Source organism: Saimiri boliviensis, chromosome 1 (genome assembly GCF_048565385.1).
Source record: "Saimiri boliviensis isolate mSaiBol1 chromosome 1, mSaiBol1.pri, whole genome shotgun sequence".
Classification (NCBI taxonomy): domain Eukaryota; kingdom Metazoa; phylum Chordata; class Mammalia; order Primates; family Cebidae; genus Saimiri; species Saimiri boliviensis.
Window position 1 is genome coordinate 49,141,074 of NC_133449.1, and position 60,948 is coordinate 49,202,021.

General features: G+C 39.3%; 1 protein-coding gene across 1 annotated transcript; it reads right to left on the reverse strand.

The window, feature by feature from the left end:
- Nucleotides 1–6,693: 6,693 nt before the first annotated feature.
- ZC3H8 (zinc finger CCCH-type containing 8) lies at nucleotides 6,694–57,432 on the reverse strand. Its single transcript, XM_003942491.3, has 9 exons — nucleotides 57,258–57,432; nucleotides 52,542–52,626; nucleotides 40,584–40,806; nucleotides 32,086–32,198; nucleotides 29,778–29,894; nucleotides 28,987–29,098; nucleotides 27,241–27,350; nucleotides 26,313–26,360; nucleotides 6,694–17,975 (listed from the first exon to the last, which is right to left on the reverse strand). Exons 1-8 carry the CDS (start codon nucleotides 57,329–57,331, stop codon nucleotides 26,328–26,330), a joined length of 867 nt encoding a protein of 288 aa, XP_003942540.2. The 5' UTR covers nucleotides 57,332–57,432; the 3' UTR covers nucleotides 6,694–17,975; nucleotides 26,313–26,327.
- Nucleotides 57,433–60,948: the final 3,516 nt, after the last annotated feature.

Consider the following 60,948-nt stretch of genomic DNA (forward strand, 5'->3'; position numbering starts at 1 on the left):
AATGCCTCCCAGGTCAAGGCAGTCCCCCTATCTGAGAAATTGCCCAGAGTGTCTTGTCTCCTTTAGCATCCCTGCAGGCAACTCTTTCCATGGTGGGAGACAGTTGTAGGGTGGGCAGAGTCACTTCCTGGTGCCCATTTCTCTCATTTGCCACACTTTCCCAGTGACAGAGTGAAAAATTGCTCTGTTGGCAGCAAGGCTGTTGGAGATAACTGAGAAATGATGCAGAAACCACAGCTTTTCAACACAGTGCTCTAAAGCTAACCCATAAATGGCACCCACTCAGAAGATGAATGACACAAACCATCTAAGCATTAACTTTCCTAACACCACTCACACAGCCAGACAAGATCACTGACTCTTCCAGCAACAATGTAGTTTACGAAGTCTGACCCATCCCTCCCAGGATCATCCTATGACTTACTGTGGTCTCAAATGCCCGGTCTGTCCCCAACTCCCTCCTGTTAAGATGTTCCCCAGTTCCCCTCTGCTATTGTTTGAATATGCCCCCCCCAAATGTTCATGTGTTGGAAAATTAATCCCTCTACCCTCATGAATGAATTAATGTTAGCGCTGCCCTCATGAATGGATTAATGGGTTAATGAGGCTTCTGCTGCCATAAATGGATTAATGTCACTCTCACAGGAGGGGGTTCATTATTGAGGGAAGGGCTTTATTATAGAAGTGAGCTCTCTCTGGCTGCCCTACTGTTGCCCTTTCACCATGTGATCCCTTTCACCATGGTATGATGCAGCAAGAAGGACTCACAAGATGCCAGTTCCATGCTCTTGAACTTCCCAGCCTCCAGAACCATGAGCTAAATAAACATTTTCTTCATAAATTACCCAGTCTGTGGTATCTGTTGTAGCAACAGAAAACAAAGACACCCCCCTTATGCAATCTCTTTTGCTGCAAAAATAGTAAACCTGACTTTATTGAAAATATGTGGGTTCCTGGTGGTCTTTGACTGAGAGCCATCAACTCCCAACTCAAGCAACCAGTGCTCTCAACTGCAATCCCTGATCCACTGGAGTGTGGTGATCAGCTGTGAAGTGGGTATTAGGTGAGTTGGTGGCTAGAACTAATTAAGATTCCCAAGTATGGAAATTACAAAGGAGTATGGCTTGCTCAGGAACTGCGCAGAGTCATGGAGGACATCTCAGACGCTCATGGGAATGTCACATAAGGGGTGGCATGTATGCACCTGGCTTATGCATAGGGAACCACTAGCTGTATGCTTGGCTATTCTCCTCCTTCACTTCTCCTTTGTCTGGGGAATTCTTGAATTACCTGAGCAGAAGGACACACATCACCTCCATCTATGCTGTTTCATGGATTTGCCTCTACCACTTCAAGGCTTACATTTTTGTTTTTGTTTTTATTTTGTTTTGTTTTTGAGACAGAGTCTAGCTCTGTCACCTAGTCGGAGTGCAGTGGCTTGATCTCGGCTCACTGCAAACTCCACCTGTAAGATTCAAACTATTCTCCTGCCTCAGCTTCATAAGTGGTTGCGATTACAGGTGCCCACCACCACACCTGGCTAATTTTCGTATTTTTAGTAGAGACAGGGTTTCACCATGTTGGCTAGGCTGGTCTCAAACTCCTGACCTCAGGTGATCCACCCACTTAGGCCTCCCAAAGTACTGGTATTACAGGTGTGAGCCACCGCGCCTAGCCTTAAATGTTTTTTAAAATCCTATTTATTCTTTTTCATTTAAAGGTCAATATTTTTCATATTGTTGGAGAAAAGCAGCACCCATTCAAATGTTTTAAATTTTAATGATTTAATGAGTATTGAGCAAGTGCCTTTTATGTGCTTGATCCCTGCAGATAATACAGCTTTGAATGAGGCAGTATGCCCTTCTACGGCTTCCAGAATGTCCGGGAGGACAACTTGAGGCAAAGAGTGTGAATGTTGCTGAGATCAAAAGGGGGTAGAAGGTAAGATGCACCCTTGCCTGGTTCACTAAAGCTGCCTCTGACGACAGAGGAAATGTGAGTGAGACCTCACAGGCAGGAGGCAGGGCCCACTGATGGCTGTCCTGAACCCCTTTACAAATCCTGTGATTTGACCTGGAGAGTTCTGAACAATGGATCTTTGCTCATTCATGGGGGAGAGGGGGGGCGGAAGGCCTGTTTCATGGACCATCATGCAGCTCCCACACCACAGCTTTATCACAGCTACAGAGTCCTTGCCAAGATTCAACAGAACGAAGGCCATGGGCCCCAGTGGTGTCTTCCCAGGTGAAGATCTTCCTGGTCTCCCATTTGTTCCAGGGTACCCTGTTCCCTGCCTTGCTGTTCCAGCTACTTGGCAGAAGGCCTGCACCTCCTATTTTAAAAGTCAAGGGCATTTTTTCCCTTCTTCTTCTTCTTTTTTTTTTTTCCTGGTTCAGATCTAGCTGTAGGACACATCCCAAAGAACACAGCCAGCCAGAACTTCAGGCAATCCAGAGTGACAGGAACCAGGGGAGGTTGGGCAGGTTTCTGTTTCCTGTGGGGCCACTCACATCATCTCCCAACTTGGGAAGAACATAGAATCCTTCACAGCTACACAAGGACAAGTATTCAGTCTCTGAGATAATAAGGAATTCACAGCAACCAGGCATTCCTCCTTCATGGACTGAAATGACTGTTTTATGTGCATTTGGCTGAAATAAAAAGCATTTCTGTTGATTCCGGGTTTACCTAACTAAATTCAGCTACATGAGGAAGTTTAAATTGGCTTACAGTCTGTGGGCATATGGAAGGCTGAAAAGAGCTGGTGTGTCAGCAGATATGGGGCTGAATCACAAATTTGTTCAGGAAGTCCAAGATTAAAGTCAAGTTTATATTATTATGTAACAAATATACCTGCCAAGCAACACATCCAGGCAAATAAATTTGAAGTATTTTTATGTAGGATACAGCTGGGATACAAAGCTTGTATTTATTTAAGATTTACAGGAATAGTAAATACGACCATTTCTGTGGAATCTCTTAAAAAGGTAGTTTTAAAATTTGGAGCATGGAGTAAAGGTCCAAATTCTTATAACTAGGAGTTTCCTGCTAAGAGTCATGTGCACTTTATCTGTTCACTGTTTACTGTCTCATTCCTCTGAGTGCAATCGCATTCCCCAGGAAGATGAGTCCCTGGACATGCCAGGCAAGGAAAGGTGATTTTGAAATAAAAGTACTAGAAGATGACATGTTCAATTTTCATGCCAGTCATAAATACATATATAGTTCTATTTATATATATTTCTATTTAAATATACATACATAGACATGACATATATTTAGAAATGTATTTATTTTAAAGTGCAGGGTTTTTTTTTTAAAGGTATTGTGATGTCAAACCATACTTAAAAGTGAGCTAAGGTTTCTACTTCTGGAATAGCAGAGTAAGAATCTTCAAAAATACACTCCTCTATAAAAGACTTAAGAACACTGGCAAAACAGTCACAAATCAACTTTTTCGGACTCTGGAAATTAACTGAAGGCTAGCAACAATTTGAAGATAATTTATTCAAGCAAAACAGCTGAATCTTGGTGAAATGCTTGTGGCATTTTAACTTCTCCAATGTCATTCTCCTCTCCCCAGCTCCACAGTACGAGCCTTAAAAGCCCCGCAACCTTAACAGTTATGAAAACTAGCACCTACTAGTCACTGAAGTGAGAACAAGTTTGGAGCTCCTCAAAAACTCCATCTGCCCCTAAAACTCACTATTTGATCTCACAGCTCACTGAAAAGCTGCCTTCTTAGGGCTTGTCTTAATTTGACCAAACTCAAGAGCTCACTCTGTGTGAACAGCCTTACCATTTGTCAAAAACAATCAGTAGCAACTGTTTAATATTGCAACTGGAGGTGTTGTTACCAGTTAAGAGTGAACAAGAGGCTGATCAAAAAAAAGAAAAACTGGGAAATGAAATATCTATGGGGGACTTTGAAAAGCTCTGGCACACCCCTGGGAATCTAGAAGACTATGCATATGCAGGGAAGAGAACATGCCCAAGAAAGACCTGAAAGGGCCCTAAGTTCTCACTTCAGGTCAGCCTGAGGTACTTCTCGTGCAGGAAGTAAAGCCTAAGATGGAGTTGTAAATTATCAGCCAGAATATCGAAGGTATGTTCCAACTCACACACAGAGCTCCTCTATGATGACTGGAAGAATCACATGTCCAAGGTATTTGAGAAAATCTCTGTCCAATCATGGGCTGTCTTTGAAGCTAACTGAGCGCTGACTTCAATGGTCATATACAATTAAAAAAAAAATACAAACTTTACAGAATTAGTCTAGGAAAAACACTAAACAAACAGCAATGACAATAAGCAGAAACAAGCAAACCCTGGATGGAGTAGTATGAATTTACAAAGTTGACAAATTATATTGTTTAAAATGTTCAACTTTCAGTAAAATATTGTGACTTAAAAAAAAAAGGGAGAGCAAAGACATAAACAGTCAATACAAACTATCCCTAAGAAAGCTCAAAGCTTATGTATTAATCTGTTTTCTTGTTGCTGATAAGACATACCTGAGACTGGGAAGAAAAAGAGGATTAATTGGACTTACAGTTCCACATGGCTGGGGAGGCCTCAGAATCATGGCTGGAGGCAAAAGGCACTTCTTACATGGCAGCAGCAAAAGAATATGAGGAAGACGCAAAAGGAGAAACCCCTGATAAAACCATCAGATCTTGTTCACTACCACGAGAACAGTATGGGGGAAACCACCCCCATAATTCAAATTATCTCCTATCAGGTCCCTCCCATAATATGTAGGAATTATGGAAGTACAATTTAAGATGAGATTTGAATGGGTACACAGCCAAACCATATCAGCTTATTAGAGAAAAACTTTAAATCAGCTATTATAAATACTTTTTTAAAACTAAACAAAATCACGTTTAAAGGAAAGCATGAGATGAAGTGGTCTCATCAAATAGAGAATATCAATAAAGAGATAGAAATTATTTTAAAAGAACCAAATAGAAATATTGATGTTGTTGGCTGGGCGCGGTGGCTCAAGCCTGTAATCCCAGCACTTCGGGAGGCCGAGGCGGGTGGATCACGAGGTCGAGAGATCGAGACCATCCTGGTCAACATGGTGAAACCCCGTCTCTACTAAAAACACAAAAAAGTAGCTGGGCATGGTGGTGCGTGCCTGTAATCCCAGCTACTCAGGAGGCTGAGGCAGGAGAATTGCTTGAACCCAGGAGGCGGAGGTTGCGGTGAGCCGAGATCACGCCATTGCACTCCAGCCTGGGTAACAAGAGCGAAACTCCGTCTCAAAAAAAAAAAAGAAATATTGATGTTGAAAAGTTCAACTGAAATAAATTCACAAAAAGGCTTAAGAGAAGATTTGAGCAGGCAGAAGAAAGAATCAGGGAATTGATATTATCCAGCTTGAGGAACAAAAAAGAAAAAAAAGAAAAACTATCTGAGCCTTAGATATTTGTGAGGTCGCCATCAAGCACATCAATATATGCATAATGGGCATCTCAGAAAAAGAGAGTTCTTAAGAAAAGACAGAAAGGATATTTGAATAAATAAAGCAGGAAACTTCCCAAATCTGATGAAAAACACTAATATGCACATCCAAGAAGCTAAAAGAATTCCAAGCAGGATAAAGACAAAAAGATCCACACTTAGACCCATCTTGGTCAAACTGTTGAAAGTCAAAAAGAATTTTTAAACCAGTAAGAAAAAAGCTCTCAAGTATAAGGAAGCCTCAATAACAGTAACAGTTTGCTTCTCATCAGAAACTGTAGAAGCCAGAAGACAGTGGGATGACATATTCAGAGATCAGAGAAAAAAAGCTGTTGACCAAGAATTCTATATCAGCCATACTATTCTTCAAGAAAAGAGAAACTCAGACATCCTCAAATACAGAAAAATTGAGAAAATGTATTGTTAGCACACATACCCCACAAGAAATATTAAAGAGAGTCCTTCAGGCTGATATGAAAGGACACTAGAGAGTAACTTGAATTCAGACAAGAAATAAAAGAACACCAATAAAGGAAATTGTGTAAGTAAACATAAAAGACAATACAAATATATTTTTGTTTATAATACTTTTAAATTTTACCTGATTACCTGACAACTGCATAAAGCAATAATTATACAACTGTGTTGATGGGTTTATAATGTAAACAAATATAATTGATATAAATAAAATAGCACAAAAGAGGGAAAAGGGAACAAAGCTATACTGTAACAAGTTTTGTCTACTATAGAAATTAGGTTGGTATCAACCTGAACTAGGTTGTTTTAAATTGTTAATTATAATCCCTGGGGCAATCATTAACAAAATAACTCAAATTACTATAGTAAAGAAATATCAAAGAAATTAATAGACTAGAAAATATGTATTTAACGCAAAAGAAGCCATTCATAGAGGAATAGAGAAACAAAAAGGACATAAGACAGTCAGAAAATCAATAACAAAATGACAGATATAAAATTCTAGCTTACCAGCAATTACATTAAGTGTATTTGGACTGTTATATATGCATAAGTTTTAGATATAGAGAGAGTAACCAATTAAAAAACTATTCAAAGAGATACACTCAAAAATACTATAGATAAATAAAAATGGAATTCTAAAAAATGTTCAAGTAACCTCCCAGAAAGCAGGAAAAGAAAAAAAGATAACAAACAAAACAAAAAGTAAAATGGCAAATTTAAAGCTTGACATATCAATAATTGCATTAAATGTAAATAATAAATACACCAATTAAAAAACAGTTGCTCATATTTGTGTGAACCTATTTCTGGAATTTCTAATCCATTAAGTTGATATGTTTGTCTATCACTTCACTAGTATCACAGTATCTTCATTACTGTAGCTTAGAGTAATTCTTAAAATCAGGTAGTATGAGTCTTCAAATTTTATTTTCTTAAAAAATGTTTTGACTATTCTAGTTCCTTTGCCTTTCCATATAAATTTTAGATTAACTTGTCTATATATATATAAAATATTCTTTTGGGATTTTTATGGGAGTTGTGTCTAAATTAATTTGGAGAGAACTGACATCTTCCCAGTGTTGAGAGTGTAAAATTGGTCGTGTTTCTTTTACAGATTTTGGTAGAATTTGCCAGTCAAACTATTCGAACCTGGAGATTTCTTTTGTATAAAACTTTAAACTATGACTTCAATATCTTCAATAGTTACAGGGTTATCTATTTCCTCTTATATGGTTTTAGTCATCTGTGAGTTTAGAGGAGTTGGTATATTTCATCTATATAATCTCAATCTTGTGTGCATATAGCTGTTTGTAGTTTTCTCTGATCCCTCTCATTTCTTGCAGGATTTCTGGTACTACTCCCATTTTCATTCCTGACACTGGTATTTTTTGTCATCTCTCTTTTGTTCTTATCAGTGTGCTTAGAGGTTTATCAATTTTACTGACCTTTACAAATAACTTGGTGTCACTGATTTTTTTTCATTGATTTTGACTTATAAAGCTTTTGGTTTTGTTGATTTTCTCTATTATTTTTCTGTTTACAATTTCATTGATCTTTACTGTTGTCTTCATTTTTTCCTTCATTCATTTTGCTTTGGATTTATTTTGCTATACTTTTTCTAGCTCTAATCTATTTTAGATTATTGATTTGAGATTTCTTCTTTTACAATATAAGCATTGTGTGCAATAAATTGTTTTAAAAACTGTGTTAGCTTCATCCAACAAGTTTTGATAAGTTGTACTTTCATTTTCATTTGTTTCCATATATTTTCTAATTCCCTTGAGACTTATTTGATCTCTCTGAATGGAAACTTTTTTTTTTTAATTTCCAATGTTTGAGATGTTTCTTTCTTTTCTTTTCTTTCTTCTTTCCTTCCCTCCTTTCCTTCCTTTTTTTTTCTCCTTCCTTCTTTTTTTCTTTCTTTCTTTTCTTTTTTTTTCTTTCCTTTTTTTTCAAAGTCGCATTCTGTTGCCCAGGCTGGAATGCAGTTGAGTGATCTCAGCTCGTTGCAGCTTCCACCTCCTGGGTTCAAGTGATTCTTGTGCCTGGAACTACACCTGTAGTTCCAGCTACACCTAATTCCACCACAGCTAATTTTTGTAATTTTTGTAGAGACAGGGTTTTGCCATGTTGGCCACGCCGGTCTTAAACTCGCAGGCTCGTGATTCCAAGGTTACAGGTATAAACCCCTATGCCTTGCCTTCTATACTATTTCTTATTGACTTTCTTTTTTGAGACAAGATCTCACTCTGTTCCCTAAGCTGGAGTGCAGTGGCACAGTCATGACTCACTTCAGCTTCAAACTTCCAGGCTCAAGTGATCCTCCCACCTCAGCCTCCCAAGTAGTTGGAACCACAGGTGTACACAACCATGCCTGGCAGATTAGAAAATAAAAATTGTAAAGATGGGGTCCCACTCTGTTTCCCAAGCTGCTTGCAAACTCCTGGGCTTAAGTGATCCTTTTGCCCTGGCCTCCCAAGGTCCTGGGATTACAGGCATGGGCCACTGTGCTCAGCCTTCTTACTGATTTTTAATCTAATTCCATTATGGACGGAGAATACACTGAATTATTTCAATACTTTTAAATTTGTTAAGGTTTATGACCCAAGATACGGTTTATCTTGGTCAATGTTCCATGAGGACCTGAAAAGAATGTGTATTCATTCAGGCATGGTGGCTTATGCCTGTAATCCCAGCACTTTGGGAGGCAGAGGCAGGTGGATCACCTGAGGTCAGGAGTTCAAGACCAGCCTGTCCAACACAGCAAAACCCTATCTCTACTAAAAATACAAAAATCAGCTGGGAGTGGTGGCAGGTGCCTGTAATCCCAGTGACTTGGACAGCTGAAGCAGGAGAATTGCTTGAACCCAGGAGGTGGAGGTTGTAGTGAGTGGAGATCATTCCAGCCTGGGTGACAGAGAGAGACTCCAGCTCAAAAAAACAAAACAAAACAAAACAAAACAAAACAAAACAAAAACTTTATTCTACTTTTGTTTGAGGAATATTCAGTAAATGTCAATTAGACCAAGTTAACTGATAGTGTTGCTCAGTTCTTCTATATACTTGTTTTACTGGTTGTATGGATTACTGAGAAAGGAGTGTTGAAGTTACCAAATATAATTGTAAATTTGTCTATTTCTACTCTCAGTTCTGTCAGTTTTTGCTTCATAGTCTCATTCACTGTTATTTGTGTATACATTTTGGATTGTAATGTCGTAACAAGTCATTATGTCATTATGCAGTGACTCTAGCTTTTGAAATTATCTTTGCTCTGAAGTCTTATTTTATTATTAATATAGCGTCTTCATCTTTTTTTTTGTTTGATGTTTACATGTTGTATTTTTTCCCCACCCTTTTACTTCTCACCAAAGTGACTCTATTGTAGACAGCATATAGTTGAGTCTTTTTTTTTTTTTGAGACGGAGTTTTGCTTGTTACCCAGGCTGGAGTGCAATGGCGCGATCTCGGCTCACTGCAACCTCCGCCTCCTGGGTTCAGGCAATTCTCCTGCCTCAGCCTCCTAAGTAGCTAGGATTACAGGCACGCGCCACCATGCCCAGCTAATTTTTTGCACCTTTAGTAGAGACGGGGTTTCACCATGTTGACCAGGATGGTCTCGATCTCTTGACCTAGTGATCTACTCGCCTCAGCCTCCCAAAGTGCTGGGATTACAGGCTTGAGCCACTGCCCCTGGCTCAGTTGAGTTATTATTTTTTTTTTTTAAATTCTGACAATCTTTTTCTGTAAAGGCAGAAAATAAACATTTTGGGCTTTGCAAGCCATACATCCTGTGTAACAATTACTAAAGTCTGTTGTAGTGGGAAAACAGCCATAGACAACATGTAAACAAATGGGCATAGCTGTGCTCCAATAAAACTTTATTTATAAAAACACATAGTGAAATGAACCGGGTGTGGAGGCTCACACCTGTAATCTTAGCACTTTGGGAGGCTGAGGTGGGAGGATCACCTGAGGTCAGAAGTGCAAGACCAGCCTGGCCAACATGGCAAAACCCCCGTCTCTACTAAAAATTAAAAAAATTAGCCAGGTGTGGTGGCAGGCACCTGTAAACCCAGCTACTCGGGAAGTGGAGGCAGGAGAATCGCTTGAACCCTGGAAGCAGAGGTTGCAGTGAGCAGAGATCGTGCCATTGCACACCATCTTAAAAAATAAAATAAAATATAGTGAACTGAATTTGGTTCTTGAAGTTTAGCCCATTTACATGTAATTGAGTTATTATGTCTGGATTTAGGTCTATGTTTTTATTATTTGATTCCGTTTGATCCCTCTACTTCTTCAGTCTTGTTTCACTGGCCATTTCTGTTAGTATTCTTTGCTGAGTCCTCCTTATCTCCTCAGACTTAATTATGGAGTACCCTATGGTTCAGCACTGTATTACTACTCTCTCTCTTTTCATCTCCACTAACTTTCCAGATAATCTTATATAGTCTGATAGTTTTTAATATCATTTACATGCTGATGACCCCAAAAGTTCTATTTCCAGGCATAATTTCTTGACATTTGGGGATCACAACACATAAATATATTTCTAGTCTAAAGGGCCCAAATTAACCCTCTGGACCTATCTTGAATAAATGGCTCATTTCAGAAAAAGGTGATGATGTGGCATTTGATTTGGACAATCCACCCCCTCCCCAAGATCCTTTTTGGTTCCCTTAACAAATGCTGGCATTGTATTGTTCCTTAAAATTTTGGGTGTATTTATAACCACTATCTCATTGGAATCCCAAATCAAAATCATAATGTGGGCATGACAGATTTTATTTTTAGCTCCATCTTCCTGATAAAGAAACTAAGTTTCAGGGAGATTAACTGCCAAATACCACACCGCTTAAAAATGAAGAAAATGGTATTCAAACACAAGACAGTAACAAAAACATGGCGCTTTTTCTGTAGAAACAGGCTACCGCCCCCCTTTATCTGCACCTCTAGCTGCTTCTCTGGAAGTATTTTGGTAAGAAGAGTGTTTCAGAACTTCTGAATTTGACAGACTTGGGTTCAAATCCCAGCTCAATAATTTGCCGAATTATCCTGGGAAAAACTCAACCATTTTAGCTTTCTGGTGTGAAATGTCAATGACATCATCTACCTCATAGGCTTACTTTGACAATTAGAAGTCATAAAGAAATATACCATAAACTTAGGGAATGAAGAAATAATTTAATGGGCCCACAGAGCATGGTATCTGCAGAGTGAGAAAGAGGAGACAGAGACACAGTGGTCCTGTGCAGGGTGTCAGAACATGACTACATTAAGAATGTCAACATGAGAGGGTAAGTGTGGGCTATCACTGGAGCCTGAGCAGGGAGAGGATAATGGAGTCAGACAAAAACTGATGTCACAAAAGGAAGATGGTAATCTGAACCAGGATGCAGGAACCCCACATAGGGAAAAGGGGTGTCCTCACAGATGGCTGCCCGACATAGTATTAGAGCCCAAGCAGAGTGAGGAGGCTATCTGCTTAGAAAAGTGGCCCATAACTGCCGGGCGCAGTGACTGAAGCCTGTAATCCCAGCACTTTAGGAGGCCGAGGAGGGTGGATCACACGGTCAAGAGATGGAGACCAACCTGGTCAACATGGTGAAACCCCATCTCTACTAAAAATACAAAACATTAGCTGGGCATGGTGGGGTGTGCCTGTAATCCCAGCTACTCAGGAGTTTGAGGCAGGAGAATTGCCTGAACCCAGGAGGCAGAAGTTGCGGTGAGCTGAGATCACGCCATTGCACTCCAGCCTGGGTAACAAGAGTGAAACTCCGTCTCAAAAAAAAAGAAGTGGCCCAAAAAAGGGTGTCAGAGCCAAATGAGGACATCTGCACAGGTCAGTCTGGCCTGGGGTGTTGGAGGATGAGGAAGAAGCAGGATTGAAAGTGGAATCTGTACCAAGTGCAGCTGAAGCACCAAGTGGAATGAGCGATGTTTGTGTGGTGATGCTGGCAGCCTGGTACAGGGTGTCTGCGCCTGGGGAGGACACAAGGTGTCTCAGGCTGGGGAGGGTGAGGAGGGAATTTGTGCAAGACACAGGGCACTAAATTCTGAAAGGGATGGCGAGAAATGCAGATTGGTGATGGCAATCTGACATGAAGTGTTGGAGTCCAAGCAGAGTAAGAGCAATGTCTTTACATAAGGTGGAGAATGTGGTGACAGGGGCATGGCTCAGTATGCCTGAAGCCCAGAAAAGTATCAGTCTGAGCATTCACTCAGAGATGGGGTAGCTATGGGTAGCTGCAATGGTGATGGAGATCATAATCAATTAAATGAATACATAAATTAAAGATACTGGGATTCACAATTCTCACTGTTGAAGAAGGTTGTTAAAAATAAAGAAAGGTAATAGGCCGGGCACAGTGGCTCACACCTGTAATGCCAGCACTTTGGGAGGCCAAGACAGGTGGATGACCTGAGCTCAGGAGTTCAAGACCAGCTTGGCCAATATGGCGAAACCCTGTCTCTACTAAAAATACAAATATTAGTCAGGCATGGTGGTACATGCCTGTAATCCACACTACTCAGGAGGCTGAGGCAGAATTGCTTGAACCCAGGAGGAAGAGGTTGCAGTGAACAGAGATCACGCTACTGCATTCCAGCCTAGGCAACAAAGTGAGACTCCAACTCAAAAAAAAAAAAAAAAGGAAAGGTAGAAAATTGGACTGGAATTAGAGATGTTGGTGTGAAATCATGGTTTCTAATTCGAAATATAAGTATGTGTAAATTTACATACACATACAATACACATATTCCCTAGCTGTGTCTTAAGATAGCACTAGAAGCAGCAATATTCAGTAGTAATGAGCGCATCTAGCATCCAGATACTGGTTTGCAAATACTATTCTCAACTAAAAGGAATCTGGGCTGCTTGGAGAAATGGCTGATCTGAGGCTAAAGCCTGAAGCACCTCTTCCAAACTCATTCAGGTTGCTGCTGGTAGAAATAAGTGGCTTGTGGTTGGATGACTTAAATCTCCACTTCTTGTCATCTGCCGGTTGCTCGCAGCTACTAGCAGCTGTCCACAAGTCTTAGATACATGGCAGTTTACTTCAAGGCTAATAACAGAAACTCTCTGATGCTTCCTATCTTTGACTTCAGAACGGGCCCAGCCTCTTTAAAGGGCTCACCTGATTCATTGAGGTCTACCCACGATAATCTCCTCACCTTTTCTAAGACTCAGAAGCAACCGATTTAAGACCTTAATTGCATCACATGTAAAATCTTCGTATTTGCCATATAATGTAAATTAATCATGAAATGAAATCCATCATATTCATAATAATGCCCGCATTCAAGAGGAGGGATTATGTAGGTCATGTACATCAAGGAAGAGGAAACCTGGGAGCCATCTTAGAATTCTGCCTATTACTATACAAAAGAGGAGGGGGAAGGGATCCACTTGTTTTCACTGAAAAATCTTCATTATGCTTTTATAATCCATTAATCCATAATAAACTCCGTAACTTTATTTCACAGTAAACATTTATTTAACTATGTACATGTATAACTTCAGTTAAAAATTATATTTAATAGAATCTAAATGTCACTGAGTCAATAAGATTCACCATTTTTTATGTACCTCTAAGAAAACAAGAACCTGCTAATTAAATGTGAGTATCAATTGTAAAATATATTCCAATTTCAGAGATGTTAAATAATGTGCAGCTCAGAATGACACATATAGTAACTAAAAACATGTCTTTTTTTAGTTTTCTTTTTCCCAGTTAGAATTTCTTTGTTTGTTTTTAAATAATGTAAATGAGTGTCACAAATTTCACAGGAATCAACAGCACTTTTAAGGTGAGTCGGGCACCTTCTCCCCTTTCCTCTTAATCCTTCTAAATGTATCTATTCTTCCTAGTTTTCTGCTCCTTGTTATGAAAATAGACCTCCCCATCTTAATTTCCTTTCACTTCTTGGTCCATTTGGGCTATTATAAAAAAAAATACCATAGATTAGGTGGCTTAAAGAACACTTATTCCTCACAGTTCTGGAGACTCGGGGAGGTCAAGGTCAGGGTGCTGGCAGATTTAGTGTCTGGTGAGGGCCTGCTTCCTGGTTTGTAGATAGCCATTTTCTTGCTGTGTCCTCACATGGTGGAAAAGAGCTCCCCAGGGCCACTTTTATAAGGGCACTAATCCTACTCATGAGGGCTCTACCCTCATACCCCAATCACCTCCCAAAAGCCCTACCCCCTAATACCATCACTTGGGGAGTTAGGATTTCAACACATGAATTTTGGGGGATGCATACATTGGGTATATAACACTTCCTTAAACCTATTTCTTAATGTGTGCTCTTTGCAGGAGCTGAATATAATGAACGCAGTTTTTGGTGAAGAGGTTGGTGAGGGGGAGAAACATGGATGTTGGGAAGAATGTAGATTTGCTTGTGGGTTCTCATTTATTAGTTTGCCTATAGCTGCAGGCAGCATAGCAGAGAACCCAAATCAAAATGGCTTCAACGATAATGAAAATATATCATTTCAGTTGGCATGACATGAAATCTGAAAGTGGGGTATCTCTCCTGAAAGACTGGTTAAGTCCATGGCTCAGCTGTTACCAAGAATTCAGCTTTTCCCCAACTTTCCTCTCTGTCATCTTCAGCTAGCACCCCTTGAAATCTTAAGATAGCTACCTCTGTTCTGGTGTCATATTTAGACATGGTAATGTTCAACTTCCTCCTTGTGTACCTCAAGAGAAAAGATCACTTTTCCAGAAGTGCACCAGAGGACACGTATCCATATTTCAAGCTTATACCAACTATTGGCAAGAAGAATGGCACTTCCTTTATTTGTTGAGACCAGTGGTTTTCAACCTTGGCTGTGCTTTAGAAGCACCTGGGAGCTACTAAAAATTTCATGTCCATATTCCAAGCCAAAAAAATTTTAAAAAGTAAAACATCAAAATTTCTGAAAGTGGGCTCTTGGAATCAGTATTTTTGTTTAAAGCGTCCCATGCAATTCCAATGTGAAGTCAAGGTTGAGAAATACAACATTAGATTCCTGTTGATACAACCCTTCAAGTTGGGTCCAGGGTTCACCCTCCATAAAGCAGAAGTCACTCACTTAGGTGAGGGGGATCTAACCAAAATTGGAATTCTGTTAGGAAGGGGAAAAAACATACGTGAGGGTACACAATCAACAACAGAAGCTACAGAGACCCAGGGTGGTAATGCCTTTTTACAGACATGATTTCGACATCTGTAAGTAGCAACTGCAGCTATTCTTATTGTAATAGTCTCTTTTATAAGATTGTAATAGAGATTAAAAAGAGATTGCTTACTGCAATTTCAAATTCATGGGCTCAAGTGATCCTCCTGCCTCAGACTTCCAAGTAGCTGGGATTCCAGGTGTGCACCTCCATGCCTGGCTAATTTTAAAGATTTTTAGAAGATGAGATCTTGCTATGTTGCCAAGGCTGATCTCAAAACTTCTGGACTCAAGTGATCCTCTTGCCTTGGCCTCCCACAGTGCTGCGATGAAAGGTGTGAGCCATTGCACCTGACCTGAAGAAATCCTTGCATGTAACCCCCTCAATGGTTATGCTTACAAGAAACTAGTCAGTGAACTGAGACAATAATGCTGGAAGTCAGGAAACCTATTAAAACAGGGGTCAGTCTTAACATCTCTGGGTCTGAATTCCAAAGTTCTACAATTAGACAAAGTGAAAACACCAAAAGGCTACATACTTGACCTATATTATCCTGCCAACTGATAAAAATTGAGTTCCACTATTTCGTGGCTTTTAGTAACCAACCATAAAAAGACCCATATGAAACCTGTCACACAAAATTTTAGAAAGGAGAATTCTTTCCATTCTATTCAGTGATTTCCATAATGAAGACCCACATAAGTACTGTTTTTATGAAATTATTAGAGAGGTTTTGCCTCCCACCTCCCTTCTGCTATTGAGAGGTAAGTAGTTGATCACTTTATCCTTTATGCTTTGGCTTTAAAGAAAGTCAGGGATAAACTTAATAGAGCCACGATAACCATGCTGGCCAAGTAAATCTATGCAGATTTTTCCCATACAGCCTTCCTGCTTTATTTCTCCTGGTCTGAATTTTTCAGACCAAGTATGATTTTATATATGTTATATATGCCTGAAGCTGCATCAAGGGTCAGTGAGATTTACTTCACAGGAGGAAACCAAGGAGAGCCGAGAGGAGCAGAGGGAAGTATGAAGCCTGGCCTGGTATGGCTGCAATGGCCAGATGATAGAGCACTTTGGAAACCAGGCAGACAAATGGCTTTTGGTTCAGCGGGGGCATGGCTGAAGCGTATACTTGGAAATCTGCTCTGAGAAACCAGAGCAAACTGTACAGAGGAAAGGGGAGAATGGAAGCCGGCGACTGGCTAGAAGGTGCTCTTGTAACCCTATCAGCTGCTTTGACAACACAGGACAATTTCACGAGAATCTCTCTCTCCTAACTTGATTCAACACAAGTTAAGATATTGCACTGACACAGGTATGCTTGTCTCTTAAAACAATTATTTGAAAAATAAGAGGTTTTAAACATTCTCTATTTGACTTCTGAGGCTCTCAAACCTCTGCTTGGTCTTTTAAATTTACAAGTGAGATGGGTACTGCCTCAGGAATATAAGAATTGTTTTTCCCTCTTGTATATAAACTTTATATACAAAATTTATACTTCCTAAGTATCAAACTATACATGCGGTAATATTAGGAAATAAACTGCTAGACTGTAGTATAAGATTAGTGACAAATACTGACAAGACTCATGAAAATTTAAAAATTAAGTATTCCTATTTATTCGCTTTTTATGCAATGAACTGCATTATCCACCTTATAAGGTTGTTATGAGACTTAAATAAGAAGTGCCTTGTCCTCTTCCCTAGCCACAGCTGGGAAGTAAACCAATCGGCCTGGGCAAACAGCAAAAGGGCACTGAGAGATGACTTGCTCTCCATCCCTCAGTTTCCTGCTTCTAAGGTCCTAGGATTTATTCTTGTTTCCTGCTTTCTTTTGCCTTGTCTGACAAACCTTTGCCTGGAGTATATGCAATTCCCTTCCTTGCTTTAGCGGGATTAGATGGCAATGAAAATAACTTTAATTCCTATTTTCAAACAGGACTTTGCTAAGAAGTATCACTAGCTTTGGTGTACTCTGCATGTCCAGCAAGTTGGTAATACTATTACTTTTCCCAGCAATAAAACAATATAACGACAATAGTTTCCATTTCATGGTATTTGTCTAATATAATAATCAATACTACCATATAAAACTGCATATTTAGAATCTCATTATTTGTACTTGGAACATTTTGCATTTGAATCTTGTGTTAATGATACCATCACATTCCTTAAGTTTATACTGCACACAAGTATTTAATCTGACTACAGTTATAAACCAATGAGAAAGATAAATATTCTTATATTTTAACAATAGAAACGTTAGGAACTCCAAATCTAGAAGTGGTATAGTAAGAGATATTGTTTCACTTTATTTATAATGGTAAGAAACTGGAAATAAATGTCTAACAATAGGAAACTAGTTTTTAAAAAATCACAGAACCGTAATTTAAGCCATAAAATGAAATTGTGAACGACCATTGAAACTTTGTTGTGAAAGTATTTAATGACATAAAGAGAACTAACTCTTGCTTTTACGATCCATCTACCAAGCTCTCCTCAAACTCCTCTACCTTGTCACCCACCCTCACTCAGCCTAACCTTGCTTCCTATTTCACTAAGGAAATCCAATCAATCAGAAGAGGTTTCTACAATTTACTATGACATTTACCCACCAGCCAGCCTCTCTGCCATATATGCTCCTCTCCTATTCCAATGGGTGGAATGTCTCAGTGAAGACCAAGCCCTTCACTTGTACATTAGATCCCAGCTCTCTGTCCCATCCATTATGGAAGCCGCACATCATCCCAATCACACAAGAGGGCACTCTGACTGAGGAATGTTGTAAACTATTCCAAATCACCAGTCTTGAACAGTCTTGAACAGGCATGGGTGTAAATACTCATCATCTGTACAATGCTACCTACAGAAGAAAACAGAAAACAAAAGCACATCAGCTCATGGAAATTAGCCGCCCTTACTCCCTACTCCCTGCTCCTCGCTCCCAAAACAAAAACACAAACATACAGCTGAAGAAAACAATTAAGCAAAAATCCACACTGAATTAAATACCCCTCTTTGGGAAAATTAAAGAACATTCGGAATTGAAATTAAAAAACTAAGATTAGAACTGAACCTCCCAAAAAATAAATAAATAATGAGACAAGAGTTGAGTACCTCAGAAATGATAAACAAGAAAAAAAAATTCTATTACAAATGAAGACTACATTACAAGAAAGAATAAATTTGAATGGAAACATGATAAATATTATCGGACAAAAGCAGAAAAAGAACAAAAAATGAGATAAAAAAGAAAAATTTAATAGAAAATAAAGAAAACACATTATAGAGAAAGAAACAGTAACAATAAAATGACAGAAACTAATCCAAATATTTGGTCATTTCAATAAACGTGAATGGTCTTAATCCACGTATCAAAAGAAAAAGATTTTTGGTTTAGCCTGTAGAGCAAAACCCAACTACTAGAAACAAACCTAAAAATTATTGAGAAAAGCTAAAAATAGGCCAGGCATGGTGGCTTACACCTGTAATCCCAGCACTTTGGGAGGTCAAGGCAGCCAGAGCACTTGAGGTCAGGAGTTGGAGACCAGCCTGACCAACATAGTGAAACCCCATCTCTACTAAAAACACAAAAAAATTAGCTGGGCGTGGTGGTGTGCGCCTGTAGTCCCAGCTACTCAGGAGGCTGAGGCACGAGAATTGTCTGAACCTAGGAGGCATAGATTGCAGTGAGCTAAGATTGTGCCACTGCGCTCCAGTCTGGTGCCTGGCAACAGAGTGAGACTCTGTCTCAAAAAAAAAAAAAAAAAAGCTGGACGTGGTGGCACATGCCTGTAATTCCAGCTATTCAGGAGGCTGAGACACGAGACTCACTTGAACCCAGGAGGCAGAGGTAGCAGTGAGCAGAGATCATGCCACTTCACTCAAGCCTAGACAACAAAGCGAGACTCCATCTCAAAAAAAAAAAAAAAAGAGAGAAAATAAAAGCTAAAAATAAAGTGATGAGCGAATTAAAAGCAAATGGAAACACATTTTCAAGTTGCAGTACAGAATCTGAAACCACATCAATGAACTTTTTATACTGTTACATTAAAATCCATTGGTCTTTGTATGCTGAATATATGTATAATTGTTTTATTTGGAAAGTATCAGTTTACTAATCTATGCAGATCTTCCACACGTTTCATTACATAGTACAGTGTTTTAAAAAATCATTCTTTAATGAATCCTGCAAAAAAGTCATTAGGTACAGGAAAGCTTTCAAGGTCACAGGGACAGATCAAATGTTCTAAAATTACAATTTTTGCTTAAAAGCTTGAATTTTATCATTAACAACAAATATTTTCAGTTGTCCTCAAAGTTCAGGGTCACTCTATTCATTTGTGAAAAAGTTGCTGTCAAACATCTATATCTGAAAAAAAATTGCCCCTCAGTTTTGATTGTTTGTTTGAGTTTGGGTTTGTATGTGTGTCTGGTTTCTTGTATTTTGTTTTGTTTTGGGTAGAGACAGGGTCTTATTGTGTTACCCAGGCTAGACCTGAATTCAAACTCCTGCCTCCAGCTCCCAAGCAGCTGGGATTATAGGCTCATACCAACACACCCAGCTCTCAGTTGTTCTTTCAAGTAAAAATAGCAGTCATGAAAAACAACTCATTCAGCTTGCAACTCAGGTAACGGCACACACACTTTTCCTTAGGAATACAGTTGCAGAAGTACTTTATATATCTTCCCATTCTGCTAGGCATAATGTTGAAAAGACTGTATGAATTGAGGTTTAACAGCATTAATAACTGTCACTGCTTAATCAAGGACATTCTTAAATGAACCTTTCCCCCAAGGCAGATGTTTTCCAAAGGGAACTCCACTCAGGTTTAGAAACCAGGCAGTCTCAATGGAACATAAACTCTTCTAGTGGAAATGTCTCTACTGTTTGCCCTATTGAGTATGGTGCTTTCTTATTAAGGTATATTTTATCATGTTTAAAAAAGTATCCCCCACAATGATCTTCTACGTAGAAAACCTCAACACACAAAAATCAGGTGCATTTCTATACACTACCAATGAACAATCTAAAAAGGAAATTAAAACAATTCAATTTACAATAGTCAAAAAGAATAAAATACAGCTGACTCTTGAACAACACAAGTTTGAACTGTATGAATCCACTTATATATACGTATTTTTCAATACATACAATGGAACATTTTTTGAAGATTTGTTACAATTTGGAAATATATAGATAGATAGATAAGAATCTATTTATGTGTTAATCATCTCTTTATGTTATTGGTAAGGCTTCCTGTCAGCAGCACGCTGTTAGTAGTTATGATTTTGAGGAGTGAAAAGTTATATGCAGATTTTTGACGCACAAAGGGTCAGTAACCCTAATTTCTCTGTTGTTCAAGGGCCTAATGTACTTAGGAACTAATTTAACCAAAGAGTTGAAACTCGTAAAATAAAAACTATAAAACACTACTGGAAAAAAAATCAAAGGCACATAAATAAATGAAAAGATACCCCATGTTAATGGACTGAAAGATATTATTGTTAAGATGTTATTAGTACTCAAAGCAAGCTACGTATTCAAGGCAATCTATCAACTTCAAATTGATGTTTCTTTCCAGAAATAGAATAATCCGTCTTAAAATTCGTATGGAATATCAAGGGACAAATAGCCTAGAAATTTTTTGAAAAAGAACCAATTTGAGGGACTCACATTTCCTGAGTTCAAGTTAATACAAAGTGACAGTAATCAAAACGGAGTGCTAAAAGCATAAAAGACAGACATATAGAGCAATGGAACAGAATAGAGAGGCTAGAAATAAACCCTCACATCTATGGTAAATAACTGCTGACAAAGGTACCAAGACCATTCAATGAAAGAAGGACAGTCTTTCAACAAATGATGCTAGGAAAACTGGATCTCCTCATGAAAAATAATGAAGTTGGACCACTGTCTTAGACAACATACACAAAATAAATCAAAAACCTAAATGTAAGAGCTAAACCTATAAAGCTCCTAGAGGAAAACATAAGGGCAAGTCTTCACAACACTGGATTTGAACATAATTTCTTGGATATGACATCAAAAGCACAGATAATAAAAGAAAAAATAGATTAAAATTGGACTTCATGAAAATTAAAAACTATTGGGACATCAAAGAACACTATCAACAGAATAAAAAGACGACCTACAGAATGGGAGAAAACACTTGCAAATCATATATCTCATTAGTAATTAACACCCAGAATCTATAGAGAACTCTTAAAACTCAACAACAAAAAAGGAAGTAACCCAATTCAAAAATGGGCAAAGACTTGAATAGACATTTCTCTAAAGATTATACGAATGGCCAATAAACACATAGACGCTCAACATCATTAACTGCGTATCAAAACCATGAGATGCTACCTCACATCCATTAAGATGACTATTCTTTAAAAACACACACACAACAGGCCAGGCGTGGTGGCTCATCCCTGTAATTCCAGCACTTTGGGAGGCCAAAATGGGTAGATCACTTGAGGTCAGGAGTTCAAGACCAGCCTGGCCAACATGGTGAAACCCCATCTCTACTAAAATACAAAAATTAGCTGGGTGTGGTGGTACGTCTGTAATCCCAGCTACTCAGGAGAGTGAGGCAGGCAAATCACTTGAACCCGGGAGGCAGAGGTTGCAGTGAGCTGAGATCAAGCCACTGTACTCAAGCATGGGTGAGAGAACAACCCTGTCTCAAAACAAAACACATATACAACAGAGTAAGTGTTGACAAGGATGTGGAGAAACTGAAGGAGGCTTTGTGTATTATTGGTGGGGATGTAAAATGATACAGCCACTGCAGAAAACAGGCACAAACAATCCTCTGACCTCAGTTTCCCAAGGAGCTGGGACTACAGGCATGCACCACCATACCCAGTTAATTTTTGTATTTTTTGTAGAGGTAGGGTTTCACCATGTTGCTCAGGCTGGTCTCGAACTGCTGGGCTCAAGTGATCTGCCTGCCTCAGACTCCAAAATTATTGGGTTTACAGGTGTGAGCCACCATACTTGGCCCAAGCTTTGTTCTTTTTGCTCAGGACTGCCTTAGCTATTCGTGCTTTTTTGTTCCATATGAATTTTAAAATATATTTTTCTAGTTCTATAAATAATGTTAATGGGAGTCTGATAGGAATAGCATTGAATCTGTAAATTGCTTTTGGTAGTGTGGCCATTTTAATAATACTGATGTTTCCCATCCATGAGCATGGAATGTTTTTCCATTTGTTTGTCATCTCTGATTTCTTTGAGCTATGTTTTGTAATTCTTGTTACAGAGGCCTCTTTGGTTAGCTATATTTTTGTTGTGGTTATTGTGAATGGGACTGCATTCTTGATTTGGCTCTCTGCTTGGCTGTTGCTGGTATATAGGAATGGTACACCTACAAAATCAAAATGCTACACCTATAAAAATCAGCAATCTTTGCACACTGATTTTATATCCTGAAACTTTGCTGAAGCCATTTATTAGATCCAGGAACCTCAAGGCAGAGATGACAGGGTTTTTTAGGTATAGAACCATGTAATCTGTGAACAAACAGTTTGACTTCCTCTCTTCCTATTTGGATGCCTTTTACTTCTCTTACCTGATTGCTCTGGCTAGGACCTCCAGTATTATGTTGAACAGGAGTGGTGAGAGAGGGCATCCTTGTCTTAATAATACAAATTCCTAAGGAATACACACACACGCACACACACACACACACACACACACACACACACACACACACACACACAAAAACCTACTAGAGCTAATAAATGAATTCAAAGTCTTGGGAAACAAGATCAAAAACAAAAATAAATTCTATTTCTACATATTACCAACGATCAATCTAAAAATAGAGTTTAAGTGACAATTCCATTGAACAGTATCAAGCACAATATGTAGGAATAAATTAACAAAAAAGTGTACACTGTACACTTGTATGATGAAAATTACAAAACTGAGAGAAAATGAAGATCTAAATAAATGGAGAGACATTCCATACTCATACATCAGAATTCTATGTGCAATTCTCCACAGATTCTATGCAATCCCTACCAAAATCTCAGCATGGGTTTTTTGCAGAAATTTACAAGCTGATCCTAAAACTTATATGGAAAAGCAAAAGATTCAGAGTAGCCAAAACAATCTTTGAAAAGTAGAAGAAAGCTCGACAGCTTACACTTCCTTATTTCAACACTTAGTACAAAGCTATGGTGATCAAGACACTGTGATAGTGTATAAGGACACACATATACACATCAAAGGAACACAACTTAGTACAGAAATAAATCCATACATTTATAGTCAGTTGATTTTTGACAAAGGTGTGAAGGCAAGTCAGGGAAATGGGAGTTTAAAAAAAAAAAAATGGTGCTGGTGACCAGGCATGGTGGCTCACCTCTGTAACCCCAGCACTTTGGGAGGCCAACGTGGGCAGATCACCTGAGGTCAGGAGTTCAAGACCAGCCCAGCTAACATGGTGAAATTTTGTTACTACTAAAAATACAAAAATTAGTCAGGCATGGTGGTGCACGCCTGTAGTCCAAGCTACTAGGGATGCTGAGTCATGAGAATCACTTGAACCTCTGGGAGGCAGAGGCTGCAGTGAGCCAAGACTGTGTCACTGCACTCCAGCCTAGAAACAGACTCTGTCTCAAAAAAAAAAAAAAAAGGTACTGAGAAAATTGGGTACCTACATGCAAAAAAATTAAGTACCCTTAACTCACACAATTCCTGAAAACTAACTCAAAATGAATCATAGACATAAACACAAGAGTTAAAACTAGAAAATTTTTAGAAGAAAACTTAAGAGCAAATCTTGTGACTTTGTGTCAGGCAATGAATTCTTAGATACAACATGGAAAGCATGATCCATAAAAGACAAAACTGATAAACCGTACTATATAGAAAAGAAAATTTTCATGCTTCAAAAGATACTACTAATAAAATAAAAAGACAAGTCACAGATTGGGATAAGATATTTGCAAATCACGTATCTAATAAAGGATCTGTATCCAATATATATAAAGAACTCCTAAACCTCAGTACTAAGAAAACAATCTAATTTTAAAATGGGCAGATATCTAAACTGACTAATGGCCAATAAGCACATGAAAAGATGTTCATAGTCATTACAGAAAAGAAAATTACTACTGGAAAAGCTATAATCAATATGACTGATAGTAACAAGTGTTGCTCCAGTAATTAACACATACTGGAGAAAAAGACAAATGGAGAAGAACTGATAACCCAGAGACAGACCTTCAGTTCTTCACTTGATGGAAACTTGATATATACCAACAGGGGCATTGCAGGTTAGTGGGAAAGGGCAGTCTTTTTAATTAAATAATGCTTGGGAGATTGGTTATCTGTATAGGAAAATGGGAAGAAAAAAATAATAATAATAATATAAGGCCTCCATCTGATACCATTTTTAAAAAGTCAATTAGTATTATTTTTTTCCTTTCTCCCTAGAGTTATAGCTATACTCTTTTTTCATTCATTCTAGCAGTTCCTCCCACACGTAAAGTACAAAAGGTATAGTTTCCTTCTCCTTGACTTTGGGCTTGGCCACATGACTTACTTTAGCCAATGGGTTATAAGTAAATGTGCTGTAAACAGGGCTTTGCCCTCTTGAGTTTCTGCCAACATCATGAGAAGAGCGGGCCCTAGCTACCCCACTGGTCCCAGGAGAATTAGAAAAGTATGGGGCAGAACTGTCCCAGCAGATCTGCCATATGAAACAGAGCCAATCCAACCAAGGCCAGACAAGATCAGCCAACTCCCAGCCAATCTATATATGCATAAAAAGTAAGTACTTTGTGTTATTCACTACTGAGACCCTTGTGGTTGTTTTTGCTATGCACCATTACTTACCAACTATTAATACAATTCCCAAAGGATGAAAATATAAATTTATAAAGCAAAGCTACAAAACTTAAAAAAAAAGTTAAATTACTTTACAGCCTCATGATAAAGAATTTCTTAAATGAGACACAAAACATAAAACTAACCAGAAACAAAAAGATTACCAAAATAAGTCATTCTACTCATTGAGATGCCTCAAAAAAAAAAAAAAAAAAAATTGTAGACTTCCAACAAAACGGGAGAAGGCCTGTCACACATAACTCATAAAGAATTATGTAAATACATAAGAAATCAATCTATAAAGGACAATCAGACCAATAAAAACATGAGCAAAAGACATTAACAGGCATTTCACCAAGATAAAACTCAAAAGCCAGTAAGCATAAGAAAAGATGCTGTACTTCATGCAAATTAAGTTAAATTATATTTTACATCCACTAAATTGATTTTTAAAAATTCAAGTATTGACAGCATAAAGCAGGCGCCCCCAAACTATGGCCCGAGGGCCGCGTTCGGCCCCCTGAGGCCATTTATCCGGCCTCCCCGCCGCACTTCAGGAAGGGGCACCTCTTTCATTGGTGGTGAGAGGAGCACAGTATGTGGTGGCCCTCCAATGGTCTGAGGGACAGTGAACTGGCCCCCTGTGTAAAAAGTTTGGGGATGCCTGGCATAAAGTATGGGCAAGTATAGAATAATAGGAGTTCTTCTACACAGTTTGTAGGAGTATAAACTGATACAACTACTTGAATAAACTGATATTATATTAAATTTTATGATGATATAAGTCTACTCCTTGTCACATACTATGGATAACTTGTGCACATTAATACCAAGAGGTATGTACGGGGATATTTACAACAAGACTTCGTATTTTTAAAAATTGAAAATAACCTAAATATTAATAGAATGACTAAATAACAGAAACATAGAATGAAATGTTACATAGGAGTAAAAATGAATGACAGCTGCATGCATCTACATGAATGAATAATGTTGAGTGAAAACTGCCATGTCATCAATTAATACAGAGAGTATGATATAGTCTAAATAAAATCCAAACATAAGCAAAACTAATATACTGTTTTGTGAATTGTACATATTTGGTAAACCTACAAAGAGACACAAGAGGAGAATAAAAATATACATGATAGACAAGCCCACACAAGGAACAGGCTGATGTAGATCCATATAGGTATATAAATATATCAAATATTTTATAAATATTTTTTAGTGCCAGAGAAAGAAGAAAAATACTTCTATTTGAGAAAAGGAAAAAAGCCCTATTGAGGCTGACATGCCAACTTCTGGAGATGTTCAAAGGAAAAAAAATGTGGTAAATTCTAGTTTTACCTTTTTATGTCTATTTTATTTACATGATGTCTTTTCAGTATCCAAAACCTAATATGAAAAGAAAATCACATAATCATTTTTATGCATTCATGTCTAATTCACATATACTGTTATGCTATTATAATTTTCAAATTATTCCAATCACATTCATCCTAATATTCATCTAATATTATTTACTACTACTACAGGAACTGCAAACTTATTTTATATATATCACTTTTCCATATCTATTTCATACAAATAAACAACTAAATATTTGGTACAACTTCTAATTCCACATTAAACTTCGTTTAGATTTTCAACCTAAAAATATCTATAAACAAGAACCTTTGGCTTCATAATATTTACATATGCTCAATGGAACATTTTGCCACAAGATCGTATGGCTGGTTTCAAAAGACTTATTTTCATGTATACTTAGATTGAATTTTTAAGAGACTAGCTCCAACTAACATGAGAAATAAAAGGATACAAATGACTATAATTTTTCAATAACCTTTTCTCACAGACTGAAAGAATATCTGAAGAAAACATTTTGAAATTACTACTTAACTATTCTTGGATGTAATTCTAGAATGTTTATAAACCCATAACTTGTAACTTTCCTTCTAAGACTCTTTATAACAGGAATACTATTTCTCTTATTTGATTTGTTTTATTTAGCTTAACTTAGCTATTAAAATGGCTAATTATGCTGAAGATTTTATGAACATTCCAACTTAAACCAGCAATGAATATATATCTTCCTTTCAGCTGCAAGGAAACATATACAAATGAAAATATGTAAACTAAATTCTTAAATTATCAGTCCTAATATATCCCATAAGCTAATCTATGAGGTACTCTTCTTAATTATCTTCAAATGCTCATCCTTAGTTCAAATGTATTCCTTAAAAAAGAAAAAAAAAAGATTAAAAATTATACTCACTTTAGCCAACAATTCTTGTGTTTCAGGAGTCAATGGAGCATGAGAAAACTTGCAATATTCTCCCTGATAACATTTTGTTCCTGTATGGTAAAACTTACAAGGATATTCATGTAACGCAAGTGTTAAGGAAGAGAACAATTTTAATCCAACTGAAATAATGTTACAAACTTAATGACTTTATTTTTCCTAAATAAAGGCCTCTGTGGCCAGGGTGGCTCACACCTGTAATTGTAGCACTTTAGGAGGCTGAGGTGGGTGAATCACTTGAAGCCAGGAGTTAGAGACCAACCTACCCAACACGGTGAAACCGCGCCTCTACTAAAAATACAAAAGAATTAGCCAGGCATGGTGGCACAGGCATACCTGTAATCCCAGCTACTCAGGAGGCTGCGGCACCAGAATCATTTGAACCTGGGAGGCAGGGGCTGCAGTGAACCGAGATTGTGCTACTGCACTCCAGCCTGGGATACAGAATGAGACGATGTCTCAAAAAAAAAAAAAAAGACCTTTCCTACTAGTAGAAACTGGATCTCTCTATTTAAAATACAAGATAATAAATTATTAACTGAATTACATTTAAAAATCTTAATTTTAGGCCTGGCATGGTGGCTCACACCTGTAATCCCAGCACTTTGGGAGGTTAAGGTGGGCGGATTGTGTGAGGTCAGGAGTTCAAGACCAGTCTGGCCAACGTGGTAAAATCCCATCTCTACTAAAAATACAAAAACATTGGCTGGGTGTGGTGGCATGCACCTATAATCCCAGCTACACGGGAGGCTGAGGCAGGGAAATTGCTTGAGCCAGGGAGGTAGAGGTTACAGGGAGCCAAGATCACGCCACTGTACTCCAGCCTGGGCGACAGAGCTAGACTCCGTCTTAAAAAAAAAAGTCTAATTTCAGAAAGACTACATAAATAAATCAAGTGTATTGGCTATCACAGGCCACTTTTTTCCTTCATGTCCATTCTTCTAATAGAGTACAGGCATATTTCATACATGAAAGAGATAAATATTTTAAATACCTTGATAAATGTGATTATTTTTAAAGCATTTCTTTCGGGGTGGAGGAATCAAAGTCAACAATGACTTGTCTTACAAATCTGGATCCTTTGTACATTAGACTTGTTTACAACAGAATAAATTTATATAACTTGAATATTGTTTTCTAGGGAAAAAAATCCTCAACTTACAATTTGATATTCCTTATATTCAATGCCTGAAGAAAAAAAATTTTGTGATGACTAAAGGTGCCATTAACCTAAAATGTTTACGTTTCATGTATTTTCAACTTTCTATGCCACTTGCACTGAAGAATTAAGGTTATTCTGCAAATTAAGAGACAATTAATTTCTATGTAGTACAGAATACAGGTACTCCCAAATTATGTAATCCCTGCCTTTTTATGAAGTAGCTTATTTGAATATAGATTCAATTAGTCAATATCACAGTAGAAACTGTGATACTCTTTCTGGGAAAAACTTGAAGACTTGAAGAGTTCTCATGGACCCTCTATACCACCCAGGTTGAGCAGAAAGAACCATCATTTGAGAGATTTTCTAAAGAATTCCTCTTTTCTTGCTTATGAAAATTCCATGTACAATTTAATCATTTTGATACTAAGTTAGGCTTGGATAGTATCATTTTGGTATAGCTAAAACACTGGTTTCGTTAAAAATTTTGCACATTTAAAATGTTCCTGTAAATATTTATAAAGAGTAAAGTCACTATATCTCGTGATAAAGGATATTATGCAAATACAGACAGTTTTCACCTCTGGTACAATATCCTTGTACATAAAACTTACACATTTCCTTTTTCTTCTCTATCTCTGCATCATGATCAAATTTACACTGGTCTCCCTAGGCCAAAAGAAAGAGCAAGGAAAAGCCATTATTTCTAATAGTCAACTCGTTACAATTTAATTCCTACTAAACTTTAAGCAAATGATTCCAGAAAGAACCAAAGTCTTAGAGGTAGCACATTCTAATTCTTAATAAATTATCTAACTACATCGCATGTATCTGATTAAAATTTTAAGTCCCAAACATTTTTAAACACAAAGCATTTTTTAAAATTATCTACTTTTTTTTTTTTTTTTTTTTTGAGACAGAGTCTTGCTTTATAGCCCAGGCTGGAGTGCAGTAGCACCATCACAGCTCACTGCAGCCTTCACTTCCCAGGTTCAAGCAATTCTCCTGCCTTAGCCTCCCAAGTAGCTGGGACTACAGGCATGCACCACCACGCCTGGCTAACTTTTGTATTTTTGTAGAGATGGGGTTTCACCATGTCGGCCAGGCTGGTCTTGAACTCCTGAGCTCAGGTGATCCGCCCACCTCAGTCTTCCAAAGTGCTGGGATCACAGGCGTGAACCACCGCGCCCAGCTACTTTTTAAACATAAAAGAATACTTAACTGAAATTTTCTAATTGAATTTTTTCCAGAAGGAAACAGTTTTAAAAACCTAAAGGTATGAATTAAAAGGGTATAAAACAGAAAGAGCAGTTTTACATTTTAGACTTTTGCTTACACATTTTTATACCTTAATACATTTTCTTTCAAGAAAATATTTACAAATTTGTTTTCCCTTGCGTTCCACTGTATGTTGGTTGATGAATGCCTGACTCAAATGCTGCTGCTTCTCTTTAGGTTTACCATCCTTTAAAAACAAAAACAAAAAAATAAATGTAAGAAAAAGAAAATTAATTATTTTATTCTGATGCACAAAATTATTTAAACCAACTTCAAAGCCTTAAAGGGCGACTCTTCTAAATTGGCCTTCATATGTAAAATTTGGATTTCTGTATACTAGGTTGAAAATAAATGTTTTGTTCAACAGCATTCCATCATTGAATATTCGTGTTTGTATGATTTGAGTATTTTATCATAGATTACCCTTATTTTGTAAAAATGATTGAAAAACATTTTTAAATGGGCTAGATGAGGTGGGCAGATCACTTGAGGTCAGTTGTTCAAGACCAGCCTGGCCAACATGGTGAAACCCCGTCGCTACTAAAATATAAAAATTAGCTGGGCATTGGGAGGCTAAGGCAGAAGAACTGCTTGAACCCAGTGTAGGTTGCAGTGAGCTGAGAGCATGCCACTGCACTCCAGCCTGGGCGACAGAACAAGATTCCATCTCAAAAAAAAAAAAAAATTTTTTTTTTAAATGACAGTGATAGTATTATAATTAAAAAGCAAAGTCTAAGAACAAAGATCTTTAGAGCAATAGAGACAAAGCTGAAAATCAGAGAGTGAACCAAAAGTAGTGGAATCTATAGTTTCAACGAGACGCTAACTGGGTGAGTTGAGTACACTTACAAGCTCAAATTAACAGTCACTATACAACTAGAAATATACCCTCAAAGATGGTGATGGAAGTATAAAAGATTTTTATATATAAAAAAAGGAAATTTTATAATACATTTAAGCTCTTTGGGAACAGAGGTACTTTTTACATGTTAACTTGTACTACAGCTTACAGCTTTCTGTATACCAAATTTTTGAATATATTTTAGGAATACAGTATGTACAAAGAAACTGACTATAAAGTCATTTACAATAATGTCAAATTTGCACTTAGCACCATCAAATTTATGTCTTATAAATATCTGCCAGTTTAAATCTTTTGTTTTATTTGATAATGTTATTAAATTCTACTATATATGTTTAGAATTTGTTCCTTGTGTAGAAGGCTGCCAGCTTTGGCTAAATAATCATTTGAGTAATGTAAATCAAATCAAAGAGAATACTGACAGGGGTTGGGAAACAAAATCCTAGTCCTGGCTTGGCCCTGTGTGACTATGGGTAATTACTTTAACCACAGGGCTTCAGATTCCTCATTCATAAAATATAAAGGCAGGGTTAGATTGTATAAAAATGTTTTTCAATCTAGAATATTTGGTATTTCTAATATTTTACCACCCCTTACCCTTGTCCCCTGTGACCAAGCCTAATAAAAAAAAAAGTTGCCATCCAGTTAAAAGCCCTCAGAAAAGTGGAATCCAGAAGAGGTACTTATTATTCTTCCCTGATTACATCTACAGAACAAGGAAAAGGAACTTCTAAAAACCAAAATCAAAACACAGAAAGGTAGGAGTGGGGAGATTTGGTAAGGCCAATGCTCAGAAATATTCATTTTTAATTTGCAGAAGGAGTCAGGATGAGGGACTTTGGTAGTAAAAAATTTGTAAGATTCAGTGGACTTTGAAATGCCTCCTGACTGTTTGATCTTCTCTGAGCTTCCCATTTTTCTAGTCATTGACAGTACAACACTAAAAAAAGTCAACGAACAGCCAGGTACAGTGGCTCACACCTGTAATCTCAGCACTTTGGGAGGCCCAGGCAGGTGAATCACCTGAGGTCAGGAGTTCGAGACCAGCCTGCCATGGTGAAACCCCATCTCTACTAAAAATACAAAAATTAGCCAGGTGTGGTGGCATGCACCTGTAGTCTCAGCTACTCAGGAGGCTGAGGCAGGAGAATCGCTTGAACCCGGGAGGCAGAGGCTGTAGTGACCTGAGATAGTGTCACTGCACTCTAGCCTGACAGAGCCAGACTCCACCTCAAAAAAATCAAAGAGCTTGTGTGCATATATTCACCAACAACAGTGAGACGCTAAGGCTTAAAAGTGCTGCTGGCAGCTAATTAGCGAGAAAAACAAAGCTGCAATAAAAAGGAAGAACACGGAGAACTCAGTGATAGTAAAAGGACACCTTCATCCAAAAATCCTGATTATGTGGGATGTTTCCACCTCTCCATATCACACAGCACTTTTTGTCACTGAAGTGTAAGATAAAGTCCAAAAGCATGCAGGGGTCAGGTATTCCTAGAAGCACATGTTCTTATACCTCTTCCTGTGAATTTGATCCTTTGCTTCCAGTGCCAGGCCATTTTCGCTTCATTTTCTTCTGTTTGCCATTTTTGTGACCAGCTTTAAGGTTTTTATTTTTTTGTTTAGCAGCTAAAAATAAAAAGTTAATTTAAAAAATGACAAAGTTACAACAGCAGTTTGCTTTTAAGAAGTACAGGGCCAGGTGCAGTGGCTCACGTCTATAATCGCAGCTCTTTGGGAAGCTGAGGCAGGCGGACTGCTCAAGGCTAGTGGTTCAAGGCCAGCCTAGGCAACTTAGTTAGCTCTTGTCCCTACAAAAACTTAGCTGGGTGTGGTGGTGCATGCCTGTAGTCCAGCTACTCTGGGACTACAGTTTAAGACTACACTTAAACCAAGAAGTTCAAGTGTAGCAGGAGTGGCCGCGGGAAAGGATTTATTGGACACCGAATACAGGAGGAAGGAATTTATTTTAGCTGGGAGCAAGGTGGCATAGGTGCCTAACAGCCAAGCTCGTTTAACAAAGGGAGGTTAGGCCTTTATATAGGCTTCTACTTTAGATGTTACACATGGAAGAATCTTAGAGTCATAGTTTTAGGACTCACATGTGAAAAGGTATTTGTTTACAGTTTTAGGAATTACATATGAAAGGGTTCTGGTTTACAGTTTTAGGACTCACATGTGAAAAGGTTTCTGGCTTGATCTTGTTTTAAGTAAAAATAGTGCCTTCTGGAGAGTTTCCCTAAGGCCTAGCCTGTTGTTTTCAGGAAGGAGATTCAGGAGGCGCCAGCTAGCCTGCTCTCTCTCATCTATTGAGATGCACCGTGGATGACAGAGGGGGATGGAATCCCAAATGTCTGGGTCTCCCTCTTCATCCCTCCCTTTGAGACCTTCACCATTTTATAATATTAGTGAGAGGTCTCACTTTTATTTTTGCTTTTTAGATTTTTTGAAGAAATTTAATGTTTTATATAATATACTTGTGATGTTATTTTTGGCTAACTACAGCAGTGATGAATTCCTTAATTATTTGAAGGAACAGGGGGAGTAGACAAGGGAGCAACAAACAAACACCTATTATTATTATAACACTTATGGCGAGGGTTTTGAATCCTTCTAAGGATGAGAACCAACCTTTAAATAAGGACTTAGGGCCGGGCGCGGTGGCTCAAGCCTGTAATCCCAGCACTTTGGGAGGCCGAGGCGGGTGGATCACGAGGTCAAGAGATCGAGACCATCCTGGTCAACATGGTGAAACCCCGTCTCTACTAAAAATACGAAAAATTAGCTGGGCATGGTGGCGCGTGCCTGTAATCCCAGCTACTCAGGAGGCTGAGGCAGGAGAATTGCCTGAACCCAGGAGGCAGAGGTTGCGGTGAGCCAAGATCGTGCCATTGCACTCCAGCCTGGGTAACAAGAGCGAAACTCCGTCTCAAAAAATAAATAAATAAATAAATAAGGACTTAGGGTTAAATTCATGCCATACCTGTACAGGTACATGTGCTAGTTTGGTTGTTTTGCACAATACTTTTTACTGCTTGCCCCTGGTTATTTATGTACAGACAGCAGTTAGTTAGATTGAATTTTTTTACAGACTTTTGCTTTGGCTGCTAGCAAATAATTTAGGACCAGCCGGTTTTGGTAAATTATGTTTTTTATTTGAGTTTTTTGTTGTTGTTGTTGTTGTTGGGCTAAAAAGGGACAGAGCTTTGCTCATTTTATTAGTGAGTATTTTTAAAACAGCCTGCAACCAGATGATCCGCTTGAGCATGTAAATAGGGGTTTGGTATTTCTATGAGCTATTCTTTGCTCATATGGCCGGCCCATAATACTTAATAGTTTTTTTTGGTGGCCACTTATTATTTATTTTCCTATTTTTAGGGTTTTTTTTTTTTTCCAGGGGAGTAGACCGAATACATTAACAGCCCACCTGTCTTTTACAGATAATAGGAAGAAAGAGGGCTTAATGCTGCCTATGACACAGCTATTGGTTGATTTTACGGATTACACACCTTATATTGAGTACAATTATATAAACAAGTGTTCTTTTGTGTTTCTGTATAAGAACTGTAGGACAAAAGAATGGTAGTAACTTTTACGCCTTACTTGGCGTACATACTGAGGGCATTTTTTAAAATTAGTTAATGTTTTTACTGTACAAGTTTAAATATTAAAAAGAACAAGTTTTACGATGAATTTTTTAATGCTTCGGCCGTGCGTGGACCAGTTAGCTTTTAGGATGTGGCTGGAGCAAGGCTGGTTGTCCTTTTTAAGGTGATGCTGCAGTCCTTGCCTTGGTCCAAGTCTCAGATGCTGCTGGTTTATTACACAGCTGAGCTGGATTTAGGCTGGGATTCCCTTTACCTTCACGGCTGTGGGATTGGTTAGGATTAGGTTTGAGGTTTTTTTAATTGTGGCTTTAGAGGGGCTGTACTCCTGTTCTTTATACATGATTACCTAGTGAGAAAGGGTGAATGGGGAGAAAAAGGCTTACAGAACATTTGTTATTTACTTAGGTTGAAAAGTATTTTAAGCGATTCTCCCTAGGGCTAGTAACTAGCATTTTAATTTAATTTCTCCTCACTCTTGAGGAGTTTCTAGGAGTGCCTAGAGTAGGGGAGGGGGCTTATGGTATAAGACTTTATAGGGGATATTTTGTTTTTCCTAAAGGGGGTGCCTTTAATTTTGAATAACACCAAGGGAAGTGCCTGCACTCACTTTAATTTTGTTTTCTGACACACTTTCCCTAACCTGTTTTTGATGGTCCAATTTATTTTTTTACTTTTTCGGAACTTTGAGGCCAGTAGGTAGCATGCCGTTTTTAGGTGATACTTAAGGCTGGCGCTGTTTTTTGGACTAAGTTTTCTACAAATGCTGGTCCATTGTCTGATGCGATGCCTAGTGGCAGCTTAAACTTAGGGATAAGATTTCGAAGCAGCACACGGATTACTTTATGGGCCCTTTTAGTCCCACCTAGAGTAAGTGCACACCAGGCCCAACAAATACTTATGTCCCCTACACTTCGACATTTTAGTAAAGTTTACCTGGAGATTTTTAAACAGAGCTGCTTCTTAAGCTCGAATGCCAGGGAGAACAGTTGAGACCTGGCCTTACGTTGTGTTGCTGACATGTAATGAATGCATTGCTGTGCTACAGTTTTAGTTAAGGCTGAGAAGTGTTAAGATGTAAAAGTACTGACCCAGCATTTTTTTAAGTGACTTTTGACCTAAACGAATGGTTTTATGTATGGCTTGTACAACTACTGCACATAGCAGGCTCTGGTATTTGGCAGGCGTACCAATGAGGTTTTTTGGTATTTATTAGAGTCACCGCTGTGTGGGGTGCTTTGATATTTAAATTTTTTCTAAAGTTGAGGCTAGAATCTTTGATTGCTATTTTTTTTTTTTTTTTTTTTTTGGACAGCATGAAAAGGCTGTGTTAAAATTGGCTAACCCTAAAGCCAGACCTAACTTTTAGTTTTACTTTTAGCTTCTGCCCTGTTTGGAGGGTGTTTTGCTTTTTTCCCTCCCCTTTTGTCACTTTGCATAAGGGTTTGGCTAGTACTGCAAAGTTTGGAAATTTACAATTTACAAAACTCACCCCCTCCCAGGAGCTTTCTCACCTGCTTTTTAGTCTTAGGTTTTGTTACTTTGCAAGCGGCTTGCTTTCTCTTTGCTTTTAGGCTGCGTTCCCTCTTCTAGATGGCGAGCCTTAGATATTGCATTTGCTTTTTGGCAAATTTGGGCTTTTCTTTTTTTAGACACTTTATACTCACAGTTCTCCAGGTGCCGAAATAAGGCATTTGTTTGTGTACCCGACTGCTGTGGGGTGTCCTAATAGAAGGTTATTAGCATACGGAGGCAGCATGCAAGCAAGAAGCTTTTGGGGGATGGTCACAGGCTGATGCCTCCCCAATCATGATGGGAGAGTTTTTGAGTCTCTGGGAAGCTGGGTTTAGGTGCATTGAGTGGTTACACCTGCTTTTGGGTTTTTCCCATTGAAATGCAAATAGTTTTTGACCCTTTAAGGCCGGTTTAATGCTAAGGAGGTATTTTTTAAGTTTAATTAAGTGAACTAACTATTCGCTGCTGGCAATAATTTTAACTGCGTGTATAAGTTGGGTGCAAAGCCACGCAAACCGTGCACTGGCCTGGGCGATAATATTAGTTTTTTGCTTTTGGCTACGAAGTTTTTACCCTCCTTCCTAAGGGACAGTGAGAGCCTGGATGACCCCCGACTGAGGCAGTTTTAGCTGCAGGTAGTTTCTTTTGTTGAATGGGATAGTGGCCCTTGATTTGCACAACAGGTTTTGCCGGAGAAGGGGGGCAGGGGCAATTTATTAAGTACAAGAAAGTTTGTTTTCTTAATACCTTAATAGATTTAACAACACTGGCCTTGTTCCTTTTGATGGGGGGTTACAGAACTGTTGTTCGGACCATGGGCTCTTTGGGGGTCTATGACTTCAGCCCCCCTCTTTTTTAGTTCAGTGGCTCTTTTATTAGATTGAACAGAGCCCCTTTTCGCTTATTTGGATTCTCCTGCTTAGGACTGTTCTGTTCCTTAGTTAACTGCGGACATTTTTTTTTTCTAGCATCCTATTTCTTAACAGAATGCACACTGATTGCATTGCAGGCCAGGGCGGGCAGACTGTGGGGCTTTCCAGGAACCCCCTTTTTTAATACTCTTGGGGGTTCTGGTAATTTGCAGGAACATGCTCCTCCAACCAATTAGAAGCGGCTTGGAGTATTTTTCACCTTTTGTTTGTGTTAAAAAGATGCATAAGCAGCTGATGGCTATCAGCCCAAATGGGGTTATGAGTTTGAATAATAGTTTGCAGTAGATTAATGAGAGCTTGGAGTTTTTTTGGTTTAAGAGGGTTTTTTTTTTTTTTTAATTGATAAGATTAGCCGAGGTGAACTGCAGGTACGTGAAAACACGCCTTTTTACCATGTGGCCATTCTTGTCCACTTTTGTGTACCTTTGCTCTCTAAAAGGCATTTGCACCCCAGCCTTGGGTCACAGACAGGCTGCCAGAGGGGGAGTTCCCTGTGGGAAGCGGACAGCAATGGGCGGAGTTTTTTTACATTCTGTTTGCTCTGGAGGGTTTTAGGGGTGTGCATCTCTGGTGGGGATGCTGAGGCTGGTGGCCCAGGGGCAGGGAGTCTTTGAGGAGGAGAAGGAGGCATGATTGACAAAAACTCTTCTGCCGCTGGGTTGACTAAAACTTTGGGAGCCAGTTTCTGCCACCGAATTTGCCAGGGCCTTGGGAGTTTACTTTTTTCGGTGGTGAGGGGGATGGTGGTTTTTAGCAGATTGTTCTTTGGCTACTAAAAGTTGCTGCCTGCTTTTTTAGCTACTTTGGAGGGTTTAACATTAACTGCAACTACGAGTTTACGTATGGAAATTGATTGAGGTGTTTTAGCTTGCCGCATATAACCTTATGCTTTATTTTGGAAATAAGGGACTTTTTTAGGGTCCCCTTTGGGGGCTAACTTACTTTAAGTGCTGGCTAATTTTCTCTACATAAAACCTCTAAATTTTTTGGTGTTATAGTTACTTTATAATTTTTACTAAACTCCTTCTTGAAATTTTTTAGCATGGTTTTTAAAGGGGTGGAATGGCTATGGAAATGACCTATATAAACACTTCAAAGAAACAATTTTCACAGTTAGGAGAGTGTTAGTTCACAGCAGTTCCTGTTCTTGCCTAGCAAGACGCAACACGAGCACTCTCTGATTTACATTCACTTTAATCCTTTTACAATGCCTAGAGGCTTTTTTACTTAGGCCTTCTGTGGCTGTTTTTAATTTTTACAAAGTGCTTGATGCATGAAGCCCTTCTTAATGGGCCTGATACTTTTTACAACTGATGAGTCCGGTTGGACACATCTACACACATAGACACACATTTAATTGCTCTCTTTTTAATTTAAAATCATAAGCAAAAGCTTTTAAGGTTATATAGAAAGCTACTTTCCAACATGCAGATCTGGCACTCGTGGGTGATTAGGCTATGCTTTTACCTAAAATGGGGTGGCCTACTTTTTTGGGTTTAATTTTTTTTTACAAATTGCTTGACAACACAGACACGCATTTACACACATAGACACACATTTGATTGCTCTCCCCCCAATTTAAAACCATAAGCAAAAGCTTTCAAGGTTACAGAGAGAGCTACCTTCTAACGTGCCGATTTGGCACCCATGGGTGATTAGGCCACACTTTTTTTTTTTTTTTAAGACAGAGTTTCGCTCTTGTTACCCAGGCTGGAGCGCAATGGCGCTATCTCAGCTCACTGGAGCCTCCGCCTCTTGGGTTCAGGCAATTCTCCTGCCTCAGCCTCCTGAGTAGCTGGGATTACAGGCACGCGCCACCATGCCCAGCTAATTTTTCGTATTTTTAGTAGAGACAGGGTTTTACCATGTTGGACAGGATGGTCTCGATCTCTTGACCTCGTGATCCACCCGCCTCGGCCTCCCAAAGTGCTAGGATTACAGGTGTGAGCCACCGCGCCCGGCCCCTAGGCCATGCTTTTACCCAAAATGGGGTGGGCTACTTTTTTGGGTTTAATCTTCTCTTACAAATTGCTTGACGATACAGACACATATTTACACACACAGACACACATTTGATTGCTCTCCCTCTAATTTAAAACCATAAGCAAAAGCTTCCAAGGTTACAGAAAGAGGTACCTTTAAAAGTGCCGATTTGGCACCCGTGGGTGATTACGCCACACTTCCACCCAAAATGGGGTGGGCTACTTTTTTGGGTTTAATTTTACTAAATTCAATGTTTAGACTTCCTTAAATATTCGTTCCTCCTGGGTGTTCAGCCACTGGGTGCATTGACACTGCAGGGCCTCCTTGCTCTGCTCTGGCGAGGCTTTTCCACCGGGCAAACACCTGCCTGGGAGCGCTCTTAGGATGCATTACCTCGGCGAGCAGGAGTTCCCCGCAGGAATGCTTTACAGGGCGAGGCAAACCACCTAAGAGACTTTTCCCCGCCATTTGCTATCTGAGACTCGCTTCCTGGCCAACGCACCTTGTTTTAAGTAAAAATAGTGCCTTCTGGAGAGTTTCCCTAAGGCCTAGCCTGTTGTTTTCAGGAAGGAGATTCAGAAGGCGCCAGCTGGCCTGCTCTCTGCCTTCTATTGAGATGCACCGTGGATGACAGAGGGGGAGGGAATCCCAAATGCCTGGGTCTCCCTCCTCACAAGGTTACCAGGAGCTATGACTGCACCTCGGCACTCCAGCCCGGGCAACAGAGTGAGACTCAAACAGAAAAAAGAAGTATGATTTACAATAATTTAGGAAAGTTATCTAAGGCTCAATAAGTAAAAACTGGCATAATACTGACCGGTCTTTCTAGAAGCTCGGACTAAGGGACCAAAAAGAGAATTATGATAATACATCCTGGATTCTCTATTCATTCTTTTTAAAAATATGTACGGTATTGTCAAGAAAAAGGATAATAAAATCAGTCTTACAAGCTCTAAGGCAGATCATTGTGAAGTGTTAAGAGTATGATGGATCTAATTAGGAAGTGGAAAAGTAAAAGCTTTAAGTGTTTAAAATGACCTCATATATTACTGTCAGATTTTTCACTGAAAACATTTTAAATAGATTAAGTTTTTATTTATCTATCTATCTGTCCATCCGTGCATGTATCCATCCATCCACCAATGGCATGATCATAGTTTACTAGAGCCTCGAACTCCTGGGTTCAAGCAACAGATATCCATTTTAAAGAGAAAACCAAAAAAAAATGACAGCATTAAAAATTTATTTTTTTCGTTTTTTTTTTTTTTTTGAGACAGAGTCTTGCTCTGTTGCCCAGGTTGGAGTGCAGTGTACAATCTCGGCTCACTGTAACCTCCACCTCCCGGGCTCAAGTGATTCTCATGCCTCAGCCTCTTCGGTAGCTGGGATCACAGGGGTGTGCCACCATGCCCTGCTAATTTTCAAGGTTTTACCATGTTGGGCATACTGGTCTCGAACTCCTAATCTCAAGTGATCCACCCACCTTGGTGTCCCAAAGTACTGGGATTACAGGCGTGAGCCACTGCACCTGACCAAAAATTTCATTTATAATTGCCATTTGCCCTCATATTTATGGCTAAATCTCATTTCAGTAATCTAAAAGAATATATTTCTGAGTCACAGTCTGACAGCCATTCCAGTCAATGCCTCTTTAAATGACAGCAATAAAAACAGGCATATCCTATCCTTTATACATGCGGAGGCCAGGACTTTAGCATTCTCCCTTTAGAAATAGACATGGCCTTTGATAACTCACCTCCATCTTCCAGCTCCTCCTACAAACTGAACATTTAATGCACCGAGAGGCCAGGTCTCATGTGGGGTCTCAGGCCATGTAAGGTCATGTCTGGTGTAAATATCCATGAAAACCATATTCTTACCATGAGATAAAGTGCAAGGAAAAATCCTCTGTCCACATACGGACAACTGTGACTGCTTCTCTAGATAAACTTTAAATTATAAAATAGTTTGACTCTTACCCTGTGGAGTATCTTTTACTCCTTCTTTCTTCATAGATTCTTCAGGTTGAGCAGCATTTGCCATTTCTCTGGCTTGTATGTATTGCTGAAGCTCTTTGGCAAAATTATCTTCTGGTTCCTGATTGCAGATATCCTTATCACTATATACATCATAGTCCTTACTTCTTGATTTTCTATGCAGTGAACTTTTTGGTGATATTGCAGAGTTTCCAAAGTGTCTGAACTAAGTAAAAATTAAAACTTCAATTAAAAAAACCTAGCATGATTCAAAACAATCTGGCTATACAGAAGAAAGAAGATTGGCTATAGATTGATCATTGCTGAAGTTGGGTAATAGGTACATGGGGTTCATATACTATTCTTTCCACTCATATTTGAAAATTTCTGGAATTAAAAACTAACCACTATGACATATCTATCATTAAAGATGATTTGAGGGAAGATTCTAAATTTGTACACTGTATGCATTTGACTGAATTAAAAGTCTAAACCCCTAAATTTTAGTTATTTGATATGAGGATTACATTATTTAGTTCACACATTATGTTTCTGCCTTTGCATTGACAGTACTTTTAAACATCTTTCATAATTTATCATTTCATAAAACACCAAGTAAACTGTAATGGCCCATATGAAAACTCAAGATATCTTTCAGCTACCAAAGCCTAGTCTTTCTCCTATAACTCACAGCAGTGGTAGCAGCAATGATGACAAGAAATAAAGAACTACCCTGTTCTCTGTAATCGAGTTAACTTTACTTTTGGAAAAAGTTTCCTAATTCCGTTATTGCAAGTGCCCAAGGCAATGGTGAGGAATTCTGGCACCCACAGGAACAGGAACCCAGGTATGGGAGCTAATCCTAGAGGAGCCCAAGCTGATCACAGAAGATGACTTAAAGCAATTTCTGCATAAAAATTTTCAAGTATTGGTTACGCATGTGTCTACACTTGGTGACACAGGTATATCAAAGTGTATAATTATAATTAGTATGTAGGACACATTTTAATCAAAAAGTTTATTTTAAAAAATGATCAGGGCTCCTATTCTGATGTCAGGAAGAAATGGTATGCCTATCATTACAGTGAACAAATGATTCTGTTTCACAGCATACTTTGGGGCCTGGTCCCTTATTTGCTTTCACGTAGCTAAGAAGCAAACTCAAAACAAACAAAAAATACAACAAATGGAAGAATCAGGCCGGGTGCGGTGGCTCAAGCCTGTAATCCCAGCACTTTGGGAGGCCGAGGCGGGTGGATCACGAGGTCGAGAGATCGAGACCATCCTGGTCAACATGGTGAAACCCCGTCTCTACTAAAAATACAAAAAACTAGCTGGGTGTGGTGGCGCGTGCCTGTAATCCCAGCTACTCAGGAGGCTGAGGCAGGAGAATTGCCTGAGCCCAGGAGGTGGAGGTTGCGGTGAGCCGAGAGCGCGCCATTGCACTCCAGCCTGGGTAACAAGAGCGAAACTCCGTCTCAAAAAAAAAAAAAAACAAAAACAAAAACAAAAAACAGAAGAATCACCAAAAAAAAGGACCAAAAAACTAAACTGTTAAATTGGGCCACCTAATATATTAATATAGTAACAGTTTGCTTTTAACAGTTTACTTTTTTTTTTTTTTTGATGGAGTCTCATTCTATTGCCCAGGCTAGAATGTTGTGGCACAATCTCAGCTCACTGCAACCTCTGCTTCCCAGGTTCAAGCAATTCTCTTGCCTCAGCCTCTCGAGTAGCTGGGACTCCAGGTGTGTGCCACCACACCCAGCAAATTTTTGTATTTTTGGTAGAGACACGGTTTCACCATGTTGGCCAGGCTGGTCTCGAACTCCTGACCTCAAGTGATCTGCCCACCTCAACCTCCCAAAGTGCTGGGATTACAGGTGGGAGCCACTGGGGTGGCAACGGTTTACTTTTGATGGTTAATTTCAAAGTTAGGAGTTGCTCCACCAGAGAATTGATTATAAGCCTAGAAAATGAACGTGCTCCCTGCTTAAAGAATTCAAACGAGCTGAGGAAGTTTCTTGATCTGACACTGGCCTCAATTGTACCTTATCTTTACTACACAGACAAGACTACCAACCAATCTATTATCTTCAGGCATACTTTGGGGCCTGGTCCCTTATTTGCTTTCACGTAACTAAGAAGCAAACTCAAAACAAACAAAAAATACAACAAACGGAAGAATCACCAAGAAAGAAAAAAAAAAGTTCTTGTCTCCAAGACAAGACAAGCTTCTTGTCTCCAAGTCTTAAGAAGGAGTACCTTTTTCCCACTAACACCACAGAAGTAAACTTGTAAATATAACTTCTAGACTGATAGATTAGGGGTTGGCAAACTTTCAGCTTCATCACCTGTTTTTGTAAATACAGTTTTACTGGAACACCAGTCACATCCATTCATTTACATATTGTCTTAGTTGTGACAGAGACAACATGGCCCATAAAGTTGAAAAGATTCACTATCTGATCCTTTATGAAAAAGTTGGCTGGCTGTGATAGACTATAGATATACACAGATAGAATCTGTGATGGATTATGTTTACCTTGGTTTTAGCCTTTAATTTTATTTAGTTGGCATGTAGGAACCAAACGATTATTTAGTATGCAGCAGCTCCTATGAAGTTTAGCTTAATCAAATACATAGACATGAGATTTTCTTCAGTGCATCTCAATCAAAATATTAAAATGATCCAAATGAGTGAATAAGTTCCCTCTGCCTGCACAAAACACGTAGGCCGACAGTACTGAAGCAGATTCCTTTTATGACAAGTAATACGTCTGACTTGTATTAAATGAAGACATGAAACAATCTGGCAACATTAATAAAGCCAGGACAATCATCAATTGTGCTGTTTTATTACACAGTAGGGATGAATATTACTAATGATTATTTTCAGAGGGCATTGAAATATATAAAATACAAATTACTGAAATACTTTTCTTCACTTAGTTATAAACTTATTACTTCAGTTTGTTTATTGTCTAATTTAGGAAGTACACAAACATGATTATAACCCCATTCTCCCTTTGTAACAGAGTCTAAATAACCATTTTTTGATTCAAGATGGTTTACTGAACTAGTATGGCCTCCAGAAGCCCCCCCCCCCCAAGTATAAAAGTACAGGTAACAACGTCTCTCGCTCTGCATGTGTGTGTTATGTTTGTGTGTAGTATGTGTGTGTGTATGAGGGGCATGAAGTGCATTCATCAGGAACTGAAAGTCAACAAATTTCTGGCAGACAAAAAGGAAGTTATGCTCTAAAGTTTGGGCTGAGGTACAGTGTGAGAAATGGGACCATAAATGAGAATGAATTCAAATTCTACATGAAACAGACAAAGCTGTCACAACAAATTCTCTCTGCCCTATCCCTCTCCAGAACACAATCACTCAGGGACTTTTCCCTAGGAAAAAAGAGAAGGCTGTTATCCAAAGAAACGGAAGAGAATGTCTGGTAAAAGCTAAGTCTTCATATGTGGGTAGTAAGACCATCCATATGGAGGTACTACATCTTCCACATGCTGACATTTGGGAGCAACCCCTACCAGAAAAATACTCCATCCTACTCACAATAAAGCACGAATGAATTCTCACCCTGCTGTCCAGAGACCCCCCTCTCAAGGGCCTATGGATTGAATTCAGAAAATTCAGTGAACTTGAATGAGAAGAAAACCACGTATTTTCAACAACCTCCAAACTGACATTTGGTATTTGAACAAAGGAAGTATGTTCAAATATGTTCTTCTGTTTTGAACATAGGAAAAGAAAACATAGCAGTATCAGCAGTATCTGTGACTGTCACTAATACAAATCATTATATTTTCAGATATCACATTACAGTTGTTGCAGATCTCAAAATATCTTTTATGTTCATGGCCACTGCAAAATTAGAATAATCAGACTCACTTCTCTGCTAGGTCTTATTATTCAGTATATTATTAAAGAACATATTACTCTATAGCATTTGTTTTTAATATTTTGATAAACTGTATTTCAATCAAATCAATTCCCTCTGTAATCAAACATATTTTATTTTATACACTTTAAAAACTCTGAAAAGAGGTCCATGGGCTTCATCAGACTGCTACGGGGTACATGGCACAAAGTGGGCTGAGAACTGTTACGCTGCTGGGAAACCTCCTACCCACAGAGCCCACTTACTTACCACCCAGTCAGGCTTCCCATTTAGAGGAAAGGCCTTTAGAGACACAAATTTACCAACACATCAGCAGAGGACATCTATGAACTCTCCGGGTCTTTCTTAAATGAATGGACAACAAAAGAATACAAAGGCATGTGACAAAAATCTAGAGCTGGAGTCAGCAAACTACAACCCAAGGGCAAAATCCACACTGCCACCTGTGTTCGTAACCAACTACAAGCTAAGAATGAACTTTACCTGTTTTCATGGTTGAAACAAAATCAAAAGAATATTTTATGACACTTGGAAACTATATAAAATTCAAACTTCAAAGTCCATAAATACAGTTTTATTGGAACATAGGCATACTCATTCACTTACATATTATGTGGTATTATGTGGCCTGCTTCCTTGCTACAACAGCAGAGTTGAGTAGCTGCAAGAGAACTTTATGGCATTCTCATCACTTCAGAGAGATGCTCTGTGCACTACAAATTGCCCTGACAGTTATAAATTGACAACATTTTGAGTGCCTCATTGAGTACCTCTTGCCTTTTTTTTTTTTTATTACCAGTGCATACCTACCACATCAAAACATGAAAAGCATTCAAATATCAAGTATTTAGAGGCACAGTGAACTGTGGATTATTTTACTGTCAAGTCAGATGGTAAAGCACTGTGGTTATTATGTGACAATACTACAGCAGTGCTAAAAGGACACAATGTATGTTGACATTACAGTATTAAGCATTCATCACAATATTCCCAACTCACGAGAGTAAGAGAAAAATTAGAAAATTTTAATCCAGCTCTCTTCTGATTTTTTTTAATTAGAAAATTTAAAATAAATTAAATCATCCACAAATTTTTCTTTCCAAAAATAAAACAAAGCTATAATCAAAGTAAGTTTCATTTGTAGCCAATCAAAGAAGGCTGACAGTTGATTTCATTTGTAGCCAATCAAAGAAAGCTGAGGTTGATTACAGCAGTTAAAGAAATCTGTCCAGAGAAAATAAAGTTCTTAAGACAAGTGGCCTTTTGGCAAAAACAGCTGCTCAAAGACATGAGGAAACTGGAGCGTTATCAGACAATGTAAAATCAGGCAAATAATTTCCAGTGGTTTTCCTTGGCTTTTAATGAGTTCACAGGTGTTACTGACACTGCTCGATATCACTATGCTGTTCAAAGTTAAAACAAGATCTCCATATGCACATTAATTTGCAGCAGATATATTTTGCACAAACAGTTCCAGAAGTGTTTTTTCAGACTTTAGTGCAAGTGCTTCAAAATTCATTTAACTATGCAACTGAGGAGCTTCCGCCTAACCTTCAATTGGCAATAATTCATCTGCAATGTAACAACATACGAAAAGACAAATCTAAGGGAAGAATCAAATAAAGTTCCACAAATGCCTTACAGGCAATGAATATGCTCAATTAAAATCATATTCTGGTGAACTGTTATCAGTATTTGGTAGTATCTATATGTAGTAAAAAGTCATTTTCAGAGATGAATTATTATTATATATCAGCATAACAGATGAATCTTAGCAATGAATATTGGTAAGAAACAACTTTGAACCCCAATTAAGCAAATAATTACCTCACAAAGAAGAATCCCATTTTTCTCATTAGTAGACTTGTATTAAAAAACAATGATTATTATGTACTGAATTCTATCAGTCAAAAGTTGTAGAAACTTGTTTTCTCTCCTTCATTATATAAGTACCTACATAACATCCTCAGTTTTGCTTCTTGGCTTAAAAACCTAAAATACTGATTGCCTTGTCCTTTATAGAATATGCTTATAAATGTCCTTTATAGAAAATGTCCTTTATAGAAAATGATCCCTGATCTACAGAACATAACAAAGAAGAAAATTACTGAAAAACAGATCCAGAAGAAGCAACTATCATTTGAGAAAAAGAACTCAAAAATTAAAAAAAAAAAACAAAGATATGCAAAATATATTCAAAAACAATGTTAGAAAGCTATCAAAACAAGAATAAGACCTTAGTTCAATTGTAATTTACGAAATAATGATAAATAGAAATAGAGAAAATACATTGGGATATAAAGAAAAAAGAGAAGCCGGGCGCGGTGGCTCAAGCCTGTAATCCCAGCACTTTGGGAGGCTGAGGTGGGTGGATCACGAGGTCAAGAGATCGAGACCATCCTGGTCAACATGGTGAAACCCCGTCTCTACTAAAAATACAAAAAATTAGCTGGGCATGGTGGCACGTGCCTGTAATCCCAGCTACTCAGGAGGCTGAGGCAGGAGAATTGCCTGAACCCAGGAGGCAGAGGTTGCGGTGAGCCGAGATCGCGCCATTGCACTCCAGCCTGGGTAACAAGAGCGAAACTCCGTCTCAAAAAAAAAAAAAAAAAAGAAAAGAAAAAAGAGATAAAAAAGAAGAGATGATTATGTCTCACTTATAAAGGATGTGAGTAAATAATCTCACCATAACAGCACTAAGCAGAATGAATGAAAAAAAGATTCTCAATCTCATAGAATTAAGAACGCCAAGAATGAAGAGAAGAACCTTAAAGCTTCCAGAGAAAAGAGGATACTTACAAAGATACTAGAATGAAATTAGTAAGCCTTGACCTTTGTAATGCTGGATAGAAGACAATGGAGCAGTAACCTCAAACTTAATTCTATTTCAGCCAGTCTATCAACAATGAGGATAAATTCAAGATATTTTCAGAAATGTTAACAAGAACTCAAAACTCTGTCTTCCATGCATCCCTACATGAGTGTATGCCAACCAAATGAGAAACAACAGCTAGAACATGATACTCAAGAGAAAATTATTCACAAGTTTCATTAAACACTTAGCAATAAATAGAACAAAAGGTATATGAGTTACTTACAAAGAAACTTATAGGTATATCTTATTTTAATGTCCTTCATTTTACTGCACGTCACAAATAACACATTTCCTTTACAAACTGAAGGTTTGTGGCAACTCTGCATCAAACAAGTCTATTGGCACCATTTTTCAAAAAGCATGTGCTCACTCTGCATCTCATTTTGGTAATTCTCACAATATTTCAAACTTTTTTATAATATCTGTTATAGTGATCTGTGATCAGTGGTCTTTAAAGTTACTATTCTAATTTTTGAGGGGTGCCATGACCATGCTCACATAAGATGGCAAACTTAATCGATAAATGTTGCATGTGTTCTGACTACTTCACCAACCAGCCATTCTCCTCCCTCCTTTCATCTCTCCTCAGGCTTCCCTATTTCCTGAGACACTAAGATACTGAAATTAGACTAATTAATAACCCTACAGTAGCTTCTAAGTGTTCAAGTGAAAGGAAGAGTCATCGCTTTCTCTTGAAATCAAAAGCTAGAAATGATTAAGCTTACTGAGAAAGACATGTCAAAAGCTGAGACAGGCTGAAAGCTAGGCCTCATAAGCCAAATAGCCAACTTGTGAATGCAAAAGGAAGGTTCTAGAAGGAAATTAAAAGTGCTACTCCAGTGAACACACTATGAACACAGAACAGCCTTATTGCTGATACAGAAGAAGTTGTATTGGTCTGGATAGAAGATCAAACCAGTCACAACATTCCCTTAAGCCAAAGCCTAATCCAGGGCAAGGCCCTAACTCTCTTCAATTCTATAAAGGTGGAAAAGCGTGAGGAAGCTGCAGAAGAAAAGTCTGGCATTAGCAAAGGTTGGTTCTTGAGGTTTGAGGATAGACAATGTCTCCATCACATAAAAGTATACGATGGGCTGGGTGTGGTGGCTCAAGCCTGTAATCCCAGCACTTTGGGAGGCCAAGGCAGGCAGATCACTTGAGGCCAGAAGTTCAAGACCAGCCTGGCCAACATGGTGAAACCCTGTCTCTACTAAAAATGCAAAAATTAGCCCGGTGTGATGTTGCACATCTGTAGTCCCAGCTACTCAGAAGACTGAGGCAGAATCGCTCGAACACAAGAGGCAGAGGATGCAGTGAACCAAGATCACACCCATGCCTGCACTCCAGCCTCAGTGACAGAGCAAGACACCGTCCCAAAAAAAAAAAAAAAAAGTGCATGAAGCAGCAAGTGCTGATGTAAATGCTGCAAATTATCCAGAAGATCTAGCTAAGATCATTGATGAAGGTGGCTATAAACAACAGATTTTCAATGTAAATGAAACAGCCTTGTATTGGAAGATGCCACCTAAGACTTTCATAACTAGAATGGAGAAGTCAATACCTCACTTCAAAGCTTCAAAGAATACCCTGACTTCACCACTACAATCTATGCATGTAACGAAATTGTACTTGCACCCCTAAATTTACACAAACAAAAAAATACTTTAAAAGGCTTCTAAAAGGTTAACTCTAGTTAGGAGCTAATGCAGCTGGTGAATTTAAGTTGAAACCAATGCTTATTTGCCAATCTAAAAATTTTAGGGCCCTTAAGAATTACACTAAATATACTCTGCCTGTGCTCTATACATGGAACAACAAAGCCTAGATGGCAGTGTGTCTGTATACAGCATGGTTTACTGAACATTTTAAGCCCACTTTTGAGACCTATTGCTCAGAAAAAATATCTTTGGAAATAATATTTTCACTGACAATGCACCCAGGAGCTCAGATGGAAATGAATGATTTTCATGTCCACAAATATAACATCCATTCTGCAGTTCATGGATAAGGAATAATTGATCTGGGCAGAGTAAATTGAAAACCTTCTAGAAAGCATTCACTATTTTAGATGCCATTAAGAACACTCATGATTCACGGCAGAAGGTCAAATGTCAACATAACAGGAGTTTGAAAGAAGTTAATTTCAATCATCAGGGATGACTCTGAGGACTTCAAGACTTCACTAGAGGAAGCAGTTGCAGGTGTGGTAGAAATAGTACAAGACCTAGAATTAGAAGTAGAGACTGAAGACATGACTGAATTGTTGCAACTTCATGATCAAACTTGAACAGATGAGGAGTTGCTTCTTATGAGTGAGCAAAGTGGTTTCTTGAGATGCAATCTACTTCTGGTGAAGATGCTAATGACAACAGATTTAGAATATTATATAAACCTCGTTGATAAAGCATTGGCAGAGGTTGAGAGAATTGACTCCAATTTTGAAAGAAGTTCTCCTGTGGATAAAATGCTATCAAACTGCATCACATGCTACAGAGAAATCTTTTCTAAAAGGAGAAGTCAATTGAGGTGAAAAACTTTACTACTGGCCTGTTTTAAGAAATTGCCAGAGCCACCTTAATGTCTACCAATCACCACCCTCAGCAGCTGTCAACATTGAGGCAAGACCCTCTACCAGCAAAAAGACGATGACTTGCTGATCATTAACATTTTTTAGCAACAAAGAATTTTTAATTAAGATATTTCCTGTTTTCTAAGATAAAGTAGTATTGCACACCTAACAGACTACAGTATAGTATAAACGTAACTTTTATATGCACTGGGAAACCAAAAAATTTGTGTGCCTAGCTTTACTGCAATATTTGCTTTATTGCTGTGGTCTGAAATCAAACCATCAGTATCTCGGAGGTAATGCTCATTCTTAACTTGCAAACTGTTCACCTGGTATTCTCTTTTAAATAAGCTGTGGCCAGGCATTGTGGCTCACACCTGTAATCCCAGCACCTTGGGAGGCCAAAGCAGGCTGATCACTTAAAATCAGGAGTTTGAGGGCCAGGCGCGGTTGCTCACGCCTGTAATCCCTGCTCTCTGGGAGGCCGAGGTGGGTGGATCACCTGAGGTTGGGAGTTCAAGACCAGCCTGACCAACATGGTGAAACCCCATCTTTAAATAAATAAATAAATAAATAACAATAAAAAATAAAAAGAAATTAGGAGTTTGAGACCAGCCTAGCCAACATGGCAAAACCCCATCTCTAATAAAAATACACAAAGTAGCCAGGCAAGGTGGGTGGCAGGCACCTGTAATCCCAGCTACTCGGGAGGCTGAGGCAGGAGAATTGCTTGAACCTGGGAGGTGGAGGTTGCGGTGAGCCAAGATTTTACCACTTTACTGGGCGACAAAGTTTGAGACTCTGTCTCAAAAATAAATTAACCAATTAATTAATTAGCTGTGATATTTACTTGATAACTTATTCACTTTTTATGCACTTGTGAGTGAAGAGCCTGTGCTGAAGCAAGCCTGGTTGGGAATAACCTAGGAGTCCATCTTCCCACAGTACCATTTTGTGGAAACTACGTAAGACAACTATAGAATGTTGTTTCTGCCTGTCTGCTGTAGAAGGCTATTATAATACAAGACTGGAGGAGATAAAAGTGGGCATAAAAGAGTGAGGCCTATGTGACTAAAGTAGCCGAAAAAATGTGTGGGAAGTTCAAGTTGTGATTTCCTGTTGTCAACCTTGGCTCTCATCTTTGGAAACTACACAGGCCCCAAAGGGCAAAAGAAGTTGCTTACACATATAGCTGAGAGGCTTCCAAGAAGATGAAGATACTGTACCTGCTTTATCTTCTGTCCTGTACTCTTTTATAAGGCTAAGGAGGCTGGGCGTGATGGCTCACGCCTGTAATCCCAGCACTTTGGGAGACTGAGGCAGGCAGATCACTTGACCCCAGGAGTTCGAGACCAGCCTGGGCAACATGGTGAAATCCATGTATTGTTTTGTCTCTACAAAAAAAATACAAAAATTAGCCAGGTGTGATGGCGCATACCTGTTATCCCAGCTACTTGGGAGGCTAAGAATTGCTTGAGCCCAGAAGGTGGAAGTTGTAGTGAGCTGAGATTGTGCCACTACACTCCAGCCTGGGTGGCAGAGGAAGACTGTCTCCAAAAAAAAAAAAAGGAAAATTCAGACACAAGGAGAACACCATGTGAATATGAAGGCAGAGATCAAGATGATATTTTTGCAAGCCAACATCACTAAAGATTGCCAGCACTCCATCAGGAGCTAGGGGAGAGGAATGAATAGACTCTTCCCCACAGCCCTCAGAAGGAACCAACCCTGCCAACAGCTTGTGCCGGGACTTCCAGCCTCCAGAACCTTAGACAATAAAGTTCTGTTGTTTAAGCAACCTAGTCTGTGGTACTTTGTTATGGAAGCCCTAATGAACCAATACAGGCTTTAAACTATAAATCACTAAGGTTAGTTAAGTTAGCAAATCACAATCCTCAAAAATGTTAAGTTGAAAAAAGCTGTGTGTGTGCGTGTGTGTGTGTGTGTGTCACAGAGAGAGAGAGACAGTGTGTGTATGTGTGTGTGTGTGTGTGAGAGAGAGAGAGAGAGAGAGAGAGAGAAAGTTAGTTTTGCTCTTATTGCCCAGGCTTGAGTGCAATGGCGTGATCTAAGCTCACCACAACCTCTGGCTCCCAGGTTCAAGCAATTCTCCTGCCTCAGGCTCCCAAGTAGCTGAGATTACAAGCATGCCACCACACGCAGCTAATTTTTCTATTTTTCACAGAGATGGGGTTTCTCCATGTTGGTCAGGCTGGTCTCGAACTCCCAACCTCAGGTGATCTGCCTGCCTTGGCCTCCCAAAGTGCTGGGATCATAGGCATGAACCACTGCACTCGGCAAAGAAGTTTTTGAAACTGTTTACCATCCACTTCAGAAATAACAAAAATCAAAATAAAGGCAATTATTAAAAATAGGTCATGTTAAATGACAATAAAGTTATTGAATAATAATTTCTTTAAAAAGTATAACTAGGTTTCTTTGATACAAGTAACTGGGTCCCAAATGCTGGTTAAAATGAGACAAGTAGGATCCTTCATTAATTTCTCATATCCATTCCTATGTTTTTTCTTTGTTGTTCCATGTGAAACTGAGGAAAAAAATCCATGTTTTCAACTTAAACAGTTGTCAATTTAATCTTACTTTTTTTGAAATTTGCTCGCACTCCTGTTTAGATTTCTCTTCTTGTGTTTCTTCAACTCCTGCAACATCTACTTCATCAACGATTCTGTAGCAAAAATATCAAATAATAGAAAAGGGTTTTTTCAACCTGAAGAGTTCATACCACAGCATTACAATTCACTGCTTTGGCTTGTCTTCAACTTACCCTCAAAGAAATTACAAATTCAAACTCTACTCCAAATACTCCAGATAAGGTACAAAATTAGATGAGCAATAAATGTTAACATATGTTTATGAATAACCTGTAAAACTAAATGTTAGATTATATGATCTTAATATTCAAGTATTAGCAGCTATATAAATCATTCATCCATCATTCCATTAATTCAACAACTACTGAGTACCCACTATATACAAGGCTCCTGGCCTTAGGCCCTGGACTACAATAATGAAAAATGCAGACCCTAACATTGTCTTCTGAGAGCTTTCTATATGCTTGGAAAAAAAAAATAAAGCTATTTCAATATGGTATGGTAAGTATAGGGGCATATACACAGAACACAACCTACACTTGGGGACAGAAGGCATGTGAAGCCTAAAAGATACTTATGAGTCAGGCCGGGCATGGTGGCTCACGCCTGTAATCCCAACACTTTGGGAGGCTGAGGTGGGCGGATCACCTGAGGTTGGGAGTTTGAAGCCAGCCTGGCCAACACGGAAAAACCCCTTCTCTATTAAAAATACAAAATCAGCCAGATGTCGCGGTGCATGCCTGTAGTCCCAGCTACTTGGGAAGCTAGGGCAGGAGAATTGCTTGACCAAGAAGGTGCAGGTTACAGTGAGCCGAGATCATGCCATTTCACTCCAGCCTGGGGAACAAAAGCAAAGCTCTATCTCAAAAACAAACAAACAAACAAACAAACAAAACAACAACAACAAAAAAACTTATGAGTTAGCCAACAAAGAGGAAAGAGGAATGTGAAGGAAAAGGGTATTTTAGGCAGAATGCAGAGTACCTTTTGAGATTAGGAGCGAGACAAACATATTTAAGTGTAAAAATGAAAATGAAAACCTGTTTTCAGACTTACAGGACTGAGAAGCTGATCATGCATATATATAATAGTCTGAGACAATTACTTGAGGATATTCCAGCAAAACTAAAAATGAACCCAAGAACGATGGGAAATACAAGAAACTGGTGAACCAATAAAATGTATAGGTGTATTTGAGCAATGGCTGATGCTAGAGATACAGGGAGCTGAAGAAAATAGTGTCTTAGTAAGTGGTTACTACTGAACACAAGATTGGGAAAAGCTGTGAATTAAAACATGAGTTATACGCCAGATAAAGGCAAGGAATTGGGCAATGTGTCCCATCTTAAGAGAACATGTTACAAAGGGAAAGCCCTGATAGCACAAGGAGAATGTGAACAGTGCTGAGATCTGCGGCTCTTCTTTCAAAGTGACAGGAGGTCAGGCTTCACAGCTTTGTCCAATTCAACAGTTTACACTGACTCACAGCTCCTGAGTTACATCCATCAGATGAGGTACCAACTTGTGAGCCTCCTACAGAAGCCACCATTACAAGAGCCAAAAACCCCAAATACTTGTGAACCTTTATTGCTATAGTATCCAGTAATGAACCATCTCAAGGAGTAGGAGGCAACCTCTCCTTAGGCAGAGTAATAATGACAATAATGACCTTAATATCAGTAACAGCAGCAGCCAACACTTGAATGATGCTTACTCTGTGTCAGAGGCTGCTCCATATGTGTAACACTTATCACAACAATGTTATGACATACATACTAAAAACCCATTTTACAGATGAGAAAACAGTCACAGAAAGGTTATGTAATTGTCACAGAGGTAACAGTGCTGGAGCTGAGATCTGAGCCCCAGTAGGCAGGCAGGCAGGCAGGGCTCCCAAGTATGTGCCCTAAAACCACACTATTATTCTACACTGCCCATTCTAAATGGATGTCTGCTTTCACTGTTAAGGTCTACAGTACTCAGCGCCCATATTAGACCTACGAGCAGGATAGGACAGAGTTGACACCTCTTCTCTGTAAAGCATATTCTTGGCTTAGCTTCAGAGATAGTGAGCTCTCCTAGTTTCTTCTGTCCTCACAGCTGCTACTTCTCAGTCTCCTTCGTTGGTTTCTTGTCTTCACAACTTTAAAAGTCAGTTCTCACACTTCTCTTCTTTGTCTGTATCATCATTTTGAATACCATCTATATGTAGTTCATTTCAGTATCTAAGTCTCCAATCCAAATTCTCCTCTTAAAACAGAACAGAGCTAACTTCCTACTCAACATAACCACCTGAACATCTTCTAGACATGTAATCTTAATATATGCCATACTGAACTCTTGCTCTTCCATCTGAAGCCTAATCCTCTTGCTGTCTAAAACGGCAATGCCTCTCTCAACATCCCTTCCAAAACCCTGAAGTCAATCTTGACTCCTCTCTCACATCCCCCATCCAATCTCTGAGTTAATTCAGTTTGTTCTTCAACACACCCAGGTTTGACCACTTCTTCCACTAATACGACAATCCAAGCTGCTCTGGAGCCCCTACATTCTACTCTCAACACAACTAGAATGACCCTGCTAAAATATGTCAAATGTCACTCTGCTGAAAAACTCTCCAACGGTATCTTGTCTCATTCAGAGTAAAAGCCTTATTTTGGCCCCTACCAGTGCCTCCATGACTGGCCTCCCCCAACCCTACCCCAATACCTCGCAGACTTCCAAGTCCCTCTTACTCCACCCCATCTGTCATTCTGTTCACTTTATTCCCCTAACCCAATCACACAAGGCTCACTCCCTGTGAAGAAGACCTTTACACAGAATTCTCTCCAGCCCTCTAGACATGAAACCCCCTCACCTCCTTCAGGTCCCTGCACAGATTTTTTAAACCTACCAATGTTATCAGTGAGGCCTTCCTTATCTACCTTCTTAAAATATCTACATCCTCCCTACCACCCCACCAGTACTTTCCCTTACTCTTCATTCATTTTCCCCTTACCTTCATTCATTTTCTCAGGGCATTTAATACCACCTAAAATATGATATATTTATGTAGTTTGTCTCCCCTCCCCCAGTAATGTAAATCCATTAGTACAGGAATTTTCATATCTTGTTCTACTGCTACATCCCCAAGGCCATAGCAGGTGCTCCAACGATTTTCTGAGTGAATCAGAAGTAGTCCCATCACAAATTACTTGGAAAAAAACCAGAAACCATATGAGAAAAGACTGATTCATTTGATTGTATAAAACAAAACCACAGCATCCCCATTCCTTTATACAATGAAAACTAATGCCATAGGCAAAGAGAGATGACAATTGAGAGTAAAGTATTTGCAGATAAGAGATCCTAGAATTTCAAAAAGACTAAAAAAGAGAAATAATATGGGCAAATAATATGGACGACTCACCATACTTCCATACCATCCTTCACCCATCATTTTGGCAAAATTCCAAGTGTCTTTTATGTATTGCAGTCAAGTTTTGGAGAATAGATTTCCAATATGCTTTCAGATAGCTGCCGTTGGGATTTTTACATGTGACTATTATCTTTTTTTGTAATAAATTCTTATGTATTTTATAATGTATCAATTAGTTCCCGTTATTTTTCTTAGTAAATTATGTCATCTGCAAGTAATTAGTGTCTTTGTCTCTTTCCAATATTTATAGGCCTTATTTTAGTCATTTTGAAGCTTGGTGATAAAATCATGGGTCCTGGACATAGCTTTTCCACGTACACTGTGCAATCTCGACAGGTTATTTAGCCTCTCCGTGCCTCTCAGCTTTCCCATCTGTAAAATGAGAAGAGCATCACCTTCTCTTTAAGTTTGTTTTGAGGACTGAATTATTTCATGTAAAGCACGAGATAAAGCTCTGGATGATCAATTAAGGTAAAATTTGAGATACAGTGAACAGCTGACCAATATTGAGAGGTAAAATCAACCACAACTGGAAATAGATCTCAGTCGAGGGAAATAAAATTAGTAGATTTAAGGGAGGAGATGGTTCTTAGCATTTGAAATTCAAATAATAAAAAGTGAATATCTGGATGTAATACTACACACTGCTCCAAAAATGAAATCTACAAATTAGGGCCATTTAACAAAGAGTCTCGCTTGCTTTTCCAACGCAATGGAAATATTAAGTCCAAACGGTGTTTGTTGCTTTATTGTGGACTTTAGGGTCCTTCCATGCAAATCAGTGGACTAACGGCTGAGTATCCACTACTTACGCTTTACCTTTTAATAAACTTGTGGTTTCGTCCTTCCTACAGAAAACAGCCTAGTATTTGTCAGTGAAAAAGGTCAAATCATGTCCTTTGAGAGTTTACGGTTTCGTGGAAACAGGCAACAATGGTAAAGACAGACGCTATGGGAATACAGAAGAGGGCTCCTAACCTGCAGCTGTGCAAAGAAAGGGGCGCGCCCTGGAGCCTCCTCGCCCCCACCCCGCTCCCCGAGCCCAGGTTCTCGGCAGCCCCGGCGTGGCAGCCTACGCCTGAGCCCCGTGTCCAGCTTCTGACCCTCAGAACCCCGCACGACCTCTAACAGGTCCAGCGGTGGCGCCCGGCCGGCCCACGTGCTCCCCACTGGCCCTCGCGACGCGGCCCGGATGTAGACCCGGACGGGCTCCAATCCAGAAGGAACTAAGAGGCGGAGTCCGGCTGGGCCCCTGCATTCAAAGGATGAAAAAAGATGTGGGATCACCTTTCGTCAGAATCCGTGGCCGTTTTGCCGAGGGCCGGGTTGGGGGGTTTTGAGAAAAGATTCTCAAAATCCATGACTCAAACTGGGTCCTCCCTTTCGCGAGCCGGGAAACTACAGAGCAACAATCCGAATGCGAAAATATGTACCCACAGCCGCGCCAGGGCCACAGGCTCCGCCCCGCGCAGCGCCCTCCTCCCCGCGCATGCGCTGCACCGCCCTCCGCTACTCTGGGCACGCCCATTCTCTCCCCGCCCCCCCACCAGGCTCTGCGCAGGCGCCTCCGTGGTTGCCCGTCCCTGAGTTTTTCGTCCTTTACCTCTGATACTAGAATTTATTTACTTTATTCTTTTTTTTCTTTCTTTCTTTTTTTTAGGCAGAGTCTAGCCCTTGTCGCCCAGGAGGGAGTGCAGTGGCGCGATCTCGGCTCACTGCAACCTCCGCCTCCCAGGTTCAAACAAATCTCCTGTCTCTGCCTCCTGAGTAGCTGGGATTGCAGGTGCCCGCCACCATGCCCGGCCAATTTTTGTATTTTTGTTAGAGACGAGGTTTCATCATGTTGGCCAGGCTGGTCTTGAATTCGTGAACTCAAGTGATCTGCCCGCCTCGGCCTCCCAAAGTGCTGGGATTACAGGCATGAGCCACCGTGCCCAGCCCAGAATTTTTAAAATGAGTTCTTAGGATTCTGCTTTCAAACTTGGTGAACACTTCCATCGAAATCACAATATTTCTAAGGGATGGAAGTAACAGCTAACATTTATTTGAGCACTCCACTACTATTCCTTGGAAATGGCGTTTCAAATGTTAGCTAACTTAAGCCTCACAAAATCCCTGTAAGAGATGTTCTGCTGCCCTCCACTTTTTTTTTTTTTTTTTTTTTTTTTGAGACGGAGTTTTGCTCTTGTTACCCAGGCTGGAGTGCAATGGCGCGATCTCGGCTCACTGCAACCTCCGCCTCCTGGGTTCAGGCAATTCTCCTGCCTCAGCCTCCTGAGTAGCTGGGATTACAGGCACGCGCCACCATGCCCAGCTAATTTTTTGTATTTTTATTAGAGACGAGGTTTCACCATGTTGACCAGGATGGTCTCGATCTCTTGACCTCGTGATCCACCCGCCTCGGCCTCCCAAAGTGCTGGGATTACAGGCGTGAGCCACCGCGCCCAGCGCCCTCCACATTTTTAAAACGAATAAACAGATGTGTAGTCAGATAATGTAATTTGTAGGGTCTCTACAGTTGAAGGGGATTAAAATGAATACACAAGTAACCTCAAGGCAGAAAAGTCCATTAAAAAGTACCAAATACTTTCTGTAACTTTGACAGGAAAAAATTAAAATTAAAAAAAAAAAAGTACCAAATACTAAGAGGATTCAGAAGAAGGAAAAAATGCATCCAGTTAAGAAGGCTTATTGGCCGGGCGCGGTGGCTCAAGCCTGTAATCCCAGCACTTTGGGAGGCCGAGGCGGGTGGATCACGAGGTCAAGAGATCAAGACCATTCTGGTCAACATAGTGAAACCCCGTCTCTACTAAAAATACAAAAATTAGCTGGGCATGGTGGCGTGTGCCTGTAATCCCAGCTACTCAGGAGGCTGAGGCAGGAGAATTGCCTGAACCCAGGAGGTGGAGGTTGCGGTGAGCCGAGATCGCGCCATTGCACTCCAGCCTGGGTAACAAGAGCGAAACTCCGTCTCAAAAAAAAAAAAAAAAAAAAAAAAAGAAGGCTTATTAACAAGGGAATATTTTATCTGCATCTTGAGAAAATTTCCATAGGAAAAGATTTAAGTTAGGGGTAAATGGGCATCCCAAGTAGAGAGAATTGTATGAAGGCAGGTAAATAGAGCACACTGTTGCAGAACAGGGAATTACTCAGTTTTGCTCAATATAATGCCATTTAAGGGAACAGTAGAAATGAAGGCTCAAACCCTAGGTTGGGCCAGTGATAGAGAACGCTTACTTCTGTAAGCGAAGGGACTGTTTGATTCTTGGCATGAATCGGGGTCTCTCTGCAGACTAGTGAAGGGAACTATTTGAAGCCAGACATCTTCCTCAGGGAAATTCTACTTTCCACTGTTGTTTATAGTATAGGCAATCACCTATAGACATGAATCATTATTAAAAATTGAGAGGAGCCGGGCGCGGTGGCTCACGCCTGTAATCCCAGCACTTTGAGAGGCCGAGGCGGGTGGATCACGAGGTCAAGAGATCGAGACCATCCTGGTCAACATGGTGAAACCCCGTCTCTACTACAAATACGAAAAAAAATTACCTGGGCATAGTGGCATGTGCCTGTAATCCCAGCTACTCGAGAGGTTGAGGCAGGAGAATCGCCTGAACCCAGGAGGCGGAGGTTGCAGTGAGCCGAGATCGTGCCATTGCACTCCAGCCTGGGTAACAGGAGCGAAACTCCGTCTCCAAAAAAACAAAAAACAAAAAAAAAACAAAAATTGAGAGGAAAAAATGAATTAAGGAGATAAAAACTAGAATTACCCCCTCTATCGGGAAGCATTATTGTGGAACTCAAATTGTTACCACACACACTTTTTTGTATAAAATGTCCAGCATACAGCAAAAGATAACCAAACACAAATGAAAATTAAATTGGTAGGTAAAAAGCAGCTAAAACTTCTGACCTGTTAAAGGCATCCGACACCAGCATTTTCAGACAAAGACTGTATAAAAGGCTACATATGTTTGTGTTAGATTGATGCCAAAATGGCCCCAAGTTCTCCAACCTTTCATGTGTCCATGTCCTTTGCAATGTGACTTTGCAGCTCCTCCCACAAAAAAGGTAGGATCTATTTCACCTCCTCTTTAATCTGAGTTGACTTTGCCTGGTAGAATGACCTTTTAGCTAGTAGTATGCAGATGTGGCCGGCCAATACCAAACCAAAGCCCCAAGAGGCTTTGTATGTGTCTCCTCTCTCTCTTATATGCCTGCCTTCTTCAGGACAATAAGCTCAGGCTACACTGCTGATGATGAGGGACAGAAACGTGGAGGATAAGGATAATGGAGGAGAATAAAAACAGCCAGTAAAACCCTAAAAGCAAAGCCTCCTAGGCAACATACAGCTGAGCACACATATGATGGAGTCCTGCAGAGAACCGAAGACTCAGATGATCCCAGTCCAAATTACTAACCTACATAATTGTGAGCTGAATAGATGGCTCTTGTTTTAAGCCAGTATGTTTTCAGGTGGTTTACTATATAGTCATATCTAACTAATAAAAAATAAACTATGAAAAGTGCCATAGAGGAATTGGGGAGAAGTAACCGAGTAGAACTTCTGGAAATAAAAAATACTGGCATTTTTAAAAATCAGTAGATGGTGTGGTCATATTGAAATGTGTTCAAAAATTCCTTGACACTGCTCCCTGAAAAAGGTGGAGGCTTAGTCCCCTCTTCACTAATGTGGATAGGATTTGCTGATTTATTTCTAACAAATACAGAGTGGCAAAAGTGATGATGCATGATTTCTGAAGTCATAAGGTCATAAGAAGACATTGTAGTTTCTGCCTTACTCTCTTGAATCATCTGCCTGGAAAGAAGTCAGTCACCATGTCATGAATCACTCAGGCAGCCTACCTCACCTACCACATGGGTGAGGTAGCTTGGAAGCAGATCTTCCAGCACTAAGCAAGCTGGAAGACATCTTGACAGTAACCCCACGAGAAACCGTGGGACAGAATCGCCCAGC

What these genes read in the sequence shown, in the direction of transcription:
- ZC3H8 (XM_003942491.3), bottom strand. Translation starts at nt 57,331, where the DNA reads ATGGATTTTGAGAATCTTTTCTCAAAACCCCCCAACCCGGCCCTCGGC. An exon ending in TTGAAAGAAAATGTATTAAG is followed by an intron (nt 29,099 to 29,777) that starts GTATAAAAATGT and finishes CTTTTGGCCTAG; the next exon opens with GGAGACCAGTGTAAATTTGA. An exon ending in AAACTGTCTGTATTTGCATA is followed by an intron (nt 27,351 to 28,986) that starts ATATCCTTTATC and finishes CACTTGCGTTAC; the next exon opens with ATGAATATCCTTGTAAGTTT.